Here is a 72089-nt window from a genome sequence, read left to right as displayed (position 1 = left end):
AGCTGGGATCACATTATTTTTGGTCTGCTAAGACTTCTTTTCCTCTTTTACAGATCTGCCAACAAGTATTCATTCACTTTTATTAGTAATTACCTTCCTTGCCTTCAAGCAAGCAATCTCCCTTCATTTATATAATTTGTGTATATAATACACAAAGCACTTGTGGTTTGACATGTTTGTTATGAATTCACTGCCTTTCATTCTCATAAAGAAAACTCTTGTTCTTTGAAGTGGGAAAGAGTTTAAAAAAAAAGGGGGGCTTGTTTCATTATCTTCAGCTCTTTGATTCTAAACTCTTTACTAAGTTACATAAGCACTCTGCTTAAGGTTCCCGTTGTGCAGAACCATGCCTCTGTCTTGCAGTTGTGGTCAACCTTCATCAAATTGTTCTGAACTCTCAGATAAATTGTCTCTTGTTTCAAATGACAGAAAAAAAAGTGTCCCAGTCTGTTCTTGTTTAGATCACTACCTGTTAAGTAGAACTAAAAAAAAGGAGGATGTAAGTTGCACACAGTTATGTCACCTTCATGCTAGTGGGAACACAAAAGCCCTAAAAATAACAAATGTCCTGAAGATAAAGGAAGAACAGTCTGATTCCCTCACATTACTTCTGTGCAGCCCCCTCCAAAGCAGTCTGAGGACTACATTGTACAGTAGCTTAGCAAATTACTATGCATCAGCTGAACCATGGTCATAATCATTAATACTGTGCTCCAACCATATGAAATCTCAAGGAAAGCATTTAACACAGATGCATGTTCTTTACAGTTTGCCACAATTGCAGAGCATGGCTGTTTCATCACAATGAAGCTTGCCTGAGACATTTTCAATAGACATTTTCAGACAGAACATGCTGAACCTCAGCTAAGACATACTTTTGAGTATCATGAACAGGCCCAGCCTGCTGCAACACAAAGCCGGTTGTTTGTTCTGTTTTGCTGGTGCTTTTTTTTAATCAGAAGCAATAATTTACATTGAGAACCCTCTGAGAGCATCCCAAAAGCACATACACTGACATTGTGTACTTCAGCAATAGACAATGCAAAAAGTAGTAATGTATTCAGTGATTGTTTTTTTCCTTAGTGTTGTGGTTTTGTGGTTTTGATGTCACGGATAACACCTTGACACTTAGTCTTCAGAGTCAAAGCCTTGTCTAATTCCACTCTGCTTATCACAGATCTGTGGAAGGAGAAATATAGCTAGCCACGGGAAAGCAGATTATTCAAGAAAACTAACACAGCTCTGCAAGATTGACCTGCCTACCTTTTGTACAAAATCATGACAATCAAGGAAGGTGACCTCACTACCAGAAAAAGGCTATCATAAGACCAGCCACAGAAAGAGATGAGCAGCAGGGCCTAAGGGCCTATAGGCCCATTGGCACTAGGGATAGTCACAGAGAACTGCCTCCTGGAATCCATTCCCAAGCATACAATGGACAAGAAGGTAAAAAGGGACACTCTGCAAGGTATTTCACAGGCATACTATGCCTGAACAACCCCACTGCCCCCTACAACAAGATGACTAGCTGGTGACAGACTAGGGGCTGTGGTATATCTTTCGTCTAGTCAGACTTCTGACACAATCTCTCACAGCATTCCCATCTGGGAGCTGAAGTTCAGGTTGAATATATATAAGAGCATGGCACACTACCTACCACAAGATGCTGCCCAGAGAGATCATGGATTCTCCATCCTCTGAAGTTTACAGAATAACCTGTCCAGAGATAAGCCCAGTAGACTCGAGCTAATGTCAGGAGCAGCCTAACTGTAAGCAGGAAGCTGTTCTCCATAACACCATCCAGCCAGATTTTTCCACAGCTCACATCACAGAATGCCAGATTGCAACTTCTGCCCAGAGAGAAACACCCTCTTGGGACACAAAAGAAACTACAAAGAGATTTTTCTCCTGAAGAACATTTCCTCCCAGATTTGCTCGTGAGTGGAGACAATATGATACCCTGCAGAACAGGAAACAGAAAAAGGTCCACAAGTTGCATCCAGCATGTCAACATGTTTTAGGGGACAATAGAACAGATGTTCTCTAGACCAACAAATCCACCTGGTTCAGCACAGCAACATATACACACACAGGCCAAGGTCCAGAAGCACTACAGCTGTCTGCAATTTGACATTCAACCTAAATAATTCCCCTACACAAGCTAAACCACTTCTGCAACTAGACAGTCTCCTGAGGTACTCCTGAGTAGTAAATTAGCTGTCAGAGCCCCTGAACAAGGCCTCTGTTTCAAAGTGGCCTCAATCTCGTCTTGCCTTCCAGGCTAATGAGCATCATGACACCCACGTGAGAAATCTCCTGACCAGTTTCTATCACTTGACTCCCCAATCTGCACTGTCATTCTCTCAATAAAAAGTTGAGGATTTTTCAGTCTCCTCTAAGTATAGAGGATTTTTCAGTCTCCTCTAAGTATCCTCCTCCGCCCCTTTCTAAGAAGCTTTGCTATTAATTCCCCCTGTTCCATGCTGGTTCATGTAAGCCAGAGAGGAGATAATATGCCCGGTCTAAATCCCTGCAACTGTGCATCACTGCATTGCACAGGGGAGCCAGCCATTCTTCCAAATCCAAAATCATAAATCATAGAATCATAGGGGTTGGAAGGAACCTCAAGAGATCATCGAGTCCAACCAATGGACCCCTGGGGGACACCACTGGTCACAGGCCTCCAGCCGGACTCTGCGTCGCCAATGACAACCCTCTGTGCTCTGCCAGTCAGCCAGTTCTCAACCCACTTCACTGTCCACTTGTCTATCCCACACTTTCTTAGCTTTGTTATAAGGATGTCATGGGGGACAGTATCAAACGCCTTGCTGAAATCAAGGTAGACTACACCCACCGCCTTCCCCCCATCCACCCAGCCAGTGACAACATCATAGAAGGCCACCAGGTTGGTCAAGCATGACCTCCCCTTGCTGAACCCATGGTTCACTGGCTACTCCTGATAACCTCCTTTTCTTCCAATTGTCTGGAGATGGCATCCAGAACAAGCTATTCCATCACCTTTCCAGGGATGGAGGTGAGGCTGAGTAATTAATTACCAGGATCCTCCTTCTTGCCCTTTTTGAAGACCTGAGTGACATTGGCTATCCTCCAGTCATCAGGCACATCCCCCATTCTCCAAGACCTCTCAAAGATAATAGAGAGCGGTTCAACAATCACCTCTGCCAGTTCCCTCACCACCCGTGGATGCACCCCATCGGGTCCCATGGATTTATGAACATTAGCATTGCCTAGGCGCTCAGGGACCACCTGTTCCTGACTAAAGGAAAGTTTCCCTATTCCCCAGACCCTCTCACTAACCTCCAGGGTCTGGGATTCCTGAGGGAGAGCTTTTTCACTGAAGACAGAAGCAAAGAAGGCATTCTCTGCCTTCTCAGCATCCCTCGTTACCAGAACACCTCCCTCACCTAGTAGGGGGCCCACATTCTCCCTAATCTTCTTTTTACTGTTAACATACTTCAAAAAGTCTTTTTTATTATCCTTTATCACTTTTGCCAGATTCAATTCCAGATGTGCTTTAGCCTTCTTCGTTTCATCCCTGCAGGCCCTGACAACCTTCCTATATTCTTCCCAAGCGGTCAGGCCCTTTTTCAACGTTTCCTGGACCTTCTTCTTCCCTTTGAGTTTGCACCTGAGCTCCTTGCTCGTCCACACAGGTTTCCTGCCACCCCTTCCCGATTTCTGGCTCAAAGGGACACACTGACCCTGAGCTTGGAATAAGAGCTGTTTAAATGCTGACCAGCTCTCACAGGCCCCCTTACCTTCTAACACCCTAGCCCAAGTAGGGATAGCTCCAAGCAGGTCCCAGAAGAGATCAAATTTGGCTCTCCTAAAGTCCAGGGTAGCAATCCTACTTTTTGTTTTGCTCCCCCCCAACCTTTACTTCCTTAACAAGTCCTTCCTTGTTAGTGAGAATAAGGTCCAGTAACACCCCTCCCCGTGTCGGTTTCTCCAACACCTGCATCAGAAAGTTGTCTTCAGCACATTGCAAGAACCATCTGGACCGTGCATGCGTGGCCAAGTTGCTCATCCAGCAAATATCTGGATAATTGAAGTCCCCCATAAGCACCAGCGCCTGGGAACATGACACTACTTCTAATTGCTTATGGAAGGCCTCATCAACCTCCTCTTCCTGATCAGAGGGCCTGTAGTACACACCCACAACAGTGTCACCCTTACCAGCCTGCCCTTTGATTCTCACCCACAAGGTCTCCTCTGCTACGTCACTCTCCCCCAAGTGGAGTTCAATACATTCTAACTGCTCTCTCACATAAAGAGCAACTCCACCACCTCGCCTTGCCAGTCGATCTTTCCTAAAAGGCACACGGCCCTCCATGGGACCACGTCTCTGTGATAGCAATGAGATCATGGCCTTACGACTGCACACAGATCTCCAACTCTTCCTGTTTATTTCCCATGCTGTGTGCATTAGTGTACAGACACTTAAGGGAAGCAGCATCCCCCCTGCCTCTCACCATGCCTAGGAACTCCACTCTCTTCACCCAGCAAGCTCTGTTTTGAGCCTTGAACTACCCCCTCAGCCCCAGTGGCCCTCATTTTGTCCCGTTCCCCCTTCATACCTAGTTTAAAGACCTGTCAATAAGTCCCACCAGTTCCTCGGCTAGAATCCTCTTACCCCTCAGAGACAGGCTGCTTCCTCCTGCAGCCATCATGCCAGGTGCTCAGAAAATTGCCCTGTGGTTAAAAAAAAAAAAAATTCCTATGTTTGCACCAACTCTTAAGCCATTTACTTAAGAGGTAGGCTTTTTGGATCCTCCCTGCCACTGAAGGTATAAAAGAAAAAAATCACCTGCACACCTGTTCCTTCAACTACCTGCCCCAGTCTCCCGAAGTCATCCTTGACAGTCTTCAGGCTTTTCTCAGTGACTTTGTCACTGCCAGCCTGAACTATCAATAGTGGGTAGTAATTAGAAGGGCGGATCAGTCCAGGAAGTCTCCTAGAAACATCCCTGACCCGTGGCCCCAGGGAGGCAGCACACCTCCCTGTGGGTAGGGTCATGCCAACATATAGGACCCTCCGTTCCTCTCAGCAGGGAGCTGCCTATGACAACCACCCTTCTGTCCTTCCGGGTGGAGGAAATCTTGAGGCGTGGGGTCAACTGCTTCACCTGGAGCACTCTCACGGGTGGGCCTCCCTCCACACCTGCGCTCACCTCTCCCTCGACTTCCAGGGCCTCAGACCTATTCCACAGAGGCACCTGCGGAGCCGAGGATGGTCGGGACAGGGGATGCCCACTTCGCTGAGTCGGTATCCATTTCCACTCATCCTTCTCTCTCAAATTGCCTTGCTCCGCTCGGCAACAGGGCAGGGGCTCCACCACTGTGTGGTGGATATCACCTTGCCCTTTTGGGAGAAGGTTACAGTGCTTAGAGTGCTTTGCCACAGCCCCATCCCCCCAGTACTTCACTAGTATTGCTAGGGGTAGGAGAGGACAGGGGGCTCACTGCAGTAGGAACACAGTGTGCCTGCTGATTCCCCTCTATCACCTGCTTGCAAAGCGACAGGGGGTGACATGCTCTGTGTGGAGCCTCAGCTGCGTGCCAGGATCTCAGGGCCAATAGGGACTGGCACCACCAATCAATCTCCTTCTCACAATCCCTTATGGTCCTCAGCCTCTCCACCTCCTCCTTCAGGCAGATCACAACACTGAGTAAGTCATTTACCTGGTCACACCTTACACAAGCGCTGCCTCCATCACCTGGCAGTGCAAAGACCAGGCCTACTACCTTAGCCTTGTCTCTAGCCCTGAGTTGTTCTCTTTTGGTTAGACACTGCTCTGCATGGAAGATGTTTATATACTGTTCTGAATAGATAAATTTTCTATAACAAGTACTCAGCATTTACCTTTAGCTAATATAAACAAACTAAAGGTTTAGACAACAGGAGGGAACAGAAACTATAAGAAATAGTTTGTCCAGTTTTTTTTATGAGCATTTTTGTTTTAAAGGGGTTGTGGGGGAGGAGTCTCATTCAGTGCGGACTTGTGAAATACTATATCAGGATAGCTGATAGCTGAATGATAATTATCATGCACCTACAATATGAGAGAGCAGGTTTAGACCTCTTTCAAGTGATCATTTTTAATATATTACTCAAAAGGATGTGGTTTTTTTTTTTCAACTGATTTCAATGGGCAAGGTTAAGAATTTCACCAACTGGATTGTGCATGCATTACTGTAAATGTATAGGCATTATTTTTCTCATCCATAATATCAATTAATTCATTTAATTCAAACGTAAAGGAAATTAAACTACTAAATAGAAATTAAGGAAAATACCACTTCAGCAACACGTACAGCAATGTAATTGTTAAATGCCTTCCTTTTTCTGTTACATCATCTTCTAAATTTCTACCAAATTTCAAATGAGAAATGGAGTTTCGTCTGCCATGTGATTATATTTTGATTAATTATAATGTGACTTTAGTATTGAAATATTACTAACAATATCAAAGTCACAAACATAAAGAGATCTCTCAAAATGTCACAGAATCTTCTGCTCCCTGACCTTCTGCAGATTAAGTGTAATTGTTATGGATAGTTCTCTAGCTTTTTCTTTACTTACAGTGACTCCAATATTTTTCTATAGTCTTGCATACATGCTAGTGTAATACCTATCCAGACTACAACCCAGAAAACAAGATACACTGTTATTGTGTACTGTTAAGTGTATCTGTATTTAATAAAAATCCACAATGCCATATAGTTGTGCTCTTTTCCTGTTCTCATGATATTATACCCACTTCTCCATTTTTTTTTTCTAAATAAGATGGACCTTCTCATGGCCTTTGCATCTCGTTTTCTCCATCCAAATTCCTCTCAAATTGACAACTTGTCCCTGATTGCTTTTTTCCTAGTGCTTCCAGTTTTGCTACATTCATATCCAGGCTTGGTATTCCTAGGATAGATGTCACCACTGCAAGAAAGAGGTAGCAATAAAAATGGTGAAAACACTAGTACTACGATTACTACTTCTTGCTACTACTACCACAAATGGAAAACAAAGAGACATTCAGAAAGACAAGGAAAAAGAAGGTAGGTTAGGTAAAGATGAAAAAGGATTTCAAAACAGAAGATGAGCAAGCAGGCAATAAAGGAGCAGTGAATATGCAAAGAATTAAAGGCTGAAACTCATCAGTACATGTGAGAACACACATACTTGTCTCTTTATATTAGCCGAAAATCTTTTCAGAGTGTTGCACAATGCCACAACAGTTAAATATTTGGTGTGCTGTGGAGTGGTTCAGCTCTGTGTAATCAACACCATGGTTCAGTTATTTATTCTTTTTTTGAGGTAAAGACTGCTTGGAGATGAGGGTCCCACTTAATTTCCTCTGGAAAGCATCTAGCATGGTTCTAAGAAAACCACAGTGCGTATGTACTGTGGTAAGTGAGGTATACCGGGTTGTTTGCTTGGAGAGCACTTCTGTCCTGATCCAAAGTGCTAATTTAGATCCAGGCTTTGTCAGCTCAGACTGCTGGAAGCCTGATCTAAAACAATCCCTTTTTTGAAGGCAAAAATCTGGCCAAAATGCAAGAGATCCTAAAGTCAGCAATACTTAGAAAGAAGATAATACAGTAATGCCTGTTCCATTCCAGATGCGTGCCCATGGGATTATGAGCTGAACGTGTGTCTCCTTATTTTTGCAATAGGTATATAAAGGAAGAATTATTATCATGTGATAGAATGTATTGTTAGGATCAGGGATATAAGAAATGTTATGAAACTATCATTTTGTGTGGATAATGAAAGATTTGCCTCGAGAAAATGGGTTATGAAACATTAAACCGAAAGATTTCCTTTAATGCTATTGCGAACTATGAGCATATAAAGTTATTTCCCACTTTAGAAAGCTATCTTACTTGTTTCCTATTTTTCCTTAGTTTCTTTCTTGATCAGAAGATTCGCATGGTGAATTTTTGTTACTTCTTCATCATTTTGTTTAACATTTATATCGTGCAATCTCATTAGCACAATCCTCTCTTCCATGTGCCTCTTTCAAATTGAGCTTTCTGAAGGCCTTCCAGAAAACTTCATCTACCACATTAGGAGGGATACAAAGTGCATAGTCTTTATAACTCCTATGACACTTTTTCTGTTCTAGAAGCGTGTATAAGGACTGAGGATTGCCTGTTATTTCCTGTACATAATTAGAAAGTAATTATGAGTGAAAGTAATTGGAGCAAGATTTGCTCATCTCTAGGTGAGGTGTGCACACTCTTGCTGTCCCAGGGAACGTACAACCTCAATTGTAAAGATAAAACCATATTGAAATTAAGAGATAAGACAAAGCATGAGATAACAATCAAGATATTAAGTGTACATATTTTACCTTATTATTATTGTATTATGCCCCTCTGCACACAGCACATTCCCATTCAACATATACCCTCAGCAGAAAATTCTAAGAGCCCAGGATAACTGATGCGAAGTTCATTTCTGTTATTCTCTTGGGTGCTATATAACGATAAACTGAATGTTGATGACCTTAAAAACGTCTCAAGATGAAAATTGGGCAAAATGGAAGCCTGTGTAGCTGCTGGCCTTGCATTATACTGGAATGAACTAGAGGCATCAGAATCTCACTGCCAATGTACATGAAAGCAGCAGGGAAGCATTTCATGGGTGTTTTCTGAACATAACTCTGAACAGGCCAGCTAAAATTCATTTGGTCACACCGACTGTGAAACATGGAAATGTTCAATACGAAGTACACAGCTTTGTAGATAGACCTGTGAACAAGTAGGTGCAAAGGCCTGTGAAACAGTTATTGAGCTAGGAATTATTCTAAGTGCTCTGCAACATGGGAGTAGTCAGGTCACACCTATTGGAATTAGCTTTTACTAGGACAAATATGAGCCATTTGAGCCAATTAATAGATGAATTTCTCCCTTTTATCACTTTTATCCCTTTTATCACTTTTAGACAGTGATGCTTATGAGCCTGGGGAGTACATCTGGTAGTGTTTAATGCACTTTCCCTTATGATCCAATAAACTGCTACTTCATTCTACTACAAAGGGATATCATGGAGCAGAGCTATATATGAAAAATAAGTACCGTGTACCAGTATCCAAACTGATGAAAAGGTAAAGCTCTACAAGCTCAGGTTATACTCCTTTTACTCCTTTACATGCTAAAAGGAGAAGCATGCTTGCACTGCATAATTGGGAAACCAATAAATGTATTCCCTCCAGCAGGAGGGAAGAACGTGCTTGTCATTCAGAATTATAACAGATGCCAAAGCTATGTTTATGCTCTGTACTTTGTGTTGCCACATGGAACATTATATACAGTTAATCTTGAGAGATTCCCATTTTCCTGGTGATCAAATCTGCTTTCATTGGGCATACGTAAAGTGATATGTAAAAATAAGCATAAACTTTTGTTCTACAATCCAATGGCTTTTCCCTAGCACATCCTAGGTAAATATTGCTACACTTAAGCAACACTCTTTCCCCATGTTAACTTCAAAATTTCAGGTAACGGACCTAGGAACAAAAGGTGAATGTGTAAAGAGGTTTTTAGAGCTGGATATGAAATAATGCCATACCCAGCAAATTCTTTGCCCTCCTTAAACACAAGGCAAAAAAATTATGAGCACCAATATGTTTAACATTACAGTACTGCTTATGGCCCCTAATTCCCAGGTGTTTTCACATCACCACAGTTAATTACCCACTTGTGCATAACATTTGATGATTGACAAAGAGCACTCTGAAGTACTCAGTAATAACTATTAGTATGCAAAATAGAAATGGCAGTTCCTTCTTCTTAAGCCTCTGCTTTTCTAGAGAAGTGTATATAGAAAAAAAAAACATGTAAGAAAGGCCTAAAAAGCATCAGAAAGCTCTAGCGGAGCACACGCAGGATAGCAAAACACAAGGTAACTCTACAGACATGGCTTAATCTTTAATTATGCTGAAATTGGAAACTATTTTAACTGTACACTTGGAAAAATAGTATGACTACTCAATATTTCTCTCTCTTAAGCTAAAGGGATTTATTCTTTCACAGGTATTTCACAGGCATGAGGGCAGAGATGATGTGTGGAAAGGAGCATATATGGCAAAGCAGACATTGACAATGACCATCAGAGTGAAGGACAAGGACTCAGGGAGAGACTGTGCATTAACACTGAACTGAAAAGTCTGCTCTCATTCACTCTTCTTACTGTAGTCATTATTCCATGCTTGTGAGAATAGATGACCTCATAATCCAACTTCCTCATCCTTTCTCTGTCTCATTTGGGTGCAGCTTGGAACTAATGCAGAACATACCATTCCCATGAGTGCATATTTTTGAAATATTGCCTTTCACAATTAATATTCATTACTAACTGGAGGCTCTTGTGAACAAAGTCTATGTATGCAGATGTAATCACTGGAAAAGTGAGTGGTAGAGTAGTGGGTACTAGGAGTGGTGGGTAACGAGGAAAAAGCTTCCAACCTCATGCTTCCATTCCCATGAGCACTTCAGAATAAGAAAAAAAGAATGAAAACAATTAGGAACTATGCACCTGAGCTGGATTTCAAAGTTAGGGGGCCTAGAGATCTCTAAGAAGGAAACAACATTTTATCAACTGGAAGGATGAAACATGCTATTAGAAGCATACGACCACTCTGTAAATTGGATGTGTCATTTTCCATTGCACAATTTTCATAGACAAACCATCACCACGTCCACCACCTTCGTCCTAGGGTGATTTCCTATGAGTTCAGCTAGAAGGTCAAGAGAGGCGATCCCTCTCCTCTACTCTGCCCTGGTGAGGCCATGTCTAGAGCTCTGTGTCCAGTTCTGGGCTTCCCAGTCCAAAAAAAGACAGATGTACTAGAAGAAGTCCAGCAGAGGGCCATAAAGATGATAGAGGGCCTGGAGCACCTCTCTTATGAGGAAAGGCTGTGAGAGGTGGGTCTAACTCACCCTATGAAAAGAATACTTAGTGGGGAAAATCTGATATATTATAAATAACTAAAGAGAGGTGGAAGGCTATGAGGGCCAGGCTATTCCTGGTGATGCATAGCAATAGGTCAAGGAGTAACGTCCTTAAATTTGATTATAGGAAGTTCCATACAAACATGCAGAAGAGCTTTGCAGTAAGGATGACAGAGCATTAGAACAGGCTGCCCAGAGAGGCTGTGGTGTCTCCTTCCATGGAGGTATGCAAGACCCAGCTGGATGCCTACCTGTGTGACCTGCTGTAGGGTACTGCTTTAGCAGGGAGCTTGGTCTTGATCAACTGAGGTCCCTTTCAATTCCTGTGATTCTGTAAACCATTACTTGTTCCAAATGCTTCAAATATAATCTGATTTCATCATATGGATTATGTTTAAAGCTATTTAGCAGCTCAGGAAAGGTTCCATCCCTAAGCTAGGAACGAGTAAACATTTCACGATGGGCCGCAAGAATGGTGCAAGAGCGCACCCTCTCTGCAGCCAGAGTAAATTGAATTTAGCAAACTGCATTTACCTCATTAACAGCAGGAAATCTTGTCAAATTCTGTAAGGCGGTTATATAACTAAAAATAATCCCACACTTGAGTCAATTCGAAGTCTTATTGCTGGATGAGCAACATGCAATTCCAGCACTCTGTGGGGACTTCCACTTATAATTTCTCAAAAGCTCTGCAAAACGCACATAAAAACAGCTCTTTCTCTTGTACTGAACACTTACCTAAAAGGAAATGAGGACAAGCAAATTGTGAAGCAGCTACTGCAGCAAATTACTTAAGCAATTCCTAAGGAAAAAAGAACAATCAATTGTGGTTCAGTTCAATCCTTCCCATAAAATATCAGAGAAATCCCAATGAACTCTTTTTACTTCTGCATTAGAAGGGTCTCAAATTGAAATGTATAATGAATTGCACATTTTGCCTTGGTGATTTAAATAGGATTTGTGCCTACAAGATTACAGTCCTCAGAGCTTCAGATGCCTCCCAGCCCTCTCAGAAGTTCACACAAGCCAGAAAGAACAGGTTTCCAGATCCTTCAAAAGATAAAGGTCAATAGTAGAAAGAAGACAGCAGTGAGATGAATGAATAAAGGAATTGTTATGAGAAGTATTTATCAGACTTTTCTTTCTTTGAGGTTTGGTTGGCATGACTGGTTTTGCCCTCAGATCCCCATCTATATGAGCATTTCTGAGTTCTCTAGAAAACAGCAGCCTTAGCACTGCTTAGAAATACAGCGTGGAAACTGAGATATGGTTCCACAAACATTAAAACATTAGAGCTGCTAGACCGAAGTGAACTTCAAAAAATCTGGCCTGAAAACATCTGGTCTAAGAAAAAAATCCTAAGCCAAAATGTACTTCAGAGTAAACTACATCAGATGTTTGAAAGGATCAGCAGCAGGAAACTAACAAGAATAAAGGTTCAGTAGTGTCAGACCCAAATCCTGACTCTTTCCAGAAGATACATAATACATAAAAAACACACAAAATTCTGTTGTAGAAACCACAGGAGTATGCTATAGCCTAAGGGCACACATGACAGATCTGTAAGCATTGGATTTAGAGCTGCAGGCAATATATAAAGGGAAGAAAAAAAGCTGCCTCCCGCATAAATCTGAGAACATTAGCATTACAAACACTGTAGAGTAATAGAATTAGCTTAACAGAAATCTCTCTCCTCTTTGGAACAGTCTAGATCATGAGTGTCCAACATTTTGGCTCGCTTGGGCCATATTGAGTGAAAATGAATTTTTGGGGGCTGATGGTTTAGTTGTTGCTCAGTGCATGCGTGCCTGAGGCTGGGCCGGGCCACTCAGCAAAATTATTGTATGCCATGGGCCACAGGCAGTCCCTGGGTTGGACACACCTGGCCTGGACAATCCATGGTAAGTTATCACGAATTAGTTAGAAGAGCAGAGAACTCTTTCAGGTCAGCATGACTTGACTGTACAGGGAAGGACATCAGAGAGAGGGCAGAGAAAAGCATATCGAGATGAGTTCCGTAGCAGATCTCTTCCCTCATGCAAGGATCCTTCCTACTGGTAAAGAATTCACTCTTTCAAGACATCACAGCCAGTCAGGAAGCACAACATGAGGAGCAACGTTCAAGTTTAAACCATCCTGTATCAGTAGATTGGAAAACAAAAGACATCAAGGACAAAGTTAGGCCTTGCATGCCAGGCTACGTCAGAGTGCCATAAAAGCCCCGCTGTATTTTATCATCCACTGACAGGCCTAGGGGAATTAGAGGGCTCTGAGATGCTGCACTTTTTCTTCTTCTAAATACATATGTATAAAAAAACACCTGGCAGGGAAATAACATGCATTTTCTCCACCAAAATTGGAAAAGGAAGGCTGGATATCTCAGTCATTTCCACATTGCCCAGGACATCCAAGTCAGATCATGTTTTTTGTATCTACAGATCTGCAATGACAGCCAGAGCTAGCAAGCACAGCACCCCCAGGAGACTTTCTACATCAAAGCCAGAGATCAAAAGTTTGTCAGTACAAGAATAACGCAGAATGCTGGGTGATGGTATCTGTCATCCCTTGTGCTTCACATCATTTTGACATGGTATTATAAGATGCCCAGGCTGAGCTTTGATGAATTTCCAAGGAGAATTAGATCCTCATGTGTCAGTAGATCCAATAAATCCATTTGCATCTGCAGAGCCTACTATAACTGAATAGAGAGACAAGAGGATTACACTTTTTGTGTCGCTGAAGTGAGGAAAGCCAGAGAGAATTTAATCAGTAAAACTTCAGACTTTTATTAATAAGAAATTAGTGAACATACTGGAAACAGTTCATCTGATATGCCTTTGGCTCACATTCATCTTTCCTATGAGATGGACTGGTGAGTTCTGTCATACCATCAACTAATATTTTTCCAGGTGTTTCTCCTCTATTATTTCTAACACAAGCCTTCACTATTTCAAAAGAGACAAATATTGCAGAAAAACCTAATGCTGCATACTGGCCATACTCCACAAATCTGTCACTATCAGTGCATGGCAACTCTTATGTTACCATCATTAGCAGTCAAAACAATTTAGATCCACAATCTGCAACTGCACCAACTGAGCCCAAAAATTGGTACTCAGCGCCATCTATTGACTCCTTCTGGTTAAGCAGAAGGCAACACAACCGGCTGACTCACTCACTGTGTGATACAGGAACACACGTTTCACTGAACAATCTACTTTTAATAGCAACATTGTGTTAGGCATTACAAAACATTTGATAAATGAATGTTAAATTCTGACTCAGGTTCTAACTAGCTCCTTGTCCATGGAGCATTTGCCTTCAGCACTTTATTCCTCATGATTTCTAACATTCCTCATGATTTCTAACCACACAACCTTGCATTCCTCAGCAACTCTTCTTTAACAGAGTGGGGACAAAACGGTAGGTCAACTTGTTCAACTACTGAAACAATAACTAATCAGAAAAATTGTTGCATGGGTCTCTTCTTCATCAGAAGCACAAGGTTTCAGTTTCAGCCTCACATAGAAAGTCCCATAACATGTGCTTGTTTTAGGTTTAAAAATGTCCAGTGAAGATTTGCTTGGAATGTGGTTTTTAGTGAGGCAGTAAACCAACTTACCGTTCAACTCCCAGAAGCTACTTGAGCAGTAAATGACTTGCTGCACAGCAAAGAATTTGCAGCAGGAAAACGTCACATCAGTGGGTAGGGGGAGAGTAGATGGAATGAGATTTCCTTTGTGCAAGTAATGCCAGCATAAGATGCAGTGGGATAAAGGTCATTAACAAGATCACACCAGAAAATTTTCTAGATCTCAAGCATAAAGACACTTATGTTCACAGTTTGAGAATGCATATACAGTAATCCCTGAGGAAAAAAAATCCCCCCAATCGTGATTTCCATGATATTACAAACAAAAACGAGATGCACCCAATATTTAAGGATACTAAAAAGTGGATACATTTTTAAAGTTGAAATTACAGGGAGGAAATAAAAAATTATGTGGAAGATTAAGAGATTCTCAAGGGGTCCATTACTCAATGTCTTCCTAAGAATATCATTGAGAACTTGCCTCTCACTCCTTTGCACTCTCATTTATCAAGGGTCCAAAACCACAACCATGAAACCAGCAGTCATATTCATCACTTCGTCACTCCTTTTATAAATACAAAGAACAGTATGCAGATGGCACCCACCCAATTTCCAAGTCCCATCTGAAGATGTCTGGCGTGGATACTGAAATTGTTCAAATTACCTGTCAAACAACGGGATAAGGTCAAGCATTACTTCACTCATTACAGTCCCAATAAAAAGGTACATAAGAGTGACTGGTCTCCAAAGTTTATTAAAAATCAAAGAATAGAAAACTTTACATAAAAATATGTCAATTTTAGCTTCCACATAGTTGTCCACACAAAAAATTTAAACATGATTTTCTTTTTTAAACCTGTAGCACATAACCACAGTGATAGCCAGGCCAATTTATTTGGTTCACCATGACTGAAGTGTTACATGATACCACTTTTAAATGAGCTTCACTTTAAAATGGACGCTAGAATAAGACACCAACTAAAGCCTTTGAAGGCTCTTTAATGTAGTTATGCTCAATATTGCTAGTGTGTGAAGACTAAGCAGTACAGGCTCCTGTAACAGCCCTTAGATATTATTTATGAATCAGCTCACAATTTTCTTTTTGTTTAAAATTGTGATGAACCTGGAGCATTAAGACAAATTTTGCAAACAGATATGCGCTACTCTACTTTGGAATGTTGCCCTCTCTCCTGTCAAAGACCTGTTTGACAGATTCAGTAATAACATGAACTACTTCTGCTTCAAAGGCATACAGCGTATTAAAAAGCTTCATGCTTGACACCTCATTTCAATAGCCGGATATCGGTTTTAAAACCTTCTCTATCTGTGTACAGTATAGATGTCCCATTAACAGGATTCTTCAGCTTTCTCTGCTAATGGATTTATGTAACTGATCCATAGGTTTCTGTATCGTTTAAGAACTCTCACTAATAATACAGGAAGTCAGAGGGCATGAGACGTAACCTACTCCCAGGACAACTGTGGTGCTTTAAAAACTCAGGGTTAGGCAGGATGTACATTTTTCAAAAAGTTAAAGACAGTGTTTGTCATGGCAATACACACTTGCATAGTATACCTGTATGCATCTGTAAATTAAGTGCCAGCCACTCAAACTGCGTACAACACTGGGCTGTGCTCTCCTGCAATACATTAAAAGATACTTCTCGTAATGCTTAGAGCAGCTGAAGTACTTTTTATATATTTGCTCTTAACAGAACTAATGCATACTGCTATACAGATTCCTTAATGGAATCAACATATTTCCTTTCTCCACATTCCTTAAGCCGGGTACCTCCATTTAACAACATTGTTTGAACCCAAACATTAACAGGTTACATTACTAAAATGCATCAAAGCATGTAGTTCACCGCCTTTTAATTTCACATCGGGACTTGAACCAACCTTCCCCCCTCCCTCAAAAGTTTTACTTCTGGTACTAAGAATGCTGGATTTGTTGTCGTTTAAAAGGAGTGAAATTAAAACTCGTTGGTTAGAGCAAGAAGACTGATAGAGGCCAGACAATGAGCTAAAAAACAAAGGGTCAAAATGCTTTGGAGCTTAATACCTTCTTAAAACCGTAAGCCAAATCGCTCTTCCACTGTGAATCAGGAAGCCTCAAATATTACCAAATGTCATGTTTGTAACACTGCTCAGACAACCTGCCAAAACTATGAACCCAACTTAGATAATGCAACCTGGGAAAGGATCTGTAAATTAAAAAACCTCTTCCCCTTAAATATAACTTATGTGACAATATGAAATTAAATTAAAATTCCAAGTTATTGCACAAATTATATCTCCAATATTTACAGAGCAAAAAATTCTGAACTTTGAAACAAACAGGAGCGCAGCAAATTTATTTTCATGAATTCCCAACTTGACTTGCTGCAAAGAAAAGAAAAATCGAAGGGGATGAAGTTTCCTTCACTTCCAAAATAAAAGAAAACAGAACCCACGTAGGAACGGACGTAGCCACAGCAAAAAAAGCCACAGCATTTGTAAATGTCCTTGCAGTTCCACTGTCAGAGCTGCTTCGGCACTGTATGGACCATTGTGGGAAGGCAGAAAAACAAACTTCCACATTTAATAAGGCTTCACAGATAAGCACGACTACTTCTTGAAGATGGACTGAACCACCACACAAAGAAACATGCAAAGAAGTCAGCTGCAGATATTTGGCAACACCAATAAAACGATGTGCTGGACGCTGGTCTCCATCCCCTAAGTCGAGTGGCACTCGCTCAGTTTGTCTGAACAGGGAAGGTCATTTTGGCATCTGCCATTATCTGCTCAGACTAATAGGTAAACTGTCTCTGTGTTTTTTCCTTCTCCATATATTACGATTGTACTGGTGGTGTCCTCTGTTACCAACTGGTTGCCTCATGCCTCCACTGTTGACAGGACTGTAGCTGTTGCCTTGGTTATGAGTTCCTTTCATGGAAAACTTCATTCCAGTGTGCTGCTAAAAAACACAAGACATGCACTCAGTTTAGGCATACAAACAACTGAAACAAAGGACGTATTACCAGTGGTATTTCCTCAACATACAAGTTATTCCCACAGAACACTGCTTGAAGCAACTGATCTTTCCATGCTTGTCTGATTTTAGCTGCACAAGTCCAAAGGCACTAACAGCTTGTTTTCTGAAGTAAATGTCCTGCAAATGAAATGGTGTAGATTTAAAAGCATCCTTAAAAACCTTCGATCTGAGTATTAAATATGCCCACCATGCATCAGCACTATAAAAACAGGCCTTCCACATTAAACACTACTTGTAACAGTCATAGTTCTGAAAGATTCTTGGAAAGAGTATGATCAAGTAAAATATCCAGTAAGACTCTCAGACATTAAGACTTTCATCATTAAGGAAATGTAGGGGCATCACTACATGAGGCAATGCAAAGGACAAACCTGCTCTACCTAGAAACTTAACTATAAGTAAATTAGACATGACTTCGGAAGGAGCTGAGCCTAGTCTGATAAAATGTATTTACCCACTACATATCACATATCCAGACCAAGGCAAAATAATGATGAGGAATATAATGTGACACTGTTTCTTTGTGAGAATCTCTAGTAACTTTGATCAGCAGCTGCTGAAAAGGCTTAATAACAGCCAAGTTAAGTGTTTCCCCTAGCACTTAATACCACAGTGAGTTGGATTAGCATTGCCCTACATTCTAAAAAAAATACCTGCAAATTCAACACAAGCAACTTTTTTTTCTGATGAGTGAAAGAAATAACAGTGAACAGACTGCCTTTAAAGAAAAAGCTAATACATTTTGTCTTCCTTAAATGATTTAGCAGAAACACCACAAAGTTAATGTTAAATAACAGCTTTTTACTGTTAAATTATAATTACAAAAGACAGTGACCATCTACAAAAAGACATGATAAAGAACAGTACTGAAAAATAAAGTTAACTTTACAGCAGTAAAAAAAAAAGCCTCACAGTTTTTTTTTATCTGTAAAAATGTCCTACAGTGACCTCATCAGACTACAATATTCAATTTTTAAACTCCCAGGACAGACACAGTGTCAGACTAGCAATGGTAAAAAAAATCAAGGATAAAGACAAAGAATGAAAGGAGAATCCTTCATTTTTAAGAGGTAAAACTTCTCAAAACTTACATACTGCAATATGTTTTCAGTAAAACATTTCAAAAAAACACCTATCAAGAGCTGTTTATTAAAATCAATAAAATCAAACTAAAATAAAACATTCTATTTTAACAACTGGTCCTTCAAACAAACACCATCTTGACACATTCTTGTGAGACAAAGTGTTGTAGTTCAGCACATATATCTGACTATCAATTACATAAGCAGACAAAGGTCTACAAACATGTACCATCTAATTTGGTTATGTAAGGTCAAAATACCTCAAGTGATCAATCATTCAGTAGTCAAAACACTGAGAACAGACAGCATTATAAGTTACACTTGACTATGTAAAAAGAAGGAAATAATTAGTTTTGCTACTGTAAAAACAGAACAAAGTTCTGACCAAAGAACATAGAATCTAATTCAAGCCTATCATCTTCAGCTGAAAATATGAAGAATCTGGAAACTTTCACTCTTTGAGTGGTCAGAAAAAAAAAATGATGGCACATTGTCAGGCAATGCTTCACTCCAATTAGGTCAGTCAAACCCCAGTGAAAACAGGGTAATTAAGGCTATCTTCAAAGTAGTTATACCACTCTTTTGTTCAAGATGTTATCAAATGTTCAGAAAACTGCTACAAACTTCTTTCACTGCTAATTTCAAAATCTTTGGTAAAGGAAGAGTGCCTGATGACTTTCTGAAATCCTCAGAAGACTGTATCAGTTCTATCTAGCCCACACCATTCTTGATGTCCACATGCTCAAGACCCCCACAGTCACTGAGAGATTGTGTCTACCCAATGGCAGAAAAGAAAGTCCTCTAACTGTAATATGACAGACACCTTCAGTTTAGGTGTTCTGATTTCTTTACATCTATTTTCCTTACCAAGGAGTAATCTTTTCTACCAACATACGGCTGCTTGTTCAACAACTGAGTGACATTTTGGGGTAGGGTGGAGACACACAAGTGCTTTGAATTTGATCTGCAAGTAGAAGCTGCTATATGTGTAGGGAAATCAAACAAACTTGCAGCTAAAACAAGCTGGAGAAAATGTTTGCAACACATACTAGGCTTAAAAACTTCCCAGATGTTTTGACAGATGTTTAAGAAAAAGGTTGTCCCCAGCTTTTGTCCCAAATGACAAATCTGGTAGAAATTGAAGTATCAAGTAATGTGCTGAAGAAAACAAACTTTCCATCTTAAATAGGCTGCCTAATCAGGAAGACTGAGTTGATGAGGCCCTCTCTATAAACAGACAGGAGCAGCTTCACATTCATAAACATGGTCCTCATGGGGGACTTGAACAGCCAAAGGTTCTGTGTTCAAGTGGAGACCAGTGAAAATGAGCAGTATTTCTGAGGAAGTGGTGCTGGGGCCAATGTTATTTAACATTTTTTGTAGGCAACAAGCAAGCAGGAACAAGTGCACCCTTGGCAAGCTGGGAGATGATACCAAGTTGAGTGGTACAGTTGACACCCTAGAGGGAATGGATGCCATCCAGAGGGACCGACACAGATGGGCCTATGCCAACCCTCATTAAATTCAACAAGGTCAAGTGCAAGTTCCTGCACCTGGGTAAGGGAATCCCACACACAGATACAGGTTGGGTGGAGAATGGCTTGAGAACAGCCTTGAGGAGAAGGATTTGGGGCTGTCAGTTGATGAAAGATCCAATATGAGCCAGCAATGTGTGCCTGCACCTCCAAAGGCCAACCATATTCTAGGTTGCATCAAGAGCAGGTTGAGGGAGGTGATTTTGCCCCACTACTCTGCTCTCATGAGACCCCACCTGGAGTACTGCATCCAATTCTGGACCCCCCAACACAAGGGCACCGAGCTGTTGGACAGGTCCAGAGAAGGGCCACAAAGATGATCAGAGGTGCTGGAGCATCTCCCCTGAGAAGACAGGCTGAGAGAGTTGGGGCACTTTCTTCACAGCCTAAAGAAGAAAAGGCTCCAGAAGCCCTCCAGTATCCAAAAAGGGTCTAAAGGAAAGCTAGAGAGGGACTTCTTTTGTAACAGCAGGTAGCAATTGGAAGAGAGTAGATTTAGACTAGATATTAGGAAGAAATTCTTTACTGTGAGGGTGGTGAGTCACAGGAACAAGTTACCCAGAAGGATGTGGATGCCTCCCCTTAGAAATATTCAAGGCCAAACAGGATGGGACTTCAAGCAACCTGGACTAAAGAGAGATGCCCTTGCCTATAGCAGAGGGGTTGGAACTAGGTGATGTTAAAGGTTCCTTCCAACCCAAACCACTCTATGATTTTATAAGAAATATAAGCAATTTTCCTACATGAAACTGCTGACAAAGACAGACAGTATTCAAACAATTTAATAAAAAAAATCACTTAAACATCAAAAATAACACAAACTACATAAGTAACAGAGCTACAGCCTGAATGGTTTCTGAACCTTTGACTGTTAGCTTATCTGAAATAAGGAGAAAAAATGAGAGCTATGAAAGTGAAGTATCAGTACCATTAAGTTTAAAATAAAATCACCTTATAAATACAGCACTCAATATGTTAACAAGGACCCACAAAGCCAAAGCCAGTTTAGTAAGCCTATTATTATTACATTATTAACACTAAGGATTAATGGTAATGACTGAACCCATTCTGCAATTGATAGGAATTGTCATCACTGAAGCTTGTGTATTTCACACATTACATGTAATTATTTTGCAGAACTTTACTTAACCATTAGTATTTTAGGTATTCCCATCAACACCTTAACACGCATCCTCAAAATCTTTTCAAGTTCTTTTCAATTTTTCACCCTATTTCCAAATTCTTTATTTTAGGCCCATAACAAAAACCACAACCCCTGTTTTGAAGATTGATGCCCACTTTCCCACTTCCTGAACAGAACATCTGGAAATACACTAAAAATGCATCCTTTGTGCAGGTAATATTTAACTTGTTCGTTACCAAAAAAATCACTTTCACAGAGCAACAGTCTAATCACTATTTTGATCATTAAAATGATATCAAAATCAAGTATCAGATGGTTCACTAGACTCATCACTTTTAAGCTAACAAGATGATACAACATTTCTATCAGCTTACTGAACATATTCAATCTCTTGAAACTTAGATGGGGTTTATATTTAAGATGAACTGTAGCAAGTGTTCTTAAGTTGTTTAAATCTGAGAAAAATAAGGCCTAGACCACTACAAATGAAGCTGTGGATGTTCCCTCCCTGGCCAGGATGAATGGGGCTGTGAGCAACTTGGTCTTAAGGGAGGTGTCCCTGCCTATAGCAAGGTGGCTGGAGCCAGATGATCTTAAAGGGTCCTTCCAGCCCAAACCATTCTATGATTCTCCTCCCTTTTTGAGCCCTTTGTTTTATCTACTAGATAAAGTCAGCTTGTTTTCACTTGACAACATCATGACAAGTTTGTATTTATACTTTTACAAACCAAATCTCATATTTTCTCCAATTAAATAAGAAAACAGCCTTTATGCAACCAGTATAAAGCAACAGAAAAATCTGGTATGGAGTCCAGAAAAGGCACAAACAGATGTTCCAGCATTTCTTATCTGCTAACACTAGAGAATCAGAAGACTCAAAGTCACAAAGGAACAGCTGTGAGTCAAAATAAGCTACCAGAAAAATTATCTCAGGAGATAACTTCTTTGATTCAACAGTGACTATTTATGAACATAGATTTCTTACTGAGATTTCTCAGCTTTTACTTGCAAAAAAAAATTCACCATATGAAAAGGCCCACGGCACTCCCCAAAAAGTGAGTTCACATCAATATGGTCAATGTGAAAAAGCATGTAGATAAAATGCATATGCAGGTATTTAAACCAATCTGAGATAGGGAGGAACTATCTGATATAGCAAGATTGGAAGACAAAGTCACGCTAAGCAAACTGATCAGGTAATACCTCAACATTTTCTTCACCTCTTTTTTTATTACTTATGATGAACTCCTTTTCTCAGAAACCGCTCTTCAGAGTTTCAACCAGCCTTTTCTTTAACTCAGAAAGTACTTCAGAAGCAGACACTCAGAAAATCTTGTTTCCAGTGCCACTAACTTTTAAGGAACTATTAGACACTAAGAGCAACTGAATGAATTGCCACTGGGACAAAACAACACCTTCCAGAATTATTCTAGATAACAGCAAACTCTGAAGCAAGGTATTTTAGCTAGTGAAGCATAAAAGCTTATGTCATTAAAGTTTCATTTTTCTAGTTGCTTTCTGTCCTTCAAAAGCAAGTACTGAATGCTGCTATGCTAATTCTTAATGACCATATTAGCAATCAGAAATTCATTTAAAATGTCCTCATTGGAGCTTTACTTGGACAGAATACACACACTGGAAGCTAGTCCAGCAGAAAGACTAATGCTCACTATCTTTAAATCCTTTTGAATCAAATAAGCACTCAAGATGAAGAATGCAACTAACGCTAAAAAAAATCAGACCTGAGCAACATACAGTTTCTTCTGTCTTCATCAGTGACTTCTCACATGGCCATCAACCCAAGAAATTGAACAGAACTTACCCCATTTGAAAATAACAAGAAAAGTGGGTCTTTCTCCTACTGGGCAGTCACCATCTATTTTTTCTCCCTTCCGTTCACCTGGACATGCACACCAATACAGTTTTATTACTCACTCCAGCAGAGAAGTGCTGGTTCATAAACTGCTCCATTCTCCCAAAAGAAATTTCAAACTGTTCTGTCAGCAAAGGAGAACAATTACCAAGGAAAGTCACTAATAATACTGAAAAAAACACAGATCTTTATTAGGAGCTTAATTAGTCCCAGAACTACATGGAATTTCTCCAATTATGCTATGTGTAAATAGATCTGTTAATCACTCCAATGCTTTTTCCAACAAGAAAGCATTAGGAAGATCTAACAGCAGAGAACTTGTTTAGAAGGCTGATACTCGTTCAAAGTTTTTTCCATTGGCACTTCCTGCTTCTACTGGAGACCTAGGTAAAGTTTCCTGTGAATGATCTAGTTTTCAAAGACATCAAGCCAAAGTGAGGGAAGAAAAGGTTGCCAGGGAACAGGCTTAAGACAAATTCCACTGTAGACAATAGAATCCCTTTCAGTTTTTGGATAGGAAAGACTATCTGCCACACATATTCAAGCCTATCAGAACAGAAACCCTTTCAGCTAGTAAGATGTGGCACATCTTTTAAAACTTGTAAGTGAAGACCATGCTAGTTTGAGTGAAGTTATCAATCTAATTCAGTTCATTCATTCTACATAATGTTGCAAAGGAAAAGCATACATTTACAGCATTCTGAGTGGAGTGATTTCAGTTTCCACTTGGACTTGGTTGGTCACAATTTTGTTTTAAAGAACATGTCTACTTCACAGTACAAGCTCTCACTAAATTTGCCATAAAGAAAAAAAACCAATTGCTTTTGTAGGTAGCAATAAATTCTGATTTAAAAGGATCCCTAAGGACATGTCCTTGACTTTCAAAAGCCAGAGAAAAATTCCCAGTTGTAAACATCTATGTACTGTACAAACTACTAATGAAAAGCCTATTAACTCAAAGCCAAGCAATGCTGCAAAACACATTTCTTCTAAGATTCAAAATTCCAGCTAACGTCCAAAATTCATTTGACACATTGCCTCTTCACAACCTAGTCAATTCCAAATCCTAACTTGCTTTGTACCAACATCTGTATCTTGATTCTTTTTTCACACAATTTTGATGAATTTAAGCTACAGGACACCTCTTCATAGAAAAGAGTTGCTAAGGGAAAGAACAAAACAGACTCAAGTTTATTTTAAGCTCCGTGTACAGTATAAAACTAGAGAATAATCAATTAGAATAATCATTCAGGAGATTAAAACAGATCATAGTTTGAGACATAAGAGAGGGCTTGGCATATGATCAAGCACTGCGGAGGAAATAGCTGGGGAAAGTAAGTGGAACAATTTTCAAAGACTGTATTAAGCAGTCTACAAGCAAATAGAGGAATACCAGCAGTACATAGAGCAATAGTAATCTGGTCTAAACAAGGAGAGGGGTGTTGAAAAACATTTATGTTAAGTGCTTAAAATAAATATTTATGTAGTAACTAGGAAGAATTTGTGATTGAGCTATAATAAGCCATAACTCAAGGCTGGTATTACTGAACATGGAAAAACTGTTCAAGTAGAACTTCTTGTACATATAAAAGTTTCAACCAAGCATTGATTTTTTTTTTTTTGTTTTACAGTAAATGGCAGGTGCCATCTTACAAGCAAATGAAAAACTCACAAGCTGAATGAAAAATATACCCTGATATGCCAGGCTTGAAGCGTTTTGATCAGCACCACAAAGTCCAGCTAGAGGTCAGCAACTGGTGGTCCATTCCAGCAGGTGATGCCAAGCCTATACTAGTTAAAATGTTAATTAGTGACTTGGATGACAGAACAGTAACCCTCAGAAGCTGAAAGGAGCAGCTGATAAACATGACAGTTGTGCTGCCATAACAGAGATAACTTGTCAGGCTGAAGCAATGAGTTGACAGGTACCTCAAACTCCAAATTTAACTCTGCCCATGGGAAGGAATAATCTCATGCACTGATACACATAAGACATTGACCAGTTAGAGAACAGCTTGGTATAACTCAACCAACCAGGGATTGCTAATTAACAAGTTGAACCTGAGTCAGAAACACCCTCAATTCAAGAAAGGTCAGCTACATCCAAGGCTGCATTACATAAGGGAGAATATCACTACAAGGTGGAAGAAGGTGACCCTCCTCTACTCAACATTACTGAGGCCCCATTTGAAGTGCTATGTAAAGGTCTGGGCTCTCCAGTACAAGAGACAAAGGCATAGTGAAGACAGTCCAATAAAAGTCCGTGAGAATAAAACACTGAAACATTTGTCATACATGAAGAAGATAGCAGAGCTGCATTGTTTACTCCCCAAAGAGGGAACTCTGAGGGACAGGGATCTTACTGATGGATCTAAGTACCTAAATAGAGGATTTAAAGTAGATGAAAACTGTTCTCAGTAAGAGATGAATGCTTAGTAAAAGAACAAGGTGCAATGGACATAAGCTGAAGTACTTTAAGACAGAATTTAAGACTAAATTTCTTAAATAGAAGTGGGATCAAACAGTATTTGCCTGACCCAGTCTGTAGGCCTTCTGTGATTGTATAATTGCATTACTAGGCAAAGTAAGAAACATTGATGTTACGTGAATTTCACTAATTTGATATGGTCAATCCCCCCCCCCATAAAAGAAATGGATTTGACTGGTGGACTGTTGAATGTATGAGGAACTAGTAAAGAGATCATACCTAGGGTGGTGATCAATGGCTGGATGGTAAGTGGTGTCCCTCAGGGGTCCACTGGTACAGGGACCAGTGCTCTTCAACATCTTCATCAATAGTGTGATCAAGTTCACCAAGTTTGCAGATGACACCAAGCTGTTTGCTGCAGTCAGCACACCTGAGGGACAGGATGCCATCCAGAGAGACCTAGGCCGGAGCAGTGGGCCCAGGAGAACATCATGGGGTTCAACAAACCAAGTGCAAGGTCTTGCACCTGGGTAATGTCAACTCCCACTGTCAATACAAGCTAAAGAATGAAAGGATTGAGGCACAGCTCTGTCAAAAAGTGGTTAGAGTTTCCTGGTGGACGACAAGCTAGACATTAAGAAGTGACACGCTCTTGTAGCCCAGAAAGCTGACTGAATCCTGCGCTGCATCAAAAGAAGCACAGCCAGCAGGGTGTGGGAGGTGATCCTGTCCCTCTACTCTGCTGGTGTGACCTCTTCTGAAGGTACATTCAGGTATGGATTCCTCAGTACAAAAGAGACATAGATCTGCTGGAGAACATCCAGAGAGAATAGGCCATAAAAATGATCAAAGGGATGAAAACCTCCCCTCCAAGGACAGGCTGAGGGGAATGAGGTGTTCAGCCTAGAAAAAAAGAGGCTCTAGGGAGACCTGATAGCAGTCATTCAGTTTCTAAAGGTGGACTTAAAGAAGATGGACTCTTTAGCAGAGTCTGCTGTGATATGACATGGGAAAATGGTTTCAAAATGAAAGGGGGAGACTGAGATTGGATAAAGTTTATTTATTTAAAAAAAAACAAATAAGAGCAGTGAAACACAAAAACACTGTTTGCCCAAATAGGTGGTGAAGAGAGACATTCAAGGTCAGGCTGGACAGGACTCTGAGCAACATGATCTAGCTGTAGATGCCACTGTTCATTGCAGAGGAGTTGGGCTAGATTACCCTTAAAGAACCCTTTCAACTTAAATAATTTTGTCATTCTAACACATCCCTCACAGTGGAGGTTTTTGAGAGGCAGGGAGTCTCATTCTTGAAGAAAATCAAAGCAAGCTGCCCTTTGACCAGAAGGACTGGACTAAATGACTTAAAAGTCCCTTCCAACAAAATACTCAGTCCAATTAAATGTTCCACAAATCTCAAAGCAGAAACTGAAGCAAACATCTTGCCTCAATCCCTCCCTGGAAGTGTTCAGAGTGGGTTGGACTAGACGATCTCTCCAGAGGTACCTTGCAAACCCTGTAATTGTGTGTTTCAAGACCAGGTTGGCCTGGGCTTGGGCAATCTGGTCTGGTTGAATGTACTCCTGACGTGTGTATGGGAACTGCTGAATCACGGCCTGAACCACTGATTGGTCACCTGAGGTGAGCACTGAGTCAGCCATGGGGGCACATGTGAAGGTGATATACCTGTGTGAGTGGAAGGGGTGGAGCCTGGTTCCACCTCTCCCAAACCCCATTTAAGGGCTGACCACCACCTCCAAGGATCTCTTCTTGGAGATCCCTCCCACGTGGAGTCCCCTGCGAGCCTTGTCATCATAAAGGTGAGCCATCTTCTTTTGTATTATCTGTATACTGTTTATATAGAACTACTTAAAATATACCATCCCCTATACTATCTCCTTGTGGAGTACCATCATTGGGAGTTATTTACCTTACAAAGTGGCAGAGGAGTTGAATAGTAGATAGTCTTAAAGGTCCCTTTCAACTTCAGTCATTTTATGCCCAAAAGATCAAGGAAGATCAGAATCAGATAAAAAATAAAGTCATGAAATTAAAGGTATCCTGGTCCTACAAATCCATGAAATACAATAGGAGAACTGAGAGAACACTGAAAACATTGCAGAAATCTGACCAAAACTGGATGTCAAAGAAATTCCTGCTGTTTCCTTGTCATAGGCAACCCACTATCCATAACTTGCACTCAAGCTCATAAGGCAGCTGTTTTGACTAGCAGTTTCAATAACCAAGATTGAGGGAATATTTTTTTTTAAAGACAGATGCACCAAGACTGTAAAGGAAAAGCTGAAGATCTCTTTGTACATTAATGGGCATCAGCTAAAATACTGCAGGCTAGTTAGGTAACATAGCGTCTCTCTACACATTTAATATTTGGGTATATTTCTTGGAAACATGCCTGCATTTTTTTTCCCCTCCATCTTTAAAATTGTTACAGGAAGTTACAAGTGGATTGCTAGTTTTTGCTAGAAATCAAGGCTGCTAAACACACCCAAACAGGGAGGTATTTCTCCACATTCAAACACTAGCTTAATAGATATATCACTTGTGAGAAGTTTCTACTTTAAGAAAAGGAAATTAAACAGCCCAGAGATCTGCAAATATCCCACTAGCTTAAGTATTGGAATTCTCAAATACAGGTTAGAGCGAGATGCCTGGCACTTGCCTATCAGGTTATTCCTAGGGGTCAGTGAACTGTGGAAGAGCTCCAAGTATCTCGAACAGTTCCCACCCACTCTCCTTCCTGTGCTTCTGACATGGCAGTTAAGTACCTTAATGGCAATATGAAATTCAGCACATACTACATCAGGTATATCTCTAGAGTTTTTTTAGACTGACAGCACAGCGCAAATGATCTATAATTCCAGTCAGATCACTTTCTCACAAAAAGGTAGCTCCATCCAGTTGGCTCATACCTGATTACTGGCGGCCATTATCAAGGTTCTCGTAGGCGCAGATTGGGGTTTACCACTTGGCATAGGCAATGCTGGTGGTAAACCGGCCATAAGTTGAGTCGGTGCTTGCAGACTGAACTGGTAAACACTAGGAGCTGTGCAAGGTGGTGTATCAGAATCCTTTTGGCAGAGAAAAAGGGGAAAAGAAAAGCAACTTTACAGAAAATACAGCATATACAGACTACGAATGTGAAAACATCCAATTATAAACTCACGTGAACACTGTAAAGATTCTTTCAGTCCAAATAAAATATAAGCTAGTACTATCTTTATTTTACACATCTAGCAATTTAGACTGAGTTTAACTGAGCCTGCATCATGAAGACAACGTCAATAGGTCTACAGTGATAACAAATCAGTTCCAGTCAGCTCAATCTAAAGCCAAATCAAGCTCTCTTCCACCAAATTAGAATTAAAAGGTAGAAACTACAGTTGAAAAAACAGTGCAAGAACAGTGATAGTGAAACAAGGACTACAACTTCAGGTGTCATGATAGAATTAGACCTCAGAACAACGTTTTGGATTATACTTAACTGTATGGAAAAGTTACTGAAATTATTACAGTCCTCTCCCAGTCAACCCACCAAAGTTAGAGCTCCACCTACCAAGAAACAAGAAGATGGCTTGTCAGACAAGTAACACAAAAGCACTAGTTATCCACCTCACTACTAGTTAGGAGTTCTTTTATCTTTTTTCATTGGAAGTATTCACAATTCTTCAGGGAAAAGCAAGATGGATGTAAGATTACAGAAACACTGTAATGGAGCTCATTACTAAAATTCTTATTCCTCCTCCTTCCAGCTTGATCAACCACTACTGCACATGCATCATAAGCAGAGTTAGCACTGCACATCTAGAGCACTCAAGCAAAGAGGCAAACGCAGATCCAGAAGTCCACAAATACTCTTTACACTTCAGACCCATGTCTGGAACACAAGAGCTCTGGCCCTCACCAGTATAAGGGCTACAGAGATTACACTGTAAAAAGGCAAATGTAAATAGATGAATAAGATCCCCCTAATGCTTTTAGCTAATTATATAGGGATAAACCTACAATAACTGCAGTAAGCACCTAGGTAAGTTCCTGATCTCTGCATCGCTACTTTGAATGTCTACCGCAGCCCTTAACATATCTGAAGATACATTTATGGAAACAGATACAGGTTTATTCTATTGACAGCTTTCCATTTTAAAACCTATTCTTTAAATGAGTTTTAACTTCCTGAATACAAACTCAGTATTCAAAATGAAGATTCCTACTATTCATATCTCTGATTAGGTAGGAGTGTTCAATTTACCTTGTTGTACATAGAGAAAAGTATGGAGGAGAAACAACAAGCACTACTGAGGAAGCCAGATCAAACTGCAACACTTGCTTGAATAACAGGATCCCCAGCTTTCTATGTAGACCATACATTTGTTGTTTCACTGTTTCCAAAGATAAAAAGCTGAAGTGATCTTATGATGCAAATGTCTTTTCCTGACAGTAGGAGATATTTGTTGTGATTATTGCACAGCATGCAGCTCCCATTATAATGTCCTGCAACTTCTTCAGCAAGAGAATATTTACTTGGCAGAAGCCCCTTAAACTCTTATGGCCAGACCTAGTTATTTCAATCCCATTAACAACTCAAGGCTTAGATATAAGATGCAAGGTAAAGTTTATAGGCATATAAACACAGTATAATAGTTAATCTCCCACTAATATAATGTGATTTAATTATACTTACAAGTATCCTTTGCACAGATATGACCACACTGAAAAAGTAGTGTTTTCAACTGACAACAGCTACTATTTTAGAAACTCAGTTTTCAATATTTTTTTTTTTAAATATGTGTGGGCCAAACAAGTTTCAGATTTTTAAAACTGTTACTCTGAGGAAAGAAGCTAACTATCCTAGAGGTCAATATTAAGAAATCAAAACCCCTAACAAAGGAATGAAAGTTTCATGGTAGCATAATATATATGGTTTGTCCCCTATACACATATAAGAATGAACTAGAGATCTTGGCAAAGATGCGCTCACTGGTTCTGATCTCCAACCTTTTTCCACCAGTTCAATTTCCTCATTTTCCCATAACATTCAGGAGTTGGAAGCTGTGAGAACAAAGACTACTTACATAAAAATTGTGTTCTCTGAAAGCAGAGAACTAAGCACTGGGGTCTAGAGTTGGAACTTCATAGATTTTTTTTTCCCCACATGATCCTCTTAATGTGCTATTACATTAGCATGAGCAAAGTGATCTAATAGATGGATGCTGAAGTTTCCACTACTTACATTATTCCTTTCTCCACTGTACTTGCATTAGTATTGCCATTATGAGCCAATTCAGAGGCAAACCACAGAAACAACATTTTTTATAGTTTAGACTCTGAATCAACTCACCACAAAGTTAGCTGAGTATCAGCGCAGAAAAGCCCAAGGAGCTGCTGAGCAGAGTCACCCCTAGAAAGAACAAGTAACTAGTGGTCTGACTTAGCAGCAGTATGAAACCACACTCACAGCAAAAAAAGAAAAAAACCCACTAAAATCCAGACATTTCAAAGAAGTTCAGCCAAAGCACTAAAGAACTTCAAAGCATAATCTTGCTTGAATGGCTTTAGCCCAGCACACTCAACTCTTGACTACAAATCCACATACCTCCAAGGTGATTTGACAGACTTTACATCTTTATCCCATTTATTTCACACCAGCTTGCATCACTTCTCTTTTTGGTAGGTGGAGCCATAACTTTTAATAAACTATGCTACAATAAAGTAGAATAAGATCAACATCTGTCTATGACAGGTCATAGGATAGTGAATTTGCATTAATACAGTTGCACCCTTCCCATTTGTCAAACACTACAGACAACCTCAAATGAATTGCAACTGATTTTTCTGCCTTTAGTTATGCTGCATTACAAAAGCAAAGTATGTCTGTCACACTAATAGGACTGGAAAAATGTGTAAGAATATATAACAAGCAAACTAAAAAACACACGTCCTCTAAAACTAGTAGTAGTTTTACAGGAAAAACTTAAGATAATCTAATTAGAATCTCTCAGGATTAATAATGCAAGCAAAGTGTCCCTTTAACCTCACTGTGTTATCTTCCCCAATCCCTGCAAATTTACTCATTTTATCAATATTAAACAAAAGCGTGTCATTTCAAACTTTCTTTATTACTCCTACCACTTTCATTTCATGGGCTTTCAGTTGGCCTGAATTGTTAAGAGTAAAATAATATTTCAAATTTTGAAGATAAATGCTTTTCAAATTAAGAATTAAATTATAGCACTTTTTAATGCAAGTTGAGCATACAAATATTCAATTTAGGTTTTCTTCCATCCTAAAATGGCTTTGGCACCTCTTTTTCAGGTGAGGTAAAACTAATATACAGTGAAAACAATTAGCTGGCAGCATTAAGAAGTACACTAACTCACAAAATTGTGCTTCCTTCTTACCTCACAGACTTCACAGCAGTAAAATCAAGTTTTATTGGTTGATACACATAATTCCTCTGTATCATTTCTTGCTCAGAATGATTTACTAAATGACCTGTTTTTTCCCAACTGCCTCCTGCAGCACTGTACAAGTTTACTCTTACATCAAAGTAGACAGACAAAAAGCCTGCATAAGCAACTGAGAGAGAAGAACTGAAGGAGGACAAAACAGTATAAAAACATAATACAGGTTAAGGAAACAAAAACAAATTGTAGGACTGGAAGGTGAAAAAGGAAAATAATCAGGAAAGAACAGTACTGGCAAAATTTATGGCTCTCTGATCCACAGTAAACTGCCAGAAGCCTGCACAGTAATAGTAAGGAAAAGTTTTAAGAGACCCAGGGAGGAAAGGTTTCAAGATGCTGGCTGCCTTATTTGAAGACAGATTTAAGTGCTGACTTGAGACAGCCTTTCTTGAGAGAGACTGAGTTGCTTTTTTTTAAAAAAAAAAAAAAAAAAAAAGGACCTGCTTCCCCTTATTTGTTCAGGAAGCAGAAAGAATAAGACAGGATATGCATTCTATCAAAAAATGGTCAATTATCCATACATATTTGAGTGGTTACTTAAAACACGAGAACACTCAGACAAGTAAAAAGGTAGAAAACTAAGTTTCTGTGCAGCTTCACCTCAGACTGAGAATTCTATTGGGCCACACTCCTCCTGCCCACTCCTAACACACAATTCAAACTGTAACTCAAAATAAATCATTCTCACTAAACAGATTTAACAAGTCAGCAAGACAAGCTGTTACTGTAACTGTTTTGAAGTATCAGTGTCTGTCCTAATGCCGATAAGCACATGCATTACACCTGCAAACTTGATCCCTTTAAATGAAAAAGCAAAATTTATCAGGGCAGATCACGTCATTTTTATCACCTCTGCATTGTGATGTTCAACAGTTTCTGTCAATAAGTTGAAGTGTGCAGCCCTCGAGACTAACAGGAATAAAAGGGAAACACTGATAACTTAAATAGATCTAGCCCAAGTACTAAAAGCCACGAATACTGCACAGCAAGTAACAGTTCTTAAGTCAGTGTGGATCTTGAATTCAGCAGAATGACAGCAATAATGAGGATCCACCTTGTCAGTCATTTATCTACTACTTTAATAACACCAGTATCTGATCACAATAGTGAATATTTAATATTTGAAGAAGGTGAAAAGACACTGCACAAAACATTGAAGGTACTGGTTGGCGTATCCACTAACAGTGGCAGAATGGTGGGCAGATCAAACAGTGACATTCTGACAAAATGTTATCATGAAGCCTGAAGAGCAATGATTACAGCTAAAATTCAGCAACAGTCTGAAAGAACATATATAGCATTAAGAGAGTTAAATAGATTACACAGGTACCTTGTTCACTGGAACTTCCACTACCTTAACAGGGCTGTATAATCTTGAGAATTCAAAATGCTTTGTGAAATAATCTTGTCATACAAGCCCAAAGTTACCATTAGAGGCATTTTTGAGATAGTATGTATGAGATTTCGTAGATCCAAATTTCCAGCAAACTTTTGAGATTGTGCTGGACTAGATTTCAAAAGTTACACATCCATTAGATTTCAAAACCAGCTTTAGAATTTTCTTACAACCAATTACATTAGTTAATGATATGCAGGTACCACTGTCACATTAAACTCTAAACTTTGGCACAGGGCATCAAAACTACAGTCTATTTAGTAACAGGTTCTACTAGAACAAAGACTGAAAGAAACATTCCATAAGTATTTCTTTGTGGCAGAGATTTGATCAGGTAAATATTCTCCAGCACTACTCTAATAGTTTGTGAATAATGGAAGGCAGCTCTCCATAACACTTAAGCAACAAGAAATCCAGGTCAGCAGTTGCAAGTTACACATCCAGAACAGAAAATTAAAAAAAATTAAGACAAATTTAGTTACTTAGTTTCTCAGACTGGTATCTGCAGTTAGCCCCAGTCTGCAGAGAGGCAAAGGTGAACATCTGGTTTTAGATTGCTGTAGCAGTCACTAGTCAGCAGGAGGGTTAAAATGAAATTTCCTGATACCAGTCACTTATTTGCTATTGCGGAACAATTTGATTCCTGCTCCGACAGAGAAAAAGCTTACAGACTTTGCACTGTCCTTGATGGCAAAGATATTTATAAAGCACCTTCAAAGGAAGAACTTTGTACAACCAGCAGCATTATTTATTTCAGCATTTGCTGGATCATGTGGGAATGTGCAGTAATTCACAACTTACCTGTGTGCAAGAAAAGAATACATGCTACTTCTTATCAGAGAAGCATAGGGCATTTTAAATAACTGCATGGTTGAATACTTCATTGAGAAAAAATACACTATATAGACAAGTGATGATTAACAGAAGGTAAGAAATATACATCCAGTCATATGCTCTGATGATCACTTTCCCTGTATTCATAGGTTCTTTCCTAGCGTGTTTTAGAATATTTACACTGCCCACAGAGCTGAGCTAACAGAATGAGAATGTTAGCACATTAATGAAGTGTCAGTATGAGTTAGAGGCCTCTGTTGACATGTACAGTATGACAAATCCACAAACAAAGCAGCTCAGATAGCTGTAGAGACACGAGTCAGATTTTGCTTCTAAGAGGACTGTTGTGAGATTCACTAGATGCTAGAAAAGTTCCTCTTTTTTGTGACTGAGATTTCAGTTTGCTAGGACTCATGAAAGACAGCAAAACTAAAATTTCACCAGCCAGGTGCTGTTAGCATTTTGTTAAGTATTTTTACCACCTTGGAAAGTCCATACAAGGTTACTTCTTGAACAAATTATGATCTTTATATTTGGTAAGAGAGCAAACTACAATAATCTAGAATCTTTTTGCCTCCTGCACTTTACAATCTGAATCTTCCTTTCAGTTTTCAGTAACAAACTTTAAGATTTAACTTGAAATGAATACAGAATCACCCTTCCACAAGATCCGAGCTAACACTACGCAGACCTCTATCACTGTTAACACCATATTCCCTTGTTCTGAAACTGGTACTGAATGAAGTTCACTGCATCACAACTATTGTGCCAAGGCTTCCAGTATGTGCTACAAATAAGTTCTCATACATGATGGAAGTTTCTTTGCTGGAGCCTGAGCATAACAGTACACCAGATCAAACAAGAACCTCCTTAACTTCAGCAGAATACATTTCTCTTCCTAAATTAAGTACAGCTTAGAACCACTCAAGAATTTTATCATCCTCACAGATCCAAGTGGAAATAGGATGGACTCTGCTGTCCAAAACCTGTTGTTTCACTGCAGGAAATGTTACCTTAATTACCTATTAAGATAATATGTTGGCAGTCTAAAGGGCACTATACCAAGAAATAGTTCAGGGCTTAGGAAAGGCACAAACACATGGGCATAAGGCTTCTAATTTTTCTAAGTATCATCAAGTATGTTTACTTCCAGAACACACAAGCTAACTGCAAGTCTCTTGTTGAGAGCTTTTCCACTTTACATTTACTAATTTGTCTGATAACTAGGCAGTTACATTTCATCTTGCAATGTCAAGCAAAATGGGACTAAGGGGAAGTCATTACTACTCATGCCCCAATTAGGTTGAGAGTGCATAACATTAAGCAGATATTTTCAGTTTCTCATAAAATATCTTACAGCACTACCTTCTTCACTGTTGTATTCAAATTAAGAACACAGCTAAACAGTATCACTGGCAAACACCATGCTGCTCTTTTCCCATTTGCCAGACTGTGCAGCTGAAGTATTTACCATAGCTACTAGGCAGAGAGAAGACAATTCAACATAAACATTCAGTAGCATTAGGGAATTACAGGTTACTAGAAGATACGATGGATGTGTTTGTTCTTCAAAATGAAATCCCTCATCTTTAATTCCCTGTTTGTCCAGATAAAAAAAAGCAGTCAAGAAACAAGTGCTTGGACTTGGCACCATCCCCAGTTACTCACAGTTGTACTTAACTGGATTTTGCATCTTCTTCCAGTCAATACCAACACCTAACAATATGATTGAATAGACCTGAGTAATCCTTGCAAAGCATGTCTGTGCTTTATCATCTGTATCGCCCATCTCCACTAATTTAAAACAATACCCAAAGAAAAGACCTGACAATTGTAAGAGTCTGGGAACATACCTAAATAAACTACCGCCTCCTCTTCCATGAAGCTATGACCACAAGCATTTTCAAACTGCACTTTCCAACAAGGAAGCTGACAAAGTTACACGTGAGGGCCTCTCACCATTAAAACATGATTTGACTGTTTGGCTGAAAATACTATGTATTATTCATCCTCACAACAAAATATGATGGTCACATTCAATTTATGGTGCAAGAAAACAAAACTGGAAATTGAGAACGAGATTTTTCTTGATAGCAAGATTTAATGAGGAGATCTTTAACTATTCTGTTTAATTAGCTACTGTCAACTTGGCATATACATCTTATTACATCTAACTACTACCCCAATGGGTACCAAAGATTTAGGATGGAACAAAGACCTATTTCATTTAACGAAGAAGCAATTCTCTGAGCAGGGGAAGATATTAATCTGCTGTAGTAGCTCAGGAACAGTAAGTATCACACATTTTGAAGGGTGTGATAAACTCAGCTTATTAGTTTAACACATTAAAAGAAAAAAGCTTACAATGTCACTGCCAGAGAGTGATGATACAGATGACGCAGATGAGCCAGAGGATAACTGTTGTGTACTAGTCAATGACAAAGTCAAGCGTTGATTGTAAGATGATTCAGAGTCTCTGTTGTTGTTCTGTTCTCCATTGCATGGAGCTATCTGGTCTCTTATTTTCAACCTATTATCTGTTAACAGAAAACACAAGCACCAATTAAGAGCACAGAATATAACATAAGGATCCTCAAATCTAAAAATTACTTCTGTTTAACAAGCCAACAAATTGAAAAACAAGCTCAGAACACTAGTTTTGGATTAAAAAGTTACAAATTCCTTTTATGTTTTCCCTTAAGTACCTAAAATAATTCATTTCAAAGCACAGTTACTTTGAACTGCACCAAATCCAAGAAAAAAACGTTCTTGTTGGTTTCAAAGATTTCTGCTATACCTACCAAGTTCAGGAGATAAATTAATTTTGCTCCCCCACTTCTTTTTAATCCAGGCCCTGTAGTCAATCACTTCTTGGGTCACTTTGATGATCCTACCTAATGTGCTAAAAAAAATAAATTGTTAAATTAAGACTCTTGATTACATACATACTTGCAAGCATTTTCAAAAGCACTGAAATTATATTCAGAGTCAGTTTAAGATGCCCCTAACCAAAAAATCTTTTTGAACCTTCTTCATTTCCTTAAACCAGCATATGAATAACTGAAAGATCCCACTTTTTAAATTAGTTTATTACTCATCTCCTACCATGCTAACCTGAAAGGACTGAAACAGGTACGATTTTTACTTTTAAATGGAACTCAATTACCAAGAGCATATGTACAAATTACACTGTGTTTGAAAAAAGTCGAGTTACAGGTTCTTGCACTTCCTCAAACAAGAAGTATTTCTTCCACTCCATTAGAACATTTGTGTAATGCACTGAAGACTTAAAGTCCCAGGCCCACAACATCATTTGCTTACAGATTTACAAGGCATTTCGAAAGACCGCAACACTTGTAATGTAGAGGAAACAAGATAAAGAATGGCACAAAATTCCTTAAATTCTAACTTCATGCAGGAATTTTTAAGGGTAACTAGTAGTGAGAAGAAGCCAACCTGATCATTTTATCCTGTTAGCCTGCAACCAGCTATTGACAAGTACAGAGTAATCTTTCACCTCAAACCTTCCCAACTTTCATACAGGTAAACTGTATGCTACCTTGAACAGCTGTCTCCTAGTTTAAGAAATAAATTTTCAAGTTTTCCTGCCATCAGTGGGTAGCAGCTGAAATACTAGCTATACTAATGCTTACTATACATGAAGGTAAAATTATTTTAATTCTGAAAATCTTCAATAGTTGTAATAAAGCTCTTATTTATTTCACAACTTTAAAGGCACACTGAACCTTTGTTGGTATTTTTAAGGTGTGCTAATAGGGAAGACACAGAGGCAGTGTAAATACACTTAGGCTATTAGGCTATTTCAGCTCCTCAGCAAGGAGCAACAGTCATCATAATTTCACTGCAAGACCAAGTACCACATGTTTCATGTTTAGATTCTCAACTTTAAAAACAACACTGTGTTAGCATTGAAATAGGAATTTTAAGCAAACTTTAGATAACAAGTTACAAGAAAAAAAACTTTAGATCACATAAGTTACAAGTCAAATGATCCACTCATTCTGATCCACAGAATGAGTGCCATCTGCCATCTATTATGTAATTACATAAATGCTGTAATGCATGCTAGGAAATACAACCTTGATTTTTACATATAGAACTGAATGCTTTGACACAATTGTCACCACTGTCATAATAAATTCCTTGTATTCACAGCTCAGCAACTAAGTAGAATACCTTAAAAAAAAAAAAAAAAAGGAGCAAAACACTTTCTAGCTGTCACTAGAGCACAACTATGATGCAAATAAATCCTAAGATCACTCTTAAAAAGCTCAGATTGCTGGCAAGATTCAATGAGATGATATCTAAAGCTCCAGTCAGCTTCCCACAGCACAAAAAACACTGCCTGTGAAAGACAGTTACAGGGTACTGAACTTCAGAAATACCTCCCTGATAGTAAATGCGCAACAATCTAAAGCAAGAAGGATCTGTTTGAGCACACAGATTAGAAAAAAAAACATGAAGCCTTTGATGAGATAAATACTGTGAAGGGAAAGCTGATATTGCTAAATACTTCTTGAGACAGAATGCATTCTAGTGATGGCCACCCAGCATAGGATCAGAAGCAAAGGAATGGCAGTTTCAGATAGTACTTCTGTCTTCTGTATCAGCAGATCAAGCAGATCAATTTAACATTCCGACAGACCTGGGGGCTCCCTTGGCCAATCAGGGGCAACCCAAATCTAACACACAGGTCTATCAGCAGTGAGATCTAGTGGGTTAAGAAAAGACCAAACAGCTTCAAGCACAGAGATAGAAAAAAACACATCACAAAAACAATTTTTAAGATTCTGATCTGTAAGTGACAACACCAAACATGCAAAAACTTGCCAAGGCTTCCTCCAACTTTTGTCTGCTGGTATGATAGTATCTTTCACTCATTCACCTCCACCATTCATTTACATACAGGTAAGGAGGGACCTGTCAGCAATCTAGAACTTTACGAACTGAACAAATATTTCAGTCTTAGTTATAGTGAAGAGGCATCGTAACACAACCAGATTTCCATTCATTTTTTCATATGATCAGATGTGCTTCCCAAGTATGGCTATGCTGCTGTTTAGGGATGCAGTCTGAGCACACACTGATACTCCAACAATATGACTAGTCAGTATTGTAGGCCAACATCCTGATTTACAGACAGATAACCCCAAGGATTAATTTATTTCATGTACATACATACAGCCCTAGAGAATAACTTATGACTATCTAGCAGTACAATACCACTCTCTCCATCTTATCCTGAACAACTTCCTGCTGCTTCTGATCTGTCCTTCAAGAAGTCACAATGGAAACTGGATCAGCTTTTTGAGGTGATGGCACTGTTGATGTAATTGCCTTCAATCAGACCAGGGAGTTTAACTCACTCAGCTTCTGACTATAGACTCATAGATCTAACCAAAGGCAGAGTCAGGAATAAGTAGATCAAGAAGAAAATGAGCTGCTGACAGGGATAGTCCATTGACAGATAGGCTAGACAAGGTATAACATATTTCCTACTATAGAAACCCTTCCAAGATGATGAGAAACTGTTTGGACTAGAAATTTCCTGAACAGCTTATTAACCTCTCATGAGGCATTCTAGAAAGACAATGTATGAGGAAGACCAGGAACAGAGAAGAGTTAAGGTAATTCCTGAAACTTGGACTAACTACTTTCAAGACTCAACTGATCACTGTTTTTTCACAGCACAGAGAAAAAATATAATGAGAAGCCCAGACAAAAGATAGCCTTCTCTCCCAGTACACTTCCAATGTCCTCAGAATACTACTGGAATTCCAGGAAAGTTCCAGTGAAGATACGCCCCCTGATCTATCCCAGTTTGTATTGAAGGTCAGGATTAAACACCACACATTAGAGCACATAACACGAAAATATGATCTAGCTGAGATACCTTCCTTTTTTCTCATAAAAAATATACAAAATTTGCAAAGGTGAAAGCTGAGAACAGACTAAGCTGAACAGTGTCTCTATGAAAGACATCAAAATGTACCCTAAAAATGGCACATTTAGAAGTATGCTAGCATTTAGTGTCTGTTCAAACATTACTGCCTAAGTGAATTGATTCTAACAGTTTAATTTCATATGAAGCCTTTTAGAACAGTTTTGGGGACCACATATTAGAGAACAGGGCAAATGTCTAGCCTTTGTTTAGTTTTACATGTAAACTTTGTTCAAAACCTTTTCTCTGTTGTATTACAGGCAGAAATTAAAACAAATGTTAAAATCAGCAGTCCTTCCTTTGCAATACTTTAGGAAGAACATTTATGGAGAGGCTACTCTGTCATTCTCGCACAATAAGAGAACCTCACACTGGATTAAATCTGGCTTTTGTCATGCTGTCTTCATTTCAATGCTGCACACGAAGGTGTAACACTCTCATGGCACTGGGACAGCCTGAATTTCTAGGCAGATTTCAATACAACTGCAGTTAAACAATAAAGAGCAATATTCCTTTTACTGATTAAGACTCAACATTTCTAATAGATTACGGAAACAAACAATATTCAAAAAGTGGACTAATTACCTCTCAGAATCTCTATTTGGATATGATCTTGCAAGTGGTGATACTGCATGGCTAAGAACAATGTAGGCATAATCAAAAACTTGTTTCACTTGCATGGCACCGTAAGAACTTCTGCCAACGTCGTTTCCTGAAATAATGTGACAATCATCAGATTTTTTTTTAATAAAAGTTACCAGAAAATCATTCATACTTAAAGCTCAGAACCCTTAACAATACAACTTCACTTTGTTTAAACTGGTCAGACCAATCTGTTCATATTAGGTACAGCTAAGAGTGCCCATCTCATTAAAGGGTGCTAGCTTTAGGAATAATATTCAAAATTACACGTTCAGTATAGCATGTGAAAAATACTGATATTAGAGCCCAAAAGAAACAAAATGTAGCTATGAAAAAACTTTAAGTTGATCTCTAAGCAGGAACCTACCTCACTTACCAGTGGAGTTTTGGCAAGACAAACTCAGCTTAGATTTTACTTTGCAAATATATTATCTTCACTGAACCAATGGCCAAGTATACTTACATCATCTCTACTTCTCAAAACTACAGCTGAATAAGCCAATCCATATGGGTTGTTTATCTTCACAAGATAACCGATTTCCCAAAATCTTTATTGTGTAGGATTCCACAAGTCTGTACAGCATTGCTTTTGATCAAGTTAGCAGTAGTTCTTGGCTGTCCTACTTCATGCATATTCTATTTAGAGCCGAACTCCTTCCAAACCCAGCACCACAAGAGGAATCACAGAAGTTAAGAAATAAGCTAAAGCTTCTATATCAGTAACCACATACAGGCATAAGTCTTCCTATTTGACACCCAGGAAGATCTTGTCAGTACTAGCAGAAAACCGTTTGGGGTTTCTGTAGATATATTTGGTACCAGACACTGAAGGTTTGCCGTTCCTATTCAATTTAAAGAACACTTGAAAATAATTTCCCTGAAATTGCATGCCCAAAATACAGATTAGATGCTGAGTGGGCAGAAAGCTGCTTATAGTACGAGGCTCCCTCCTTCAGAATCATACTTAAACTGTTAAGAGAACACTAGAAATTTATGAACCACTAGAAGTATTTATTTTAAGATTGCAAATCAAATCAAGGCCCACAAACAAGTTACAGTGAAAAATCCTCTTTGAAAACTGATACACAAAGGATCAAGTCTATCATTTGAAATTGAATCTAACGATGCTGAATTTAACTTGAGAGGAAACTTTCACTCACTGAAGTATATTGATCCAGAAAGACATCATAGATAAAACAGGCCAAGATTTGCCATCCAGGAGAAGCAGCCTTGGCTTCATTACTTGACTATACATTGTAGCCCTTCAAGACTCCCCAACAATAATGCCATTTGAACAAGAAAGGGTAACTAATGAAAACAGCTTGGGAATCACAGCATTTTGGAAGCACAGGATTTCTTAAATAGTGTATATGATTAATTAAAACCTGATTAAGAAAGACTTCATGCTTACTGAAGTAAATGGGCATATCACATAATGTACTGCTGAAGTATCTAGCAGAAACCAGATTTAATTACAAAAGCCTCTCTAAAGGAGATATTTACAATTGGATTCTACTCTGAAGTAGGAGGCAGGCCTTGGAAAGAAGCACGCTGTAGTTCAGTGCTTTACTGCTAAGTGGTTGGCAGAGACTTTCCCAGAGGATTTAGTCCAAAGGTAACTGCATAGAGACCAAGGTATGCCAAGAGACAAGACATCAGAACAAAGACATTATACTAGAAAAAACAGATTTAGTACACATTTTCTGGGGGCAGAAAAAACAACAATGTAGTTTCCGCTTAATGACATACAAAAGAGAAATCAGATGAGAAGCACTAAAGAAACAGGAACAGTATTTACAAGCAGCTAAACATGTGTGATTGCACCTACCACTACTACCACTAGATTTACATAACAGAAATTGAGTATCTGCAGTCAATCAAATCACATTAGTGTAGCTAAACATGCTGTTAAGACAACTACATGTAATGCGCATCCTGGAAGGAGCTATACCGAAACAAAAACACCACTGCTACTAACTATAGGTTACTCCTTCTGACAGTTATTCTCATCTCTGCCCTTCTGCCAACAGAAGAAACCACAAGCCTTCCCTAATCTACTTACAGCAAACTCAGGTAGTATAGTTTAAACCACCAAAGCTGTGTATGAATCTTCATTAAAGCAGATTTGAGAAGAGGCAGGATAGCTCATGCCATAGCATTCCTAGGTTCCCACACTGCCACACTCTGCAGCTGTTCATAAAAATATCTGAATAAGGAATTTTATTTAGTTATACAGTCACAGGCCTTCTGACTGGCACTGCATCTGAAAAGCAGGTATGGAAGCCAAAGCTTTGTGAGCTACAACAAATAGTACCCAGTTAAGTATGTACAGAAGGTGACCCTACTAAATCTAGATGGCATCAAACCAAAGCAGCCAGAAGATTACATATATGTATTTGCTGTTTTGAATTCTAAAAAAAATATTTAAGGAATAAATTTACTTCTGATAAATTACTCTTGTTAGCACATCACATCTTACATACCAGAGCATCCTTTCATCATAGTCTAAACTGAACAGTTAAACCACAAACAGATGGTTTTATGCAGATTCACAGAACTCAATCTCAGACACTTTAGTAAATAACAATGGTGTGTAATTCCAAATCTAATTCCATTCTTACTCTTTTTCATTAAAGGGTTCAATCCTGAAGAAGCATACCTAAAATGTCCATCAGCAGCTATCAGTACTATCACTCTGTCAAGCAGCCTTTCATTACCTGAAGCAGTTTCAAAAACATGGCCTGGAAAGGCAGAGGTATAACGATTAGCTAAGACTGAAGCAGAGCTGGTTTTGTTAAGATATTACCTACTAGTTTTAAGTATTACCTACTACCTACTGATCTTTTCACAACGTTTGACATTGAGGTTCTTTCAGCTGCTACCCTCAATATATTTGCATATTTTTATAAATGCATATATTTACACACACTACTTCTAATGACAAAAAGCAGATTTTGAAAGTTGTGATGAATACCTTTGGAAAGTTACTATGACTAGAACAGATAATCCTAATAGCTGTCAAAGCTATTTGTTTCCCATGTTTGTGGCATATCAAGATGCAGAATAGCAAGTGAATAAGAAGGTTATTTGACTTACAATGGTACCTTTCCAAGGAAAGGGTATGAAAATTAACATACAGAGTTTCTATGAATGACTATACTAATCCAGTAACACAGAACAAAGACCACCACTTTTCTCACGAAGAGAACAGCAGATATGAAACATCAAGTCTTAGATTGACTTGCTACATTTATTGCTGCCAATCTGAGCCAAGATTAAATCATTTCCACCCTGAGCATAAAAAACATGCTTGGTGAACCTTGATAATCTCCTCATAACTAGAAGCAGAAGTCTCTCTAACAATCTGCTAAATAAATTTGAGGTTTGTGTTAAAAAACTCACAGATTAAAGATTTGTGACCTACAGTAAGAGTTCTGTTTTCCAAAACAAGATAGTGGAAGGCAAATTGAACACATACAAACCTCCCCTAGGACAATACAATTTACTCTGCTCTACTTCGTCCCCATGAGCTGCAATTCTTCTCAACAGTTTCTGTTCTTTGTTTTAACAAAGAAATGGTTGTTTTTAGAAACTGATGCAGTAGTAGCTTCAAGAGATTTTACGAAAAACCCTTTCAGTGGTTAATAAGGGAAAGATTGTCATCCCATTATCCTGTCCTAGAACATTATTCTACGTGTTGAACTAGTAGTAAGGCATTAATGAAGGTCAGATAGAACCTATCACTTTAAGATGCATCACAGATAGATTAGTCTGACACCTCAAATGCAGATTAACAGACTTCCCACTTCAAGTGTAGACTCTTTAACATCTTTCTTAGAGTCTTTTATCTCGAACCACAGAAACCATAAGCCTCCAGCAGTCAATAAACAGCCCTGAAGATGCTTAGAGGAAGCCCTGCAGCACCCAGGAAAATCTTATTCAAACCAAAACCACTAAATTCAGAAATGATGCCCATTCCTTCCAGATCTAGGAATTTGTAATGCCCTAATCAGGAAGAACCAAAGTATCATACTGCTTTGATTACATCATTTATCTGCTAGCCAGACATTATTTTACATTAAAAAGTGCCTAAGACTTAAAGTAACTAATCCCACTGAATTTAACCCTGTCCCCTCTCTAAAGCTATGAGTTACACCTTTCAGCATACTGCATGACTTGCACGTATGCCCCTAAGAGGGACTTTTTAAACTACCTGGGTAACCTCAAGAAGTTGAAAGGACTTCGGCATCCCTTTGTTATTTTGTTTTTCTGTCTGATTTCTGGATTAAGCAGTCATCTTCCAAGGCCTTCCTCAAAGGCTTAACCAGAACTTCACAGATCTATGACCAAGCTGCAGAACAATTCCTCTTAACAATTAAGAACATGTACATACAGTGCATAAACAGGCTTTTAAGGGAAGTTCCTCAGCAACTCGTACTAACCCCTAATCTGAGCAAACTGTGTTCTCCCCTTTACCAACACACTTCCTCCCATCTCCCTCTTAGTACCAGCACTATCATGAAGTTCTACATTAAACTGATATAACCACAAACTAACCAAGCACCAGGCAAGGAACTGAACACCTGGGAAAGTGCAATGTAAGTAGTAAGACTAAATTAACAAACCTAAACATTATCTACATACGTTTGATAGGTACTTTTAGATATTATAGGACTATGTTACTAAGTTTAGCTCTAAAGGGACTATATTCATGTGATCTGATTCAATGAACTATTTTGACATTCTAGGAAATCTTACTCCTTGTTCCTTTTACTCCTAGTCCTAACAGATAGGTTCTGCAGCTTTACAGTAGCTACCAGATATTATCACTAGAGCCCAAAGGGATAACATATTGCAAGTTGTGAGCTTTTATTTGCCTTGTTAAAATACTTTCTCCCACAAAAAAAAAAAACCTCAAGTCTATAGAATCTCACTTAAAACATAGTTCTTACCAGCTATTTGAGACCGTGTAACTATAGACTTTCCTTCCAAATTACAGATGTTTGCTACTGCAAAATTTATACTATAAGGAACAGTTGAAAGCCCCTACTGGACATCTAATTTTCTCCTCTCTTTTAAGGAGAAAAGGGAGAAAAAATTACAAGGCTTAACTGTAAGTCACAATTAAAATATTGTGCAGTGTAAGAAATTTAAGTCCACAGTAGATAGGGAGACCAGATAAAGGTTTCTGACTCCAAAGAAATGTAGTCATGCTGCCACTGAAATGGATTTTCAGGCAAATGATGCAGAGCTATTGAATGAAAGCTAAACATGATGGAAGTTGCACAAAACCACACTTAGGCCTGGCCAAGTACAAGAATAATGGTGGACACAACCTTAGAACTACATACATAGAAGTGATTAGACAAAAACATCTTAGCAACCTGTTGTAAAGAACTATCAACACTCAGTACATTGAGTATTTAGAAAGCAGCCAAATCTCACTTCTTGAATTATTGTTTATAATGTGCTATACATAAGCAGTCTACTCACAACTGGAGATAGCATAAAGGTTAACTGCCAGTTAAATTCTAGAGATACTAATGCTTGAGTCCAAATTAACCGAAATTTCATCTTGTAAAAAAGTTGGTTTGGAATTCCAGCTACATACAACAATCTAAATAAAATCCAGACCAAGTATTAGTAATTGACAACTTTAAGGCTCTTAAAAATTAGTCATTACTCTGAATGTAACTGAATCAGAAGAAATCTTCAAGAAACCAAGTATTTTAACTTACTCTCAGATGGACACGTAATTAAAACTGACATTTGCTGAAGGCCCCCACACAACACAGAAGCCATTTACACACACCAGACTATCCCTACCAACACTATAATCTAGTCATTCCCTTGATATACATTCATGGCCATATACTTCCGTGCAGTCTCTACCATCATACAGAATAGGTACCTTATTTATGTGGTTCATTTAATTCCTATATAGTATAAACTTATACCACAGAATCATAGAATGGCCTGGGTTGAAAAGGATCTCAAAGATCACCTAGATTCAACCCCCCTGCCATGGGCAGGGTCACTAACCACTAGACCAGGCTGCCCAGAGCCATGATTAAGATTGAAAGATTAGCCCACTTCTCCAGCAAGTGCAGGTCCCTCTGGATGGCTTTCCTTCCCTCCAATGTATCAACTGCACCTCTCAGCTTGGTGTCATCCACAAACCTGCTAATGGTGCACTTGATTCCGTTGGCTATGTCATTCATTGATGAAGATGTTGAAGAACAATGGTCCTAAGACCAACCCTTGGGGGACACTACTCACAACCAGCCTCCACCCAGACACAGAACCAGCCAATCAGTTCTTAACCCATCAGACACAGTCCATCTTTCAAATCCATACCTCTCCAATTTAGAGAGAAGGATGTGGTTACATGTAGAATAGCACCACAGACTGTAGCAGGAAAAGCTACACCTTTTTTTTCCTCTCATAAAAAAATAAACAGTTCTCCCTACTAGTAGTTCTTCCAGGATTTTCTGGATCTCTTTCCATCATTACTTTCACCACTACCAGAGAATCTTAAGTACACATCTCCGAATTTCCAGTGCATTATTTATCTGCACTGTTTGTATACAATCTAGTTTACTCAGGCTAAGAATCCTCACAAATTTCAGTTCCTTAACCCTTAGTTCATCTCAGTTGCTGTATTTCACCACCAAGAAACCTCTCCTCTGAGCTGCTTATCAACACATTTAACAGACTCTAAAGTAAGAGCGAGATTAAAAGCTGAGCCAGAGCCCTAGAGTACTGCAAAAAGTGTACAGTCTTACCAGGCAGAAGAGGATCTTCAATACACAACATGGATGGTCTGTATCCATTGGTCATGACTTTCATGATTTCTTCTTTGGCAACATAGGCACCTCCATTTTTTATTCTAATACCAGTTTTCAAGTAGTTAAAATTCCTTCCATAGAGTTCAAAGAACTCTATCAGAAGCATTCCAAGGTTTTCATCCGCTCTTCTGGCATCAATTCTTGGATGCAGCTGGGAGAGAACAGTTACTAATTATTAAAAATTAACATCTGTCAGACTACAACAGTACAACAAAGAACTCTCATTTAAACAGCTGAATATAGGCTCTACAAAAGTCTGAATTGAGTCATTAATCCATGTACTTAAAATGATTTTTATGTAACCAAGAGGGGGCAGCACTTCAGCAGCATATGAAAAAAGAATTAATTCTTGCCACCTCTAAACTTTTTTCTAAGCCAACAGTAATAAAGTACATACCACATCAAGTTTCAGCAACAGAGTAATAGTTGTTTTTTCTTTTTTTAAATAAAGCATCAGGCTTAATGTTTTCAGAAGCAGAAAAACTATTTACTCCACCTGAAATTCTTTACCTTCTATTATGCATTTCATATTAATAGAAATACTACTGTCACAAAATATTGACAGTAACTACATATTTTAGGTGACTTGTGAAATTTTTAATATCTGTCAGCTTTAAGTATGTTAAAGCCTAACCAATAAATATACAATTAAAGCAACTTGACTGCTTAATTTCTTAAACACCAAAATAAACTACTCTCCACATTCAGTACCTGTAGTCTACAATGTAGCGACCAATTGCATAGATCATTCAGGTACTGGAACAGACATAAGAAAGTAGTGCAATCCTCATCACAGAAACTGTTATAGAAAGCAATGTACCACCTCTATGCTGTTCATAAGTCTCCTGCATCTATTCTAACTCACAAATCTTAAGAGGTTTCAGATGTAGTCTAATGGAGTTGCCAATGATCAAACATCTAGAGCTATAGCAGAAAAAAACAATGCATTGCTACGGGATTATAAAGAAACAGCACCTTCCTAAGAAGGCACAGTGACAGAAACCAAAATATTTTAAAGAACACAGAAGCAAATAAACAAGGGACACGCTTACCTGCAGGAAACTAATTGCCATTAAAATTAGGCTATAAGAGCTAATTCCACCAGTAAAAACTTCATTCAAGTCCCTCTGAAGTAGGAACTGTTTTAATACTAAAATCAAGTAAGGCAGCAAAGAATATTTCTGCAAAGCAAAATAAGTCTTATCAAAGATACTGTCAACATTCCAAAACATAACAAATACTAAATCTCAACATAGATTCATCTAATACAAAAATGCTGTTCAATAGTGCATCATTAAGTGTTTCCTCAGGAAGAACTGAAGCATACATATACCCAAAACTCATGCAAATACAAAAAATGCAAATACACAAACTCATACTTTATCAAGTAGCCTGAGTAAATTTAACGCTCCCCCCATCTCCTTCCTAACATGGATTATCTCTATATCCATCACTGATTAGCAGCCTAGTTTAGACAGTGCTTTTCATCTAAACAGTACTTTCATTGCACAGGGTAAAAAGGAACTTGATCTTAAGTACTTACATACAGAATAACTGTTGTTAGACATTGTTTAACAAGCTGTATTCATATTTAAACATCATTAGAATTTCAAGTAAGCAAAACTTGTACAGCCCTGCTTTAGAAGGGCAGATTATCTGCCTGCAGATCTAGATGACTATACAAGTCCACTCAAAATACAGGTTTCTACACACAAGCACTAGCATTCAACTGCTAGAAAATTATGTAACAACACAGCTTCCAAGCTTACAGTTTCTAGCTTACAAAAAAAGCCTGCCCTTCTACGAAGGCAACATTCAGTAAATAACAGTAGAAAATAAATTAAAATACCCGTGTTTAATTAGCATTAATGAAAACAGTCTTCAACAGTAAGTTTGCAAAAGTCTTAAGCCATACCAAAAAAGTTTAGCTAAGCATCTAGTGTATCCTTGATAAGTAGTATAACATTCATTGTACAGCTGATACCTTCATGTATTCCTTGATAAATCGAGCTGCCTTCACACCAGTTTCTACATTAAAACTGATGTCAACTTTCACTTCCGTCTCCTGGTCAGTAAGTTTTATTATTGGTACCTGAGAAGATGAACATAAGGTTTTATGAATCACCAGAAACACAACACTGGTGCTCTTCTCCAGCCATTCAACATACATGGATACAATTACCAAGACAAGGAAACATGTTCTTGAGAAAGGGCAGCAATCCTAACTTGCCTTACAGAGAACAATTTTTAGTGAGGTGATTAAAATCCTGGCATGTATGATCACATTAACTTATTGCTCATGTACACCCAAAGAGCTGTTAGGGATCTGTCTCTATTTGCAGTACCCGAGGTGTTTTGTAAGACAACTCAATTTGCTTAATTTAATGACTATGAGAGTCATTAACAGGAGATACTCTACTCCCATAACCTGTAAGAATTTCTGACCCAGCAGCGTGCCTTTCAGCTTGCTAAACTGTCAGATGAAGAAGTAAAGCAGAAAAAACAAACGGCTGCCTATTGGTTTATCAAACTGAACTGGTTCATTACAATCACATGAAAGCCAGAATGGACAAAAGCAAAGCAGGAACAAGTGTATTTCTCCTAGCAGCAATACATCACAACAGAATTACTGAATACTCAGTTTAGTCTCACACCACTGCCTTGAGGACAGTATTCCACAAAATGGTATATAAAAGCATGTTATCTCAAACATAACCTAAACTGCAGCTCATGCATTTATTTAAAGTTGATCTAGCATTTATTTTTCATCTCTTTTATAGCTCAATTTTATATTAATAGCAGAGGGAATAAAAATAAAATAAGCCTAACCGGTACAGCTAATAGCTGAAATCTCACTCTCAGATAAACCAAAGACCACCATAGATGCTATGTGCTGCTACTCCTAAAAAAAGCTGTAAGAACTTTCTGAACCTTAAAGGGTCTCTATTTCAGAGACCCCAGAAGGGAGCAGCTTACTAATATGAGTTTGCGATATTCCACTTATTTTCCTGGAGAGAACAATTGCTCAGTAATGTAATATTCCCACAGTACATTTTTACCACATTCAATGTTTGATCCACTAGAGTCACAAGATAGATGCAAGAAATTCTACACAGCAAGCGTGGTTAAGCTTAGAACACTTCAATATACTACTAAAACAAGATTTCAAATAGTTTTTCTCAAACTGAGTAGCCCTAGTTGCTGGTCCCTGACTAAAATGCAAGTCCTCTTAAAATTCCATGGAAAAACATGATACAGTTAACCTATTTTACACTTTGCAAATACAAACTTTCAGGAGATATTTACTGACAGTAAGAGCATAAAATATGACTTTACAACCAAGAGAGCACACCATACCATAATTCCTGTGTACCATTGCTAAGCATACACATCTAAAATCTTGCCCCAATAGAGCAAAACATTATGTTTAAGTCAACATCAGTTGCTTAACAAATGACTTAATTTTAAGATTATTCAATCAAGTGTTATGATAAGGAGTCTGAAAACTTTTCTGTTCAGTATTCCACAGATTGTTACTTACTGTAGCTTTATCAAGTACTTTGATGGAATATGGCTCAGCCACATTGTGTTTTCTTAGTGCTTGCTCCAGCAACTGTAGAGGGGGGCGCTCCCATTTCCCAAAAACAACTAAATCAATATCACTAGACGAAAAGAACACATACAAGACACATTATGTGAAAGGTACAGTAGTCCCCTGAAGAAAATGGTAAAACTGCCATCCTACATGCTTCAAGTCCTGCAGGATAAACACTTTTCAACTTCCAACAGCCTAGATTTCAAAGTTAGCTTTAGTAACATTAAAAGGTCAGCATGCTTTCTGATCCTAGCTTCTTGTTTCCAATCCTCTGATAAGTTCTTGCGACAGTGCCTTCCTGTTTTCTTCCCTGACCCCTACAATTTCCAAAGCCCCAGATTTCCAAAGCCCCAGATTGATCCTGTCCCTTATCTATTCATGCTGTATCAGTAATTCTTCAGAGAAATTAAATTCCCACTGCTTATTGATAGCATTATTTAAAGACAATACAGTCTTTAAGATAGTTACACAAATTTCCCACTACCTTTATGACCATCAATATGTACGGAACCATTAAGTGATAAAAAACACTTGCACAAAAACACTCTACTCTTCAAAGAGTTGGGAAAAGCCAGCTGTGACAACTCTTCTAACTTTGCAATTACTGTGCTACACTAACTCACTTGATTTAAAAAACAGTCTTCAGATGGCAAGTACTAAACTTGTCAGTTCCACTGCAACTTCAAAACAAAATGCCAAAGACTAACCACAAAGAAAGAAAAGGTATTTCACCAAAGCATCACCAAGCACCTGGTGCTGACACTGGTATATCAAATATTTATCAAATCTAAGTTGAATGGCTCTTCCCTTGGTCAGGACACTGATCAAATGCTTTATTGACAAGTTTACATATTTCAGCTTGAATTCCTCTCAAAATTTTACCAGCACTCTAAAAGAAATCAAGCTTTTGATATAAGTAAATCTTTACATACCTAGTTGGAAGATAAAGCCCTGTACTAAAGCTGCCAAATATCTGGACCTGAGGAAAAAAAAATAAAATCACATCAGTGAAACCACTCATTAATTCTCACTTAGCTCCCTCAAGATTTGTTCTGGACCTGCTACAGACATAACCCAGAATATAAAAGTTTTAACTTTTTTATACTGTTTCACTTGTAAAAATGCATTTTCTCTTATAGATGCAACTATACAGGAAATTGTATTTTTGACACATAAAGCAACTACACAGCCTGCAAGCCAGAAAACACAAACTTTTGAGAAGTCCTTTTACTTGTTTATTTTACTTGTTTATTTCCAGTTCTACAATAGTAGAAGCTGCTATAAGTTTCCTTCCTTCCCATGCCCTCTTCCCTCATAAGACAGCTTTACTGATTGTTTCTGGAAGCATTTTTTTTTAATTTGTTATGTTTAAAAGCAAATACATCAAATTATTCAATTCCTAAGAAACAAACTCTAAATTTTACTGTAAGGATGACAAATTATGGTAGAGCTTGGGGATGAAGGTGGAAAGAAGGGAGTATGCTGAAGAAGCATCCACAATCCAGATCAGATGCTTTCACCATGATTCCATCCTAGAGAATTAAAATCCTCTTCCTCTGTTGCAACACAATTTTCAAGTTTATTTCTTTGAAGCAACCCATGAAAAGGCTGGGTCACTTCCACACTTATAACCATTACCATGATCTAGAAAAATCTCACTGCTAAGGAAAACTGCAGGAAAAGATGAAGGTAGGATTTACAGTATCTTGAGCTCAACACTCCTCAGTCTATCTCTTTGAAGGCTATGAAACCATCAGTCTGAAATGTTTTTACGCCTGTTAGTAACATCATTCTTCCAATTACAGGTAGCAGAGTCATCATCAATATAGTCTGTATGAAGTTTCTTCTGGGCAGTTTTCATTTGGAAGGGGTTTGCTCTTTGGATAAAGGGTTTGAAAATGAAAGAACTTTGGCTGGAAGATACCTCCAGTCAAATTTTCCCACTAACACAGAAATGAAGTAACTCCCTCAATGCCAGATTTATGAATCCAAAAAAAAAAAAGGAAGTTTATTTTTAGAACTGCCCTGTTACATAATATTTGTGAATACATAATATTTTAACATTTAATAAGCTTTCACTCTAGGAAGCATATCCTAAAGTGGGCAACTCTTCACATCCACGGTTCTGAAAATGAAAAAATTGTCAGTAGTCTCCATTAACCTGCTATCTAGGTTTTAAGTTCTCTACTTTTTAAAATAAATATCACAGCTCTAGCAGTATTTTAAGTCAGCCACACTAAGTCTTATCTGTTCACTTCTAAAAAACAGAAAAATAAAAATGAGTTAAGCGACTTGAGCTCTACAACATAACACGAAACCAGTGCTTAAGTTATACTCACATCAGCTGTAGGCCAAAGATCCTTAATGACCGTTTCTATTCTTTTTACCACTTCTCTTCTCATAGCTGCTTCTTCCGGACGAGGGGACATGAAGTCATAGAAGTCAATTATTTCTTCATGTAGTCTAAAGGAGAACATGGTATAATTACAGTTATAATTCAATTATTGGAATAAATTTCTCCCCAGAAAAAAAAAAGCCATAGGTTTTCTCTAATATCACCATCCAAGCAACACCAACAGTACTTCCACAAAAAAATGATTGTCACAAATTACATTTTGGAACAGGAAGCTGGACAGCTTAAAGTCTAGGACTGGTGTGGACAGGGAGCTGATACACTTAATTTTCACGGCAGCACAACAGGGTAATCTCAGCAGTACCTACATATCAGCTTTCACTGTGTTACCTAACTGCTAAAAACATAAAATAGCAGGTCAAAAACACTAGTATATATTTGCTATCCTTCTTACTTGTTCAGCAGTGAAGTGGGAATTCAATTTCTAATTTTGTTGCTGCTTGCTTTAAAAAAAAAATGAAACCTACACAACAAAACAATCTAACAGAAGTAATGAACATCTTCAAATAGGTTTGCTCTTGAGGGGCCCTTACTTCTGTGCATCCACAGAAGGCTATATAAAAAGGGACATTTGACTATTCCTTGATACAAAAAACATACACTTTGATAAATGGGGATTTCTTTGACAATCCAAGTAATTTACAAGCCACTCATTCATACAGGAAATAGCTTCCCAACTGAACTTATGAAGTAAGGACTGTTAAATATATTCTCAAGTGTAAAGTACATTAATACCAGTGCTACATGAGATCTCATGATCTTTATATACCTGTGTTAAATGCTTCCATTTTACACTTTCCTGATACTATAGAACACTCACTGACAACTGAGAATTAAGATGAATTTAAATTTCAAGACAAATATAAATGCTTGCTTTCAATGAAAAAGAACAAAGCCATGCCAAACTAAATAACAATTTGTTGAAATGAGACATTACCAGCATCTTCAGCAAAAAAAATGATGCATTTATAAAATTTCTCTAATCCAAGAAACAAGTTTGCAATCCTGTGTACTGAAATCTGAACAATGCCCTAAAAGAAACACAAATTCAACCCATCAGTTAATAGATTTAGCTTTCCAGAATGAAATGTTTACACAGCTAATAGAACTCCAGTTTTGTATTTCTATGACCATTTTCTAATTCATTTTCCTACAGAATTCCTATCCTATCGGATATCCTCCAACAGACCACACTTGGAAGCCATTGCTCACACTTCAGTGTCAGAATTCCTTTCCAAACACAAGAACAGTAAAGCATGAAGACACTTCTTTTAAGAGTACGAATTTAGAATTATCATTTGCCTTTCCTCTTAAACTGCTGATCTACAGCTAAACATTTAACTCCAGTCAACAAACTAAATTTTTCTACTTCCTGATGAATGCTTTCCAAAATTTCAGAGCCAGATAGGAGGTTCAAACTAACTCATTTTATTTCTAGGAGGGCAGATATTCCCTAACACCCCAAAGAGAAGGAAGTAACTGAGCACACTTAACAGCAGTGAAGCCCAACTAAACGCTTCCTCTTGTCCTGTGTATAAAAATCAGTGGTAGGCAGATACAAAGTGAAAGCAAGAGAAAACAAAGCAGTTATTCAACTGCCTTGCCACAATTCTTCTATGCCTCCCCTGAGTTTGACATACTTTCACAGTGGATGCCAAATATGCATTAGCTCAAAAGACTTCTGGATTTCTCCATGTCTTTTTAGTCCATTTGTGCTTTTGTCACTTACAATATTCTAATGACAAGTTAAATATGCACCATAGTAAACATGTGCTTTACTTTAAACTGTTGTCTGTGAATTATTTTATTTGGTGCTCTTTTTCTTGAGACAAAATGTGACTACTGGCAGCAGATCTGCAAACAATATTTTGCAGACACAAAGTTCACATTCACTCATCCCTATCCACAAGCTTTTTTTCCCAAGCTAACAATCCTCATTGTTCTTCTGTCCTTTCACAGGAGTAGGTTCAAAGTTTGATTGCTGCTTATTCACCTCATTTTCAGTTGCACCATGTTTTTGGCAGGTGACCAGTTACACACCACTTACTCCATGGCACATTTATTTTATTGCCCATTACAAGCTTATTTTATTGTCCATTACTACTAACTGCTATTTCAGGATCTCTGAGCACAAAGCTACTCTTTAGAAATTGTTCTGAAGGTGCTTAGAGATTTTTTCTGAACAATTACCACAAATTGTCCACTCACTTGGCACATGCCTTTTATTTACTTTTCTTCATATTTGTGTCTCATTATTTACCAGCATTTAATTTCATCTGCAATTCGGTAGTCTAATGAATAATAAACTCCCACTGCAACCGTCTGCAGTCAGCTCTGGCTTTCTACTTAGTGCTCTGCTCTTTTCTCATTAATTTCTTCCCTACAGGTATTTGTGAATATATCAAGCAACCAAGTCTTAAGTAATTCTACCAATAGTCTTCCTTCATTATTATTATGTGAATAATTTATTCTTTCCTTTGGTTACTTCTAAGCAGTTAGCCTGTAAGTTCAGCAAACCTATGACTTTTTTTAAAGCTCTCAAAAGTAAACCTCAAATGTTCTTCCAAAAAATAAACCAATAGCCCCATTATCACCCTGACCACACATGTAAAGATTAATACATATCCTTCAAGGAACTGAAGGTAACTGTCACACACATCTTCATTAAGGCTTGCACTAGCTCCTTTGTGTTTACTCACACAAATCAGTTGTGTTACAATATCAGCCAGATTCAGCCACTCCCAGACACTGCTGAAGAAAGTGTGTTCATTGGAGCCATTCTGCAGTAGTGAAGAATGGGACTCTCAATCCTAAACACAGTGCACTATACTGTCAGCTTTCAGCAGCAGCCTGGAGTTTGTTAGTGAGGTCAGAAAAAATACAAAGTACACATAGACTGTGATGCCTCAGTGAGCCTCTGTTCAAATGACCAACAGCCTCAATCCTTAACCATCCAACTAACCTTCCAGATTTTACTGATTTCAACTGTTTCTATTTCTCAGAGTAGGTCACCAACACAGCCTAATTCTTTCTGCATAAGCATCAATGCCATCTTTAGTCAGCGTATGACAACACTTCACCTTAACACAGCATTCTCAAACATTTCAACCTTTGTCACTTCTTTTGGCTTCTTCATAGAGATGTTCCTCAGGTTTAAAAAAATATTTCAGTTTTAAGTATTACCATAGTTGGTATTTTCTAAACCTCTCTGCTCAAGATTACTGGAATACCAGCTACATAAAAAGTAGCTCTGCTATACATAGAGCCAGATGCTGCATGCTACTCAGGATCAATCCCTGAGAAAGCTCTGCACTAGCTGAGGGAATTATCTGGTGTATGAAAACAAACCACAACATGATATTCATGTAGTCGATATATGGATAGACTCCAGATAAGTATTTTGCCCACACAGCCCCTCTGATCTTCATAACAATATGAGTTTCAATAGGGTCAAGTGTCAGGTCCTGCATTTTGGTCACAACAACCCCAGGCAACACTACAAGGCTGGGGAGGAGTGGTTGGAAAGCTGCCTGATGGAAAGGGACCATGGTGTGCTGATGGACAGTCAGCTGAATATGAGCCAGCAGTGTGCCCAGGTGGCCAAGAAGGCCAACGGCATCCTGGCCTATATTAGGAATGGTGTAACGAGCAGGATTAGGGAAGTAATCCTGCCTCTGTGCTCAGCACTGGTGAGGTCCCACCTCAAGTACTACATACAGTTTTGGGAACCAAGAAGAAAATTTCCATTTACAGCACCTGAGGTACCTACATGTTATAACATGTGCTATATGTTAAAGGGAGCTAGAAAAAAAAAGTCAGTTTTCATCTCCTGGCTTCTTAAAGTTTAGGCTCCAATAGCATCCCACCCTGTAACTACCACTCTTGCTGATTATGATTCATGGAACTTAACTTCGCTGGTAAAATGTAACAGCTCTGCAAGTGGAGAGTGAAAGGGATTAAAACAACAGGGATGCAGAAGAGTGGCTACTTGCACCTGCTACACTATCTCCATTATGGTAACATCAAGGAGGAACCTAACCACTCAGTGTTGCCATTACTGCACAGTAAGCATCTGCTGCTTACAGTCGAACATACACCTTGATTGCCAAAAATTTATCCTTTTTACCATTTCAGGACAAGCAAAGATACACTTCTAATCTTCAGGTGAAAATAAGACTGAGAAGATACGTCCTCAGATTTTTGTAATGCCTCTCTTTAAAGGGAGGTTTCTATGAAAGATCATTTACCTTGCCATCATTTTACTGTACCTGACATTCATTACCTCAAGGTAATGAAACAAAAATCATAAACTGCATCAACAAACTAGAAACTGAATGAAAAGCTACAGACATCCTCCCTCAGGTAAGCATATTCTTTTCATGCCTGAGCTATTAAGCACACACTTACTATCAGACCTACACATGACCACACCATTTACATTTAACTTGTTATTTAAAATATATTCTTCACTTATTTAAAAGAGTATTTTTCTAAATGAGAAGTCAAAAGAAACAGCCAAGAATCCTTATAGAAGAACAGATGCCAGTTACAGCATGTGTGCAATATTAGCACTGCATAGGAAAGAGCATTTCAAGAGAAGCTTTATTGAAAGAATGTTTGCAATCAACAAAGTAGGTTTTCAGTGAAGTAACGACCAATAAGTGTGCCTGAAGAACTGGCCGCTTTGAGCTTAAATGGTGAAAGTCCCAGCAGCCACAGCGGGTATTTCAGTAGTCTGTTGAAGTACTCCAACAACTACAGCGGCACACAGCTGTATTGTAATGGAAATACAGGTGAAACCAAACTAAGGCAACTAAACGCACTCATTTGTTAAAACAGTCCTACAGTCGAGATAACATTGCAATATATACACAATTGAAACAATAGTATATTCTCAGATGTCGGGTTTTTTTAATCAATATAATCTAGGTTGAAGGTACTTAGAAAAGTATCAGAACTAGCTCTATAACTAAACAGAGGATATTTGCTTACAGCTCGTCTCTTCACATACTACTCTATACCTGTCAGGTGCCCACACTTTCATCTACCAGCCTTTCTCACTACCATCAGTGCTCAAGTAACAGTACTCTATGCTTACAGATTAGATAAGCTACAAAAACATAGTACTACATTCACACAGTATTGCTGCAAGCTGGTGTCACGTTACTTCTAGCACTGTAATTGCATGGAAGGCAGCAAACTCAGAAAAGAAAATTCTCAGCTATACAGAATTTCAGAGGAATGGAAAAAAAGTACATTTGTTCTCATCCTTACAATAAAGAGTACACTTTAAGATCTACTGCATCTTTCCCACAAGAGAGATCATTTCCTCTCTAAGCTTCCTTTGCCCCAAATTCTTGGGAGTCAGACCCTGTCCTAATTTTAGACAGAGTTTCTGGCTGATTATATTTTACTCCTTAAGAGCATCTGGCAGTTCAAGCACTCAAGAAACTAAGCTTGCTTTATACTTCAAACAAAATGAAGTATGCTGCACACTTCCAGACTTAAGAGAACGTGACTGCATTTTGTTAGAGAAAAAGAATTAAAACCTAATCTGTTTTTCAAGGCATATCAATTCAGTAAGACTCGATCAATTTGCTTCTTAATGACTGGATATACCTTGAGAAAGCTACATTGCACTAAGAGCTATGTTATACTAAGAACGAGAAAAGAAACTGATATACTAGCAGCTCCAAGTTGATGCATGACAAAATAGATCTGCTATGCATGCTTCCGAACAGCTGTACATTACTCCTGACAGGCTGCTGGTCTTCACCACAACACCAAGCAAACACCACATTATTTTGTTGCATCAACGAAGGAGCTTACCATATGGTAAACCTTGGAACTGCATCAGCAAGCACACTATGCCAATAAATCGAACCACTAAACACTGCAATCCCTGCCTTCATACTGTTCTTTTCCAAATGCCCAAACATGGCAAGTGATTAATATCCCACATAAGCCAGAAAGGTTGAAATAGCAGAAACATTAGTGATGAGAAACTAATTATGCCCATAGCAGGTATTTATTGCACAGTGCTAGCCACTGTAACATTTCAGCAAAGCAATGCAACATAAGTCTTGAGCAGCACACAGAATAATTCAAAACACATGTATGTGTCACAGTACCACTAGCAGCAAACCCTACACATTGAATACCTCCACAGGTCAACAAAGCCCTTTCTGAGTGGAAGCGCTACTGCAGTTGACTATAAAAATGAGGAAGTTTCTTAAATGAAGAATCTTAACCAAGAGAACAAGGTACTGAAAAGCATACTGAAGAGAAACTGGCTGTTTAGCAGAAGCATGCACTGCTCATCAGATTCCAGGGAAAAAAAGACCTTGTCACAGTATTCCAAAATCTGGAAATCTGAAGCCATGTAAAGCAGAAAAAGAAGACTTGAAGATTAAGGAAAAATTAAGAAGGACCATGAGGAAAAGCATAATGAGATAAACCTGCACTTAGGAAAAGATAAATTAACTAAGGAGAAGCATTTGTATGAGGAGAACATTAAGATCTTCCCTTCTTTTTTATTTTAAATAATTTGTTCTGACATTTGTAACAGCCTAACTAGTAAAATGTAGAATCAGTGCAATGCATAAATAGTTATGACTACATCAAGAAGTCAACACAGCTTTCTTAAAAGGAAGTAGTGTCTCAGAGAAAACCACTAGGAATTACTTGCAAGAATCAGCGAACCACAAAGGAAATCCTATTACCTACTTAGTAGCATTTGAAGTCCACATCCTAATGAAAACTTGCAGAAAGGTAGCTGATGTGAGACTGAAGGGAAGAGCTTCATGTACAGAAACAGTTTCTGAATGGAAGAGTTGCTGAAACCTAGGTTTTATATAAAGGTCAACAGTGAAGTGCTGAAGAGCCCTGTACTATTCAATATCCTCATCTGTGAGCTGGAAAAGGAACAGAGTAAAGCAGAAAAATGTGATGCAGCAGTTACCTTCAAATAAGCTGCTGCAGAACTGCAGGACACTGAAAGTCTGCACAATGAGTTATCAGTCAAAATTTGAGACAATCTTCTCATATTCCTGTGTTGTGCTTTATATTTACCTTACCTCTATACATAGATGCAATGGAGCATTCAATACTGAAAATTCTACTAGCAAAAACTCCACAAAAGCATCTGTTTAATGCTCAGTTCACAAACATACAAAGTCCACTGTCAGAAAAGAACAACATAGAAAGCAATGAGGTACAGGAAAACTGAAACATTACACGAAGGTCTAGTTTGTCTGAATTCCAAAGATGCAGCAGGACTGTGCAGAGGAGGCAGATGTCTATAATCACTTCTGAAGTTGTTCCTTGCCTCCAGACTAGGATGTGGACAACAGTCAGGTGGAAGAGGGAAGGAAAAGGTAGAATTGAGTCAGATGCGAAGTGCCCCTGAACTTCCCGGTTAACACAGACATGACCAGCAGCAACTAACAACTCAAGTGACAAGACAAAGAAAATGATTTTTAATCACAACTTGCCTGAACAGCATCATGCCACAGAACACTGTTGATCCCAAAATCTCACACTCATTCAAGATGAATCAAATTCTTACATAAAATCCACTATGAACTTAATGCAGCCACTGATCACTAAAATATGCAGTTACTCCAGAAAGTATCAACACAGGCTTACACTGACATAATCTTCTCCAAACATTTGGCACTGGCCTCTATTGGTCTCACCTGGTACAGCTGTTTGTCCTCAGTGCCAATTACCATGACTGCCAAAAACCTGCAAACCTGAGAAGTAAAATGAAGCTGACACTAGGATTTAACTGCTCCAAACACAACCTATTCTCCTTTACATACATGTGAGCACCTCTTCAGTAAGCCCTTCTCACATCATACCATTGCAGCTCAGCCTCTAAACTCCACTACGTCCCATCTGCTGCTGCTTCCTTCCATTCCACTATTGAAAACCTCAGTCTAACTATGCTCAGCATCCAGTCTGCAAGGAAAGCTTTTGAGGTTCACCTTAGTCAGCTCAGTTGTCTGCAAAAACAGCATTAGGCGCTCTATTCATGTGACAACTCATGACGCAGCCTTGAACTCTGCTGCATACCAACCTCAAGGCATGAAAACAATAATCCATTCAACCACTTCCTGATGCTTTCTCAAGTCTCCCTCCAGACATTTACTGTGACTAACTCCTGCCCTTATCCTTGCATTTTACAGTATATACTGCCTAGTTCTGCCCTAATCCTAAAGCCAAATGAAACAAATCTATCCTGAATTGCCAGCAATGCCTGCCTCTTCTATCAAAACTTTCAATACAGGTATCCATGTAAAGTTATCTGTAACAGACACCAATGATTTAACAGTGTGGACAAAGCACAGAACACTGTGCCGATTACTAGAAGTCATTATAGCAAGACATCACTGACTTGAATTGAGAAAAACACCCTTGGGAGCCCCACAAATCCTTTATCAGTGCTGGATACTCCCAAGTGCAGACAGAAAAGGCTTCACAGTTTCTCAAGTTTGCATTTCTTCAGCTCAGTCAAAGCACAAGAGAATATGAATTTGCAGAAGAGGCTGTTACATGGCATTCCTACATATTCAGTGTCCTGCCCTGACAGCAACAGAGGCGAGAGTTTAGAAACTCAGATTTGGAGCTGTGCTACATTCCAAACAAAGCATTTTTAATGGTGGAGTTGCATTGCACAAAATTCAGTTACATTCCTCCACCAAAGTTCAGCAGTATATCATAAAACCAAAAAAAAAAAAGGAAGAAAATTAGCACAAGTGAAAAAAACCTAAGACAGGGTTGATATACAGAAAGAACCTCCACAGCCAGCAGCTACAGAAATGAATTTCAGAACATGACTTTCAGTAGGCAGTGTCCTTCAGCTGCTGAAACTTTGTGGAAACAAGTGGTCTGGGAAAGCATCATCATAACCTTACTTTACGCATAAGAACACCTCCTGGGCATCAGCTACCACAGCCAGACAGTGCCAGCATGAATCCTCCTTCAGCTTCATCAAATGTGGAGGCGTTTATACCTCTGCACTCTAAACAGAACGTAACAAGAGACAATTAAAGACAACTGCTGTGGGGGTGAAATGGATGCAGCTTTGCAAGGCACCAGATGCTAAGCAAAGCTATTAGTGCAGGCCTAGCACCATTTCAGTGCATCCTAACTCAGACCAGCCCTCAATAAGCCATTTTGTTGTTTCTGCACAGCACTGTAACAAACCAACTGGTATGTCAGGTATTCAGCACTAATGCAGTGATCTGAACACTTTGCACTAAGTTCTAAGCAGTATGGGCTCCTAACAGCTAAAAAGTCAATTCTTTATTCACTTGGCTACATTCACATTAAAAAGCAAAGCATTAACACAGATACGATTTTTTACTACTCAAACTATTAACTATACCTTAACTGAAACTACCATATTGCTGTTCACACAAGCATTGCAAACTTTGCAACAGTCATTCATGAGAAGTTCAAAACAGCTCTGTAAATGTTGCAGATACGTTTCAAACACAGATTTTATAGAAAAGGGTATTAATTTGATACACAAAGGATATCTAATACAATTCTACATCTAATGTAAAACCACTTGATGTACTTCAGCTACCAAAAAATCACTTGGAGTTCTGAACTGTCACAGTAGTTTCAGCTAACCCAATAATAGTACAGCACACTTATCTTTATCGCATCTGAAATCAATCCATTTGTCCTCTGTTCTGAGCTGCACTCCCAATCTAACTCCAGGCATTTAATTGCTAAATTAATCACTCCTCTGATGCACTAGAACAAATAAGGCTTTTCTTCATCCTCCTCACTATCTTCCAAACATCTGGAGAAAGACAACATAAAGGTCAATCTGGAGCTAGCTAAAGCACAACTTTCAGATGAACTCTAATCGAGCATGGCTTTTCTCACACTGTTTTATGAGAGGCTTCATTTCCTTTACAACACAAAGATTGGCATGCTGCTGTCAGAAGGTGGTGAGAGCAACAGATGTGAGTGCACTGGTGAAGAAGGAATGCTATAAGACAGAGCAAAGCACAGTCTTTACAGCAAACAGCATTCCTAAGTACCAACACACCGTCACAGAGACACTGAAGATGGTCCATGTGAAAAAATGGCAATGACATGCATTGCTATAGATCATGTCCAGCTGTGAATGAGAAACTGAAGATAGCACAGTACTATTTCAAAGCATGCAGGCACTTCACCGAAAGTACCACTGCATCCTAGAAGAGAACAAGGCCTAGCATTTCTGTGCCTCTTCAAAAGAGAGGCTACATAACCCTGAGTTACCGCGTATCACTTGTTTTTTTTACATCATTTAAATTACATTTTGCAAAGGACTATACACACAGCAAAGTAAGCCCTACATCATTACCAGGTTACATTCATGCATAGTAGGAGCACAAGAGCATCTACAATCAAGCCCTACCTGCTGTTATTTATGTCCAAATCAGCCTGTAACTCAAGATTGTGGGGATCACATTTTTTGACTAGACAGCAGCATACAGCACTTCAACACACTGAAGATACTCTGCCTGCCAAGAGACCACCAGCGATGCTTCAGGGCTAGGCTTACAGTTCCAAGTAATGCTAGACAGCAAGTAACATAAATGTTCCAGAAGAAACCACTGTAAGAATATGCTCGCACTCCAATATTTTTTGCACTGATACCATTATTTGAATAGCCAAATAATATGCTAGCCTGGCTTCAGGAAAATAAAGCTCAACAACGGGCACTACTGCAGAAAACAGGCACCTAGAGCCTCTCTGTTAGCTAAAGGTCTGTGATACAAATAACACAAAGAACTTCATGAAAAAATTTAAGCTTAAGGCAGGAACTGCTTCTTACATAAGCCTACAGTTTCAACTTCCAGGCTCTCCTCTAGCACTAGTTCCCTGCTATTCCATGCAAATCTATGGCACTCATGCCGTACACACAAGCTTTTGTGAAGCTTAATGATTTGACAAACTGATCATGGGACAATCTAGAACTACGTGACCACATGTTGTAGTTACCTGTCCTGTCGACTCCCTACTATCACCAGGCCTCACTGTACTAACACAGATCCTTGACTAGAACAGGAAGCAACCCAGCTCCCACTGTCAATTATATGTAGCCAATATGTTTGCATTGACTCCTCACTCACACACTTGTGTTATGTAACTGAACAGATCAAATGAAGCTTGGCTAAACAATATAAGTCCAGAAGACAAAAGATAAGTGCTTGATTAGCATAAATGGTGCCACCCTAATAGCTAGAGAACAGAACTTGTAGTGCCTGGATTTGCATGTCTGCTATAACTCTGCTCATCTGCTTCCATGAGAAGTTTCATCACTGATGCTAACTTGCCTCACACATACAAATTAAGATGTTGACTAAGCATTCCACTGCATATCTGTGGAAATAGAAAAAAATCTTTTACTACATTAGATATACTATTAGAATTTTATACATACATCTTCACTTCCCGCCAGGAACTTTCCCTTTCAGCATCATTTCTGGATTAGAAGGAACAGTCAGATCTTGACTTCTGTCAGGACAGGCTATGGCTTGCAAAAAATGATCTCTAAAAGCATCTTTAACACTCAGAACAACTTCAGAGCACCCAATGTCTGACAGCACCCACACCATCCTTCAAGTAAAGCTCTCACTGAAATTTCTCCAGCACACCCTGTTATCTATTTCCTTCTACAGTTACGCAGAGCCTTCAATCACACATGTCCAAGAGCTTTGGATTTCCTAAGTTCAAAGAAAATATTTTCAAAATGCCATGAGAAATCCCCTCCAGTCACTCAATGTAGCAAGCACTTTCTCTCTACGATAACCTTAAATTTAGAAAGCAATGTTATCCTTTCGCTGAGTGAAGTTTGACAGCTGGAAGACATCTCATGGTGTGCCCCAGAGGTGCCTCACTAAACTCCAGTCAAACTCCAATAAAACCATCTGAATAAACTCTGCCTTTCCAACTAGCCATTTCTACAAGAAAGTAACGGCCACAGAGAAGGACAACCTTTATACAAAGTGTTCTCACTGTTTTGGGAGCCAAGGTTTCAGTTTAGAGAGAGTATATCCCTCAAAAACGTATCAAGTCCACGCTGACTTTGACACTTATTTCAGCCAGAGCTGGGCACTTCCCTCCAGATCGCTGTTCTTAACACACTTCCAAGCATCCAGCCTTTTCCAGCCTAAGAACGGGCATTTAAAAATTACCACAAGGTTTTCCTTTGATCTCCTCCGACCTGAACAAAACCCTTCCAAGCCGAGCACAGGACCTCTGGAACACCACCCCTGCACTTCCACACATTTCTGCAGGAGCCCTTAGATACTTCTCAGCTCAGAACGGCAGGAGGCCCATCCTGCTGTGCCCTGCACCTCCCCTCGGCGCAGCCACGGGGTGCTCCAAGAGCTCCGTGCCCGCAGCCCGACCCCCATTCCCCCAGCCACCCGCAGCCGCTCACCCCTGCACGCCCGGGCTGTACTTCCTGCTCTTCCAGGGGGTGCCGGGGCTCTGCAGCGCGGGCTGGGGCGGCTGACGCGGGGAGGCGGCGACGGCCACGCCGCGGCTGCCGGAGAGCAGGTAATTCATGCCATAGGTGCTGGCCTTGTTCTCTCTTTTCCTGCGGCCCGGGTGGTACTGGTGCTGCTGGGGAGAAGCCGGCGGCGGAGGGTGCGGGCTGCGGGAGAGGTGTGGGGCCGGGTGGTGCCCGTGCGCGCCGTTCGCTTTGCCGCTCTCGTGGAAGTTGAAGAACTCCCCGGGCCCGGCGCCGCCGCCCGGCAGCCCAGGAGGAGCCACCGGCGCCCGGGGGCCACAGGAGGAAGAGGAGGAGCCGCCGCCGCCGCCGCACGACCCCGACGAGGAGAAGCCGGGGCTCTCGGTGCCGGACTCCACGGACGAGCAGGAGGACGACGAAGACACCGAGGGCGACTTCTGCAGCCGCCGCCCTCCCTCGCCGCCGCCGTTCACCACCGCCGCGGGGCCGGCGGCGGGCACGAGTCCGGTCAGCAGCGCCGGAGGGGACGGCGAGGGCGACGGCGGCGAGGACGAGGAGCAGCAGCCGCCGCCGGGCGCCCCGAGCCGGGCGCAGCCGTGTCCGCGGGGCGGTGAGGAGGCGGCGGCCGAGTCCAACGCCGGGGAGTTGAGGCAGAGGTAGTGCGGGAAGGCGGCCCCGCCGCCGCGGCCCCCCACGCCCTGCGAGGTCTCCCAGATCTGCATCCAGAGCGCATTCGCGGGGCCTTTCTGCTCGGGCTGGATCCAGGCCACGCGGGGATCCATCCACGCCCGCCCGCCTCCGACCCTCACGGCCCGGCCAGAGCGCCGAGCCGCCGCCGCCCGCTCACCGCGCAGCCGCTCGTCTCAGCGCGCCGGGCCAGGAACGGCGCTACGCGCGGGCCGGGAGCAGCGGCATGCGGCCCGGCGTGGCGAGCACCGTACCGGCCCGGCGCTGCCCGGAGCGCTCCCCGCGCCGATCCAATGTGGCGTCCCCCTCGCCAGAGCCAGAACCGGCGCTGCGCATGCCCCGCCGATTTTAAACCTTCACCGCAGCCGGCCGCCCTGGCAACCGCACATGCGCGCTGGAAGCCCCTGGAGGGGGAGCGGGATCCGCGGGGAGCCAGAGGGGGGGGTATAGAAGGACGTCGGGAAGACTGCCCGCTGCCCAGCGCGCATGCGTGCCCCGATGGGGGCTTCGGAAGGGTTCGGAAGCTCTCGGGTGGGAGGAGGGGTTCGACGGCTACTGCGCATGCGGGGAGGGGCCCTCCTGCAGCTGGGGGCGATTGGTCGCCGCGTGTAGCCCCGGGGGAGGGGAGGCTGCTTCAGGGCTGCTGAGTTTCAGTCGGGGACAAAAAGCAATCGTTCTCCGGGGTTCATCGTGAATGAACTTTGTGGAGTAAGGGAGGAGGGAGCGAGATTCGTTTGTTAGCGGAGAATGTTGTTAAAGTGATGCTGTTATCACGGTGCTCGATGCATACAGCTGCGTTCTCTAAACTGTGCCCTCAAGCTTCAGGGAAAGCTGGCTGAAGGGAAGAGAGCCTCGCATTTGATTTTGGAAGTCAGACGGTGGTTTGGGTCTTAAGAAACAGATCTGTTTTCAGGAATAACGTGCAAGCTACGCTTAGAAGTACGCAGTCAACTAACCAAAACCAAACCACATGAAAGAAACGTTGATCTTGTCTCTTGTTAGAGCACATTCACCACAGTTCCCACCTAATGAAACCACATTGCTCTTCTGGACTTGATAGATCAACCAGGTGTACAATTAAACAACAGCTGCTTGGAGTCCTTGGCTTTACAGTTCGTCTTCCCAAAGGATTTTGGATTGCTTTGTTTTGCTTTTAGTTTATCTTGGGGACATAGGAACAGGGCCCTCAACTTCATTATTCTTATATGTGTACCATAAGAAAGAAACCACAGAATTACACAGTCTCCTTTTATCCTCAAGTACCTTGTATTCTTGCCTCCGTGATGACCCAGATTTATAAGAGGGTTTTAGGATCACAGTAGCTCTTGTGCTGATAGTCAGTACAGGTGCTTTGTGGATCCACTTGAAGACTCACAGAGCCCAGATCTTAACCCTTATAGCTCCACATAGGTTAAGATCACAACTTCGAGCTCCCATGTCTGTGCTAAAAATTTCCAGTCCCAGTACAGTCTTGGAAGGGCCAGGCTGTTTCCCAGAGTAGCTACAATCTCCTCAGAATGTTTTGCTTCTCACTAGTTTTAACTTCTCAAATATTCATTATTTCTGATGCTACAGTCATTGTTTTGTCGATGGAATCAAGCCAGCAAATACCATGTTAGTGTAATAGTGGACGTAGGGTGGAGGTCACAGCCTACTCAGAGTTTATAACTTACTCCACATTTTAAGAATATGAAGAAAAAATAAGTCTCCTCTGAGAAGCTGGCCACTTTGTTAATATGCCAGTTTACTCATGTAACTCACAATGATTCTTTGAAGTTTGCAGCAAGTTAGTGAAATATCTCTGCAGAAGAGGAGGCATTACACGCTTTCCTTTCAAAGTGTTCAACTTGTGAAGCAATAAGAGCCAGTGGCTTCTCGTGGCACAAGGACAAAGGAAATTATCATTGTTTACTGTCAGGTCTTGTTTTTCTCTGTTTCTAATATATCCATTAAGAAATCTAAATATGTCATTTTTGCTTCAGTTGTTTAAAACTATCTTGTATCCATAATGTAATCTTAAATATAACAGACAAAACTCACATAAATGCTGTAACCTGTTGTTAAGGCAGTAGGAAGAAATGAATGTGCATCCTGCTATTTGTGTTTCTTCTGATAAAAAAAGAGTTAGCCATCCCATTCTTTCCCCCTTTTTGGGACGCTGAGAATGATTTTGGAACCAAATGCAAGTGAACATAATTGAGCTAGATTTTTAATTAATATAATTAATTATGTTGTTAATATCTAAATTTACAAGGCAATTGCACTCTGAAAAATAACCTTTCTTGGTATTATGGCCCATAATACATATTAGCCTACTATCTTTGCATAATAATTTGTCACTTTTCATCCAAAGTAATTGTTCTTGCTGAAATTCTGCTTGGAGAGATTCAATTAAAATCAGAGCTTGGAAGATAACTTGGTTGTGAATCCAGTGCTAAACATTACAATTCAGGGTCCTCTTTTGGAAGTTTATAAGAAGTACAGTCACTATAAAAGAATTTATGGAATCTACTAACTTACGAAATACTTGGAACTCCATGGCAAATGATTAGGGAGAAGACTAGGAAAGGAAATGTGGGAAGGAAATGAGGGAAGGAAACAGACTAGTTTACTGGGTCAACTGAAAAGTCTTGGAGACTATAAAAAACAGGTGATCAAGGAAATCATGTTTCTCCTTAAAATAAGGTGCTCCCTGTAAACATAGTGAGAATTTCCTTTGCAAGGACTGATTTTTAAAAACACTAGTTGGTTTTAATTCAGTTGTCCTTTCCTGAATTGGACTACTCACTGAAGGTAAGTCTCAGAAAATGTGAATGTGAGAATTTTTATTTATTTATTTAATTATTTATTTTGTAAGAGTTTCCTTCCTGCTGGTGAACTTGTGAGGACCCGGATAATGAGAAGATCCTAATCTCAGAAGGCAGAATGCCTTGCTTGCTGTGGGGGAGTTCAAATAGTCAATTCAGATTATTAACATTGTAATAAAATGCTTCATACTAGCATTGCCTGTCTTATGCCAGTAACACGATGTTCTAGATCTGCTTCAGTTTCTTTAAGGTAATATTTAAAAGAAATAGTTGAAGTCATATGATTAATGACTAAAAATACAGTTTCATTACTTCAGAGGCCATTTAATTAATCTGTTATAAATTGTTCTAATCTGGCTGCTTCTCATAGGAAACACAACCACAGCTCTCTCTTGGATGAAGCTTGTCATTTCACTTTTAGCTTCAGCCAAATACATCGTTGATTTGGCAACACTTGACAGTGCCGGAGTGTTTGGTAACCTTGTGGTTGATGACTTTGATGTCCTGATGACCACAATTCCAGTTGTGTGAATAGTTCTTATGATTTGGTAAATAATGGCAATTGAGTTGAATACCTCCATGGAACATGCTAGGCAGTGTTGCCCAATGCTTGCTATTAAGCTGTTTTTAAACAAACACTGAACACTCTGAACTCATTAACACATATAGAGGCAGGTAGTGTCTCATACCTCCAATATGCCTCAGTTTACACCCTTGGAAATAGTAAGATGCTAATACATCATACCCTTGTGATGCAACCTTAATTCCCTTCTCTGAAGTTGGCATTTGCCACAGGTGTGATTCCAACAGGCCAGTGTAGGGGTTTGACCAACAGGCTCTCCAATAGTTCACCCTCTTCAGCACCCCACCAGGACTTTGGCCCAAATGACCTTAATTCTGGCCATTCACAGGTTTGCTGCAAGGCTCTGACACATGGCATCCTTCACACTCACCAGCTCTACTCTCCTTCTTAGCCTTTGCAGAACACAGTGTAGATGAAGAAGAGCCAGGAACAGCTTTCAGCAGTATTTCTGACCTGATGCATCTACTGAAGGGATAAACAATAGAGAAAAGGGCAATCCACAGTTTCTAGCTAGATGGAAGCATGAGAGAAAGGCTGTCCAGCCAAGGAGGTGCTTCAGGGTGCTCTAATGCTCTAGTCACCGGGAGAAAGTGTTGGGGATGTGGTAAAGGGGAGGTGGTTTCCTTAGCTATACTCTTGCCACTCTTTTTTTTTTTTCAGAAAATACATTTCTGGACATGAGAGCAGATGTACAGTTTTCATCTCTCAGACCAAGCTAATCAAAGTTTCTGGTCCTTACAAGGCAAGAGTTGGGGCATTATTGCATTCTATTCTGTCCTTTGGAAACCCAGCTTTCTACCTTCTTCAGAATGGCTTCTGCTTCTCATTACTTCTGCTTCTCATTAAAGAATGCCTGGTACAAGTAACCCTGAACAGGCTAAAATAATGTCATCTTTTCCTCTTTAAATCTTCCAGTTTGTTCAGCCCTTCCTCTCTTGGCTGAATGTCCTTTTCTGATGAATGCTGAGCTTCAGCCAAATTTAGGGTGTTGAGGAGCAGTCAGCAGTGAATTAAGCTGCAGAGGCTGAAGCAGCTGTCAACCATGAGCCGTTTCTTCTTCCTCCTTGGTCTTCCCCCAGTCTTACAAAGGAAGGCAGCCCTGTGTCAGAGAATCTGAACAGATGATAAATCAACTGGTGAACAGCTGCAGCTTCTAGTTAGGCATGCTCATACACAAGAAAACCCTTTTCTAGCTGCCTACATTAAATATCTGGGTGGCAAATGGAGAAAGCGTGGGAGGCAGTTCACAAGCAGTTCAATTACACTTGCAATCAGGGTGGCAATTTGAGGGAGAGAGGTTGCATGAACAGACAGGTGTGATTCTTGCCTCACCACTGGTGTTTAATGCTGGATGTGCATCAACACATCTTGCTGGAACTCTGAGAGTTTTTGTCATACGCACATTGTATAGATTTGCAACACTACTACAGAAGTGAGATAAATGTGTAACTAATATTCTCACTTTATATTACCCACTTAATGTTGCATACCAGTATATATTTGGGGCTTTAACAAGGATTACTTTCAAAATACTTGTTTATTATGAAAATTTATCTTGATTTATTACATGGCAGTTACATAGTTAACATGAAGTTTTTTTATAGTTTTCTGTGGCAAAAATATTTTATTTGTTCTGCTCTAAGGATGGCGTATCCAATTTTTTAAACCATTCTTATACTCCGTTTA

The 72089-nt window shown here is 39.6% G+C and overlaps 1 protein-coding gene across 4 annotated transcripts; it reads right to left on the bottom strand.

Moving 5' to 3' along the window:
* Window positions 1-15300: 15300 nt before the first annotated feature.
* TENT4A (terminal nucleotidyltransferase 4A) lies at window positions 15301-67215 on the bottom strand. Of its 4 annotated transcripts, none has more exons than XM_065752819.1 (12): window positions 66294-67215; window positions 53766-53889; window positions 52359-52405; window positions 51373-51493; window positions 49816-49923; window positions 48884-49012; window positions 47769-47982; window positions 40927-41053; window positions 37181-37281; window positions 36744-36916; window positions 28598-28756; window positions 15301-17528 (listed from the first exon to the last, which is right to left on the bottom strand). In XM_065752819.1, the coding sequence occupies exons 1-12, from the start codon at window positions 67106-67108 to the stop codon at window positions 17349-17351; spliced, it is 2298 nt and encodes a 765-aa protein (XP_065608891.1). In that variant the 5' UTR covers window positions 67109-67215; the 3' UTR covers window positions 15301-17348. The 4 variants fall into 4 exon arrangements, with proteins under 4 accessions (XP_065608891.1, XP_065608892.1, XP_065608893.1 ...); XM_065752820.1 differs by having other exon boundaries at window positions 15301-17525; XM_065752821.1 differs by lacking the exon at window positions 28598-28756.
* Window positions 67216-72089: the final 4874 nt, after the last annotated feature.

Source organism: Cyrtonyx montezumae, unplaced genomic scaffold, assembly GCF_038088225.1.
Source record: "Cyrtonyx montezumae isolate F1298 unplaced genomic scaffold, pur_monq_1.0 scaffold_8, whole genome shotgun sequence".
Lineage (NCBI taxonomy): Eukaryota > Metazoa > Chordata > Aves > Galliformes > Odontophoridae > Cyrtonyx > Cyrtonyx montezumae.
Note: the sequence above shows the minus strand (reverse complement) of the source record. Positions and strands in the feature narration are given on the sequence as shown.

Excerpts from the sequence above, each read along its gene's own strand:
- TENT4A (XM_065752819.1), bottom strand. The coding sequence starts at position 67,108 with ATGGATCCCCGCGTGGCCTGGATCCAGCCCGAGCAGAAAGGCCCCGCG. Across the intron at positions 51,494-52,358 it reads GGGCTTTATCTTCCAACTAG|TGATATTGATTTAGTTGTTT; the intron begins GTATGTAAAGAT and ends CTTTTCGTCTAG. Across the intron at positions 28,757-36,743 it reads CACTCTCTGGCAGTGACATT|GATTCTGATACACCACCTTG; the intron begins GTAAGCTTTTTT and ends CTCTGCCAAAAG.